Source organism: Oncorhynchus clarkii, chromosome 31 (genome assembly GCF_045791955.1).
Source record: "Oncorhynchus clarkii lewisi isolate Uvic-CL-2024 chromosome 31, UVic_Ocla_1.0, whole genome shotgun sequence".
Classification (NCBI taxonomy): domain Eukaryota; kingdom Metazoa; phylum Chordata; class Actinopteri; order Salmoniformes; family Salmonidae; genus Oncorhynchus; species Oncorhynchus clarkii.
The window spans coordinates 37,103,548-37,167,978 of record NC_092177.1 but is presented as its reverse complement, the minus strand read 5'-3'; the positions used below and the strand labels follow the sequence as shown (position 1 = coordinate 37,167,978).

Below are 64,431 nucleotides of genomic sequence, written 5' to 3'. Positions count from 1 at the left end.
ATATTTGTCAGACGTTCTTTTCAATTTAACATTATAGAGTATTTTGTGTAGATCAATGACCCGAGGCATCATTTGGTTACCCTCCAAACGGCTATCTACAGGACAGGCTTGGGCCACTGCTGCCCTCCATGACAGCCCCAACCCTGCAACAGGAGCCACACCGATGCAGGTTGACATATGCACACGTGGTGTGCAGACACAGAAACATTACCAACACTGCTGAACCTATCCCCTGCATCCAATGACTTGAGGGAAATCCACCTATTGCTCGGTCTGCTCCGCACACACCTATTTGGTCAGGGACCTTGGCAGAGAGTTTTCCCACTCAACCCCAGCAAATATTAACCACAAACACCTCCCAGTATCAACCACAAACACCTCCCGGCAGACTGGCTACATCCCCTCCCTCTGGTCAAATCATCCAGACTGGTATCGTAGACTATAAAAAACGTAAATCGGGGACACTCATATTTGTATGATAACATATGTTACGTTTGGTATGGATACATAAGATAGAAGGTTAAATAAAAAAGGAACAGAGGGCGGTTGGTCGGGCAGGGTGGTCATATAAGGTGAATGCCAAGGACAACTTTAGCATTTGAGCTAATTAGCAACTCTGCAACTACTTACTACTGTTTAGCTTCTTTGAAACTAAGCATGTTAGCTAATCCTAACCCTAACCTTGACACTTTTAGCTAACCCTAACCTCAACTCTAACCACTTACGCTAACCCCTAGAGCTAACATTAACCAGCTACCTAAAATTATCATAAGCCACCTAGCCACCTAGCTAATGTTAGCCACAACAAATTGGAATTCGTAACATATCAAATGTATTTCAAATTTCTAACATGTTGTGCATTTTCCATGTCCGTAACATATTGTACAAATTGCAATTTGTAACATATCATGCAAATTATAATTTGTAACATTTCATGTAAATTATAATTTGTAACATATCATACTAAATGGATGATGGACATCCACAAATTAATACTATACGAAACGTAACATGTCTCGGATTTAATTACAGACGCTTTATTTTTAAACTGCTGGTACTTTGCTATTTTGTGAAGTGCACCAGTACCTCCTGCAGCAAAGCACCCCCACAACATGATGCTGTACCCCTGTGCTTCACGGTTGGGATGGAGTTCTTTGGCTTGCAAGCCTCCCCCTTTTTCCTCCAAACATAATGATGGTCATTATGGCCAAACAGTTTTATTTTTGTTTCATCAGACCAGAGGACATTCCTCCAAAAAGTACGATCTTTGTCCCCATGTGCAGATGCAAACCATAGTCTGGCTTTTTTATGGCGGTTTTGGAGCAGTGGTTTCTTCCTTGCTGAGCGGCCTTTCAGGTTATGTCGATATAGAACTTGTTTTACTGTGGATATACATACTTTTGTACCTGTTTCCTCAAGCATCTTCAGCAGGTCCTTTGCTGTTGTTCTGGGATTGATTTGCACTTTTTGCACCAAAGTAAGTTCATCTCTAGGAGGCAGAAAGTGTCTCCTTCCTGAGCGGTATGACGGCTGTGTGGTCCCATGGTGTTTATACAGATGAAGGTGATACCTTCAGCCGTTTGGAAATTGCTCCCAAGGATGAACCAGACTTGTGAAGGGCTACATTTATTTTTCTGAGATCTTGGCTGAATTCTTTAGATTTTCCCATGAAAAGCAAAGAGGCACTGAGTTTAAAGGAAGGCCTTGAAATACATCCACAGGTACACCTCCAATTTACTCAAATGATGTCAATTAGCCTATCAGAAGCTTCTAAAGCCATGACATCGTTTTCTGGAATTTTCCAAGCTGTTTAAAACTTCTTATGGCTGGGGGTAGTATTGAGTATCTTGGCTGAATAAGGTGCCCAGAGGTGCCCAGAGTAAACTGCCTGCTACCCAGTCCCAGTTGCTAATATATGCATATTATTAGAATATTTGGATAGAAAACCCTATCCCAATCCAAAAACGGTTTGAATGTCTGTGAGTATAACAGAACTCATATGGCAGGCAAAAACCTGAGAAAAAATCCAACCAGGAAGTGGGAAATCTAAGGTTGGTCGTTGTTCAACTCATTCCCTATTGAAGATACAGTGAGATATTGGTCATGTTGCACTTCCTAGGGTTTCCACTAGATGTCAACCGTCTTCAGAACCTAGTTTGATGCTTCTACTGTAAAGTGGGGGTGAATGAGAGGCGAATGAGTCAGAGGTCAGAGGTCTGGCAGAATGCTTTGAGCTCGTGACGCTCGTTCACATGAGAGGTAGCTCACGTTCCATTGCTTTTCTACAGACAAAGGAATTCTCCAGTGGGAAAATTATTGAAGATTTACGTTAAAAACTTCCTAAAGATTGATTCTATACATCGTTTGACAAGTTTCTACGGACTGTAATGTAACTTTTTGACATTTCGTCTGCTCCTAGTGAACGCGCTTCATGACTTTGGATTTGTTTACAAAACGCGCTAACAAAAGTAGCTATTTGAACATAAATGATAGACATTATCAAACAAAACAAACATTTATTGTGGAACTGGGATTCCTGGGAGTGCATTCTGATGAAGATCATCAAAGGTAAGTGAATATTTATAATGCTATTTCTGACTAATGTTGACTGCACAATATGGTGGATATCGTTTTGGCTTGTTTGGTCTCTGAGCGCCATACTCAAATTATAGCATGGTTTGCTTTTTCCGTAAAGCTTTTTTGAAATCTGACACAGTGCTTGCATTAAGGAGAAGTGTATCTAAAGTTCCATGCATGACACTTGTATTTTCATCAACATTTATAATGAGTACTTCGGTAAATTGATATGGCTCTCTACAAAATCACCGGATGTTTTTGGAACTACTGAACATAACGCGACAATGTATACTGAGATTTTTGGATATAAATATGAACTTTATCGAACAAAACATACATGTATTGTGTAACATGAAGTCCTATGAGTGTCATCTGATGAAGATCATCAAAGGTTAGTGATTAATTTAATCTCTATTTGTGCTTTTTGTGACTCCTCTCTGTGACTTGGCTCTTACCTAACATAATCGTTTGTGGTGCTTTTGCTGTAAAGCCTATTTTAAATCGGACACTGTGGTGGGATTAACAAGAAGTGTTTCTTTAAAATGGTGTGAAATACTTCTATGTTTGAGGAATTATAGTTTTGGGATTTCTGTTGTTTTGAATTTGGCGCCCTGCACTTACACTGGCTGTTGTCATATCGATCCCGTTAGCGGGATCTCAGCCCTAAGAAGTTTTAAGGGCACAGTCAACTTAGTGTATGTAAACTTCTGACTCACTGGAATTGTGATACAGTTATAAGTTAAATAATCTGTCTGTAAACAGTTGTTTGAAAAATTACTTGTGTCATGCACAAAGTAGATGTCCTAACCGACCTGCCAAAACTATAGTTTGTAAACAAGAAATTTATGGAGTGGTTGAAAAACTAGTTTTAATGACTCCAACCTAAGTGTATGTAAACTGTACATGTTCATGTACAAATTACCTCGACTACCCTGCATCCCGCACATTGACTCAAAACCGTTACCCTGTGTACATAGCCACATTATTGTTATTTTTTTAATATATTTTTTTTTACTTCAGCTTAATTAGTAACCGGGTTGAAGCCAGCTAGTGACGGCTATTTAACAGTCTGATTTCCTTGAGATTGAAGCTGTTTTGAAGACTCTCAATCCCAGTTTTGGTGCACCTGTACTGACCTCACTTTCTGGATGATAGGGTTGACAATTTCAGATCATCAGGGATGTGTACGCCGAGAAACTTGAAGCTTTCCACCTTCTTCACTGTGGTCCCATCGATGTGGATAGGGGTTTGCTCCCTCTGCTGTTTCCTGAAGTCCAAGATTAGCTCCGTTGTTTTGTTGATGTCGAGTGAGAGGTTATTTCCCTGGCACCACTCTCCCAGGGCCCTCACCTCCTCCCTGAAGGCTGTCTCATCATTGTTTGTAATCAGGCCTACTACTGTTGTGTCGTCTGCAAACTTGATGATTGAGTTGGAGGCGTGCGTGACCACAAAGTCTTAGGTGAACAGAGAGTATAGGAGGGGGCTCAGCACGCACCCTTGTGGGGCCCCTGTATTGAGAATCAGCGAAATGGAGGTGTTCCTACCTTCACCACCTGGGGGCGACCTGTCAGGATGTCCAGGACCCAATTGTACAGGGCAGGGTTCAGACCCAGAGACCTGAGCTTAATGATGAGCTTGGAGGGTACAGTGGTGTTGAATGCTGAGCTATAGTCAATGAACAGCATTCTTACATAGGCATTCTTCTTATCCAGATGGGATTGGGCAATGTGCAGTGCGATGGCGATTGCATTGTCTGTGAATCTATTGGGGTGGAAAGCAAATTGAAGTGGGTCTAGGTTGTCAGGTAAGGTGGAGGTAATCCTTAGCTAGCCTCTCAAAGCACTTAATGATGACAGAAGTGAGTGCTACGGTGCAATAGTAATTTAGTTCAATTACTTTTGTTTTCATGGGTACAAGAACAATGGTGGTCGTCTTGAAGCAAGTGGGGACAGCAGACTGGGATAGGGAGAGATTGAATATGTCCGTAAACACTCCAGCCAGCTGGTCTGTGCATGCTCTAAGGACACAGCTAGGGATGCTGTCTGGGCCGGCAGCCTTGCGAGGGTTAACACACTTACATGTCTTACTCACGTCGGCCACGGAGAAGGAGAGCCCACAGTCCTTGGTAGTGGGCCGTGTCGGTGTCACTGTGTTATCCTCAAAGCAGGAGAAGAAGGTGTTTAGCTTATCATGAAGCAAGACGTCAATCTCTGCGACGCGGTTGGTTTTCCCTTTGTGGTCCGTGATTGTCTATAGACCCTGCCACATACGTCTCGTGTCTGAGCTGCTGAATTGCGACTCCACTTTGTCTCTCTACTGACGTTTTGACTGTTTGATTGCCTTACGGAGGGAATAACTACGCTGTTTGTATTCTGCCATGTTCCCAGTCACCTTACCATGGTTATTAAATGCGGTGGTTCGCACTTTCAGTTTCGTGCAAATGCTGCCATCTATCCATGGTTTCAATTTGGCTAGGTTTTTATAGTCACAGTGGGAACAACATCTCCTATACACTTCCTGATGAACTCAGTCACTGCATCCTTGTATTGGTCAGATGTTATTCTCAGAGGCTACCCGGAACATATCCCAGACCGCATGATCAAAACAATCTTGAAGCATGGATTCCGATTGGTCAAACCAGCATTGAATAGACCTTAGTACGGGTACTTCCTGTTTTGAGTTTCTGCCAATAGAAAGGGAGGATGGAGTCGTGATCAGATTTGCTGAAGGGAGGCCGGGGGAGAGCCTTGTAGGCATTTCGAAAAGTTGAGTAACAGTGGTCCAATGTGTTGGTAGAACTTTGCTTGCGTTTTCCTCAAATTTGCTTTTTTGAAATCCCCAGCTACAATAAATTCAGCTTCAGGATATGGGGTTTCCAGTCCAGTGTAGTTCTTTGAGTGCCGTTATGGTATTGGCTTGAGGGGGAATATACTGTACACGGCTGTGACTATAACCGAAGAGAATTCCCTTGGGAGGTAATACGGTCGGTATTTGATTATGAACTATTCCAGGTTGGGTGAACAGGACTTGAGTTTCTGTGTGTTATCACAATCACACCATGAGTAGTTAATCATGAAACATACACCCCTACCTTTCTTCCCGGAGAGTTCTTTATTTCTGTCTTTGCAATGTTCTGAGAACCCAGCTGGCTGTATGGATGGGACACTATATCCAGAGAGAGCCATGTTTCCCGTAAACCAGAGTATGTTACAATCCCTGATGTCTCTCTGAAAGGAGATCATCGCTCTGAGCTCGTCTACTTTATTATCCAGATACTTAACATTTAGTAAGTAATTTACTCTAAAGTGGTGGATGGTGTGCACACCTCCTGAGTCGGACTAGAAGTCCACTCCGAATACCTCTTCTCCGCCAGCAGTGTTTTGGAGCAGCCTCTAGAATAAATTAAATACCCTGGGGGGTACGAGCAAAGGTTCCAAAGTTATTTCCGTCTGTATGTAACAACACCAAAAAAAAATCTGGGCTAATAATGTAAGAAATAGAAACAGATCTGGAGAATGGTACCAAAAAATGTCTAGATCTAGATCTGGCCAATATGGCCTAGATCTGGCCGCCCAGCCAAACTGAGCAATAGGGGGAGAAGGGCCTTGGTCAGGGAAGTGACCTGATGAACCCAATAACCTGATGGTCACTCTGACAGAGCTACAGAATTCCTCTGTGTAGATGGGAGCACCTTCCAGAAGGACAACCATCTCTGTAGCGTTCTACCAATTAGGCCTTCATGGTAGAGTGGGCAGACGAATGCCACTCCTCAGTAAAAGGCATATGACAGCACGCTTGAAGTTTGCCAAAAGGCACCTAAAGGACTGAGACCATGAGAAACAAGATTCTCCGATCTGATGAAACCAAGATTGAACTCTGTGGCCTGAATGCCAAGCGTCACGCCTTAAGGAAACCTGGCACCATCCCTACGGTGAAGCATGGTGGTGGCAGCATCACGCTGTGGGTATGTTTTTCAGCGCCAGGGACTGGGAGACTAGACAGGATCGAGTGAAAGATAAACAGAGCAAAGTACAGAGAGATCTTTGATTTAAACCTGCTCCTGTGTGCTCAGGACCTCAGACTAGTGTAAAGGACAACGACCCTAAGCACACAGCCAAGAAAACATAGGAGTGGCTTCGGGACAAGTTTCTGAATGTCCTTGAGTGGCCCAGCCAGAGCCCGTACTTCAACCAGATCTAACACCTCTGGAGAGACCTGAAAATAGCTGTGCAGCGGCACTCTCCATCCAATATGACAGTTTGAGAGGATCTGTAGAGAAGAATGGGAGAAACTCCCCAAATATATGTGTGTCAAGATTGTAGCGTCATACCCAAGAAGACTTGAGGCTGTAATTGCTGCCAAAGGTTATATGATATTTCAAAAAATGTATGTTTTTGCTTTGTCATTATTGGGTATTGTGCGTAGATTGATGAGAGAAATTCATGATTTAAAGCGTTTTATAATAAGGCTGTAACGTAACAAAATGTGGAAAATAGTCAAGGGGCCTGAATACTTTCCGAATGCACTGTATGTATGTATGTATGTATGTATGTATGTATGTATGTATGTATGTATGTATGTATGTATGTATGTATGTATGTATGTATGTATTGCTGTATTACACACACAGGCAAAAGTACTACCCAACCAACTGCTTTTCTACCACCAGATAACCTTCTTTCTCTTAGTCACGATCAAGGTAAGACCAGCAACAATCTGTTTCTGATTTACTCATAGCTAAATATATAAAAATCACAAATAATTTATCACTATTCTGTTTTGATGAGTAAAATGGCTAACGTATCCATCTTTCCTAGAAATATGTGTATTTTCATGTTCTCCATGCAATAGATGTGTGAAGTAACTATTTATTCCCAGTGGATTTGAATATCACGCCTCTTAGATTTAGATAACAGGTGGAGCTCATTCAAGATAATGTCACAACTTCCACTGAAGTTGGTCCCTCTCCTTTGTTCGGGTGGCGTTCGGCGGTCGATGTCACCGGCGTTCTAGCCATCGCTGATCCACTTTTCATTTTCCATTTGTTTTGTCCTTGTCTTACACACCTGGTTTCACCCCCCCAATTGCTTTTTCATTATTTAACCCTCTGTTCCCCCATGTTTGTTTGTGAGTGATTGTTTATTGTATTGCAGTCCGTTATTGTGGCCTTGGATTTATTTGACGTGTATTGTGATTATTGTTGAGTAAAGTTGTGTACATTACTCATATCTGCTAGCCTGCTCCTGACTCATCTACACCAGCTACATACAGACGCAATACAGATAAATTCTTCTTACTTTACTGATATATTCACCTGGCACGTCACTGAAGGAAATCCTTATGTAAAATGCTGTATTTGGCAGTACATTATATGCTTGATATATTTCAACAAATATATACAATTCTTCAACTAATTTCCCCAACTCCCTACCAAATATCAGCCATAGCCATTAATTTTTTCAACATCAGCCCATACATTTCTAATATTTAAGCCCCATTTATGTACTTTAATTAGCTTTTATAACACACAATTACATCAAACACAACTGCATTACTCTAGACTGAGTTGAACCTCAAGCACTACTTATGTCATTGTTTTGTGTGTGTGTGTGTGTGTGTGTATGTGTGTGTGTGTGTTCTTGGAGGCCATGTTGTTGAGCTGTCAGTCCATGCCCAGTACAGTCTGGCCTCCCAAGCCACCCCCATCGTCTCCTCCAGGGAGATAAATCACTCCCCAGACTACAGCTTGCACCTTTGTGTCACTTGGAGCTCCCTCACGCAACCTTTAGGAAAAGGCCCAACCCAGTGTCAGCACGGGCACGGCTAGTGCCATAACAGTGTAGGTTAGAAGAGCTGTAAGGGAGGAGTCAGCAGTGTGAAGGCATAGGGGCAGGCCAGGGCTGGAAAGACTGGGGCGACAAAGGCTGTGTGTGTGTGTGTGTGTGTGTGTGTGTGTGTGTGTTGGGGGGGGACCTCCCCTGGCAGAAGTGTGGTAGCCGATTAGCGCTCGTGACCCCAAGGCTGATTTCCATCCTCCCTGCCCTGGCTTGCGTGACCTAGTCGGCCCCGTAATATCCTACGCTAATCTGGTCTCACTGTCCTCCCCCTCCCCCTTCTCCCATCCTAATAATGGATCACCTGTAAGCTCTTCTTATGTGTTCAGGACTCCGGGACTATTCATATTTTTTCCTTTCTAAGATGAGTTATTTTCGACCTTTCGAAATGAATTCGGATGTGTTTTCCTCTCCTCTTTCTCCTGACCTTGTGATGTGAGCACTTTGGGTTGATTTGGTGAACCATGCATCATCTCCTCTACGCCCATGTCTTCTTGTGCTGCTTCAGTGTGGCCCATTCCTTTTGTCCTTCCCAGTGCACTTGTGTTTACCACGGACGGAGTGATGGAACGGGGACCAGGTATTTACAATTGTTTCTTAGAGGACGGTGTTTTAGATATTTTATTATAGTGTAATCTGGACCCTTTTCCACAGATATACAGCATCACTATCTTTTTAAAATGGTCCATGACTGTATAATAATTATCATAATTCATCATGAGTTTTATCTGGATTATTTGACCTGTTTTGCCATCTGGCAACTATGAGACATTTACATTTTGATTAATTATTATGTCAAGACAGTGGGTCCTTCTCAGGATTTATTTGAATTTTGATCAAATTCATTCATTCATTCTAGCAGACGTGTAGGAGGTTTGCTGTTTGTTTTCCCCTGGAAACTGGATTGTAGGTTTGATTGAATATACATATATACAGTAGTAGAACATGTGATCCAAAGGTCTCTAATAATTCACATAATGCCCATCTTAGACTTATTATGAGATCAATAGAGGAGCACTTTTTTTTTCTCTCAATACCTATCACACGTTTAGGATGACCGGAATTCAAGAGTTCTGGACATTTTTGGAGTCTTGAAAAACAGTCTGTTTGTAAGTAGATGAAGGAAAAGGATGCTAGAACAACTTTTCTAAAGTTCCACAAGTATGTATGAAGTAAACTGTGCAGGTGGAAGCACAAAGTATAAGCCTACACGCCATCCAGCTCAGAGGTCTATAATCCCGGACCGTTGTCTGGGCTTTTGTACCAGCCCAGCACTAACACACATGACTCAACATATTAAGGGCTAGATTATCAGATGAATCAGGCAGTTTAGTAGGCTACTGGGCTGAAACAAAATCCTGCACACCCTGTGGTTCTCAAGGACAGACTGAACCCCCCCCCCCCCCTGAATTGTAATCACTTATCTGACTAGACTGGGTAGGCCTAAGCTATGTAATGGATCCCTCGATTTGACCAATCCAGAAAAATGATAACTCCATGGAACGGAGAGAGGAAAGATTTGTGATGCAAACTACATGGCCAAAAGTATGTGGACAGCTGCTCGTCGAACATCTCATTCCAAAATCATGGGCATTAATATGGAGTTGGTCCCCGCTTTTGATGCTATGACAGCCTCCATCCGCTTTGCTTAAAGTCACTGAGTTATTCAGTAAGGCCATTCTACTGCCAATGTTTGTCTATGAAGATTGCATGGCTATGTGCTCGATTTCATACACCTGTCAGCAATGTGTGTGGCTGAAATAGCCGAATCCACAAATTTAAAAGGGGTGTCCACATTCTTTTATATGTATAATTTTTGTATTCTATTTATTTCCCCTTTATTTAACCAGGTAGGCCAGTTGAGAACAAGATCTCTTTTTTAACTGCGACCTGGCCAAGATAAAGCAAAGCAGTGCAACAAAAACAACAACACAGAGTTACACATAAACAAACATATTTAAACCAAGTCCATGTTTTCTGTTCCTCTCAGATCGGTGATATGCAATGACCCAGACATGTCCGACATCCCCGTCAACGTCCCCGTGGATACAGTCAAACTGCGGGTGGAGAAGACGGCTGTGCGGCGCATCCCCACCGAGGCCTTCTACTACCTGAACGACCTGCGCTACCTGTGGATCACCTACAACTCTATCTCCTCTGTGGACCCTGCCGCCTTCTACAACCTCAAGGTCCTCCACGAACTGCGTCTGGACGGGAACCTGATTTCCACCTTTCCCTGGAAGTCCCTGAAGGAGATGCCCAGTCTGAGGACGCTGGATCTTCATAACAACCGCTTGACCACTGTGGCCGTGGAGGCTACCCCATACTTGGTCAACATCACCTATCTGGATATCTCCAGCAACAAGCTGACCACTCTGTCTTCGGACTTCGTGGATATCTGGCCGCCTTTCAATGGAATGCCCGTCTCCTCCAACTTGTCCCAGAAAGTGGTGCTAGGTAAGAGAACTGAGAATAGGGTGTGAGTGGGTGATATGGAGATGAGGGTTTAAGGTTAGGACTTAACACACCCTCACTAGCTACTGGTTGTGCATGCTTTTGCCCATCTCTAGCAAACTTGCTTCTACTGATCAGCTGCTCTTCAGGAAGACTTTGATGAGCTGACTCAGTTGTATTAGTGCAGGGCTGGAGCAAAACCCTGCACTCCCAGTGGCTCTTCAGGAGGTGGGTTAGCCACCCCTACAGCAAAGCAGGTATTCAGAGATAACAGAAGATGGGATTTACCTGCATAGGAGTGTGTTGGTCGTTATGGTCGCCCATAAATGCATTGTGTATACTTAGTGACTGCTAACTTTAACCCAAAGGCATATTTCAATCTTCACATTGAGGTTCCAATACCTATTTGGGTAACTATTTATTTGGAAAGTCCTACTACAGATGCTCAAAAAACTATCAACAGACTATCAACATCATGTCGACAACTTTTGGAAGTGGACATTAAGGTCCAGTACCTACAGGTTACCGGATGCGTGTTCAACAAGGAGAATAGTTTGCGAACCTTCGCTAACCTTAGCAAATGCTTGCGAACGTACAATTAATATATACAGTTTGAGGCAACAAAGCTCAAAAGGGTAGCTGGCGACGAAGAGAAAATGGACTTTGCCGAGATGGATTCAAGTAAGTCAATATTATTTACATATGTATTGAAGAACTAAATGTAATAGACATTATATTCATCATGTATGGCTTTTCTACTTTGCGTCTATTGATCTTTCATATTATTTTGTTTAGGTTATCCATATTTTTTTACCCTCTTGATTTGTTGTAACATTACAGGCGAGAGAGATGCACAACAAGGTTGTGGGGCTACTGGAGAAAAAGTTAAGCCAACTTGTAGCTATCACAAAACAGTAACAGTATAGTGTGTAATTACTTAGCTAGCTAGCTATCTAGATACCCATCTGTTAATTTTTTAGTTGATCAACAAATATGGATATTGGTAATGAAATAGCCTAGCTAAAGATGAAGTTAGCCGTTCAACATTATGTGTTCTAGCTAACGCTAGCTAGCGAACAGTAAAAGTTAACCTAGCTAGCTAATGGTTTCCCATTACATCTGTGGTTAGGTGTTACAAGATAATTATAGTTATTATTGTTAAGTTATGAAGTGAGGAGACACAGACACCATAGTTAGCTAGTAGGAAACATGAATGACTTTATCTGTCTTTAAACACAGTATTTATCAACTCAGTCACCTTGCACCCCCTTACGGAGGGAGATCCCCTTTCAAAAAAATATAGAAGTTTTGAAACCACAGTAAAAGTGCATTAACTGCAGTCGACTGGGGCATTTTGGATGCAGTAATTGTGGAATAAGTTATACTGCACTCCAGCTTCAGTTACACAGCAAAATTACTGCAGTAAAAAAAACATGTTATTTTGGATACAGTATTTGCACCATACCGCAGTTACACTGCACTCTAATTGCAATCTTGTTTCGTAAGGACAAATGTAACTACTCCCACAATTATTATAAACATTCACACAATCCTAAGGTTAACCATTAGACAATTGAATAAATCTGATCCTGTACCAGTGGTTAGGGGAGACTTGGACCTCCTCAGGTCTGAACTTGTCCATGCACACAGGTCTCAGACCAGTCTCTATGTCCAACACAGACCACTAATAACAGGAACACATCCCACAATTATTATTGGGCAGTGTTAACTATACCATTTATAGATTTGTATTTAGTTAAGTATGGGGGGGGCTCAAGTGGAGTGTTACATTTTAAAGCATATATATACGAAAGTATGTGGACTCCCCTTAAAATTTGTGTATTGGCTATTTCAGCCAATAGTGTATAAAATCAAGCACACAGCCATGCAATCCCCATAGACAAACATTGTCATTAGAATGGCTCGTAATGAAGCGCTTAGTGACTTTCAACGTGGCACGATCATTTTTATTATAATTGAACCTTTATTTAACTAGGCACGTCAGTTAAAAACAAAATATTATTTGCAGTGATGGCATCCGATGCCACCTTTCCAACAAGTCAGTTCATCAAATTTCTGCCCTACTAGAGCTGCCCCAGTCAACTGTAAGTGCGGTTATTGTGAAGTGGAAACGTCTAGGAGCAACAACAGCTCAGCCGCGAAGTGGTAGGCTACACAAGCTCACAGAACGGGACCTCCAAGTGCTGAAGAGCATAGCGCATAAATATTGGCTGTACAAAGCGAGGTCCATACAGAAATGGTTCGTCTAGATTTCTGTGGGAGAACTTGACTGGCCTGCACAGAGCCCTGACCTCGAATCCCATCGAACACCTTTGGGAGGAATTGGAACTCCGACTGCGAGCCAGGCCTTATCGCCCAAAATAAGTGCCTGACCTCACTAATGCTCTTGTGGCTGAATGGAAGCAAGTCCCAATGTTCCAACATCTAGTGGAAAGTATTCCCAGTAGGAGCAAAGGGGGGACCAACTCCATATTACTGTCCATGATTTTGAAATGAGATGTTTGACAAGCAGGTGTCCACATACTTTTGGTCATGTATTATATATAGCCTATATGGAGGAAGTGAAGCTTAGGCCTAACCCCAGAGAGATAGAGATATACTGGTAGCTTGCTTCGACACCAACATGCATTTATTTATGTCAGATGGCTACTGCGTCTGCTATACAGATATAGATGTACAAAAGGAGGCTAATTTGTAAATTTGCGATCAGAACATTTTGTATAAAGATAAGCTAAGATAAGATATATTGTTAGATTATATGAGTATCTATTGTAGGCCTGAAACAGAATTCGTGAAATTGAAGTAAATATTTGTTATTTTATTTTTTTGTGAGCAGTGATTGTTAATTGAAGTCGATCATTGTTTCTCAATTTTATAGTCAATTAAACCCATTTTTAAAAAATGTTTTTCAATGTTATAGTCTTGTTATTTATGTATGCAATCTCATAGAAAATGTTTGTCTGTTTTCCCTGTCAGTTCTTATCTTGTTCTCTCTGCAAAATAAAGTTATTTCTGTAAAAGTTATTATATTCCTTTTCATTCTACAACATGTCAAGCACCTCAACCATTGAAAGTGCTATTTCTTTAAACATGGACACCAGAGAAAATGTATCAACAACAATTATACATTTTTGTAGAGCAGGTGCATTATGCTGTCCCTCTTCTGGACAGGATCAGGGACTGGCTCTATGCCACAACAAGGTCTTCATCTACAGAACCAGTAAAAGTTTGGACACACCTACCTATTCAAGTTTTTTTTTTTTTTTTTACTATTTTCCACGTTATAGGGTAATAGTGAAGACATCAAAACTATGAAATAATACATATATAATCATGTAGTAACCAAAAACGTGTTAAACAAATCAAAATATATTTTAGATTCCTCAAAGTAGCCACCCTTTGCCTTGATGTCAGCTTTGCACACTCTTGGCTTTCTCTCAAACAGCTTCATGAGGTAACCTGTAATGAAATTTAATTAACAGATGAGCCCTGTTAAAAGTTAATTTGTGGAATTTCTTTGCTTCTTAATGTGTTTGAGCCAATCAGTTGTGTTGTGACAAGGTAGGTGTGGTACACAGAAGATAGCCCTATTTGGTAAAATATCAAGTCCATATTATGGCAAGAACAGCTTAAATAAGCAAAGAGAAATGACAGTCTGTCATTACTTTAAGATATGAAAGCCAGACAATGCGGAACACTTCAAGAACTTTGAAAGTTTCTTCAAGTGCAGTCGCAAAAACCATCTAGAGCTATATTGAAACAGACTCTCACGAAGACCACCACAGGAAAAGAAGACCCAGAGTTACCTGTGCTGCAGAGGTTAAGTTCATTAGAGTTCCCAGCCTCAGAAATTGCAGCCCAAATAAATTCTTCACAGAGTTCAAGTAACAGACACATCTCAACATCAACTGTTCAGAGGAGACTGCGTGAATCAGCCCTTTCTGGTCAAATTGCAGCAAAGAAACCACTACAAAAGGACACCAATTAGAAGACGAGACTTGCTTGGGCCAAGAAACACGAGCAATGGACATTAGACCTTGTGAAAATCTGTCCTTTGGTCTGATGAGTCCATATTTGAGATTTTTGGTTTCAACCTCTGTGTCTTTGTGAGATGCAAAGTAGATGAACTGATCATTTCTGCATGTGTGGTACCCAGCGTGAAGCATGGAGGAGGAGGTGCGATGGTGTGGGGGTGCTTTTTTCTCCCCAATTTCGTGGTATCCAATTGTTGTAGAAGCTACTATCTTGTCTCATCGCTACAACTCCCGTACGGGCTCGGGAGAGAAGTCATGCGTCCTCCGATACACAACCCAACCAAGCCGCACTGCTTCTTAACACAGCGCACATCCAACCCGGAAGCCAGCCGCACCAATGTGCTGGAGGAAACACCGTGCATCCGGCCACCTTGGTTAGCGTACACTGCGCCCAGCCTGCCACAGGAGTCGCTGGTGCGCGATGAGACAAGGACACCCCTACCGACCAAGCCCTCCCTAACCCGGGCGACGCTAGGCCAATTGTGCGTCGCCCCTGGGACCTTCCGGTCGCGGCCGGTTACGACAGAGCCTGGACGCGAACCCAGGGACTCTGATGGCACAGCTGGCGCTGCAGTACAGCACCCTTAACCACTGCGCCACCCGGGAGGCCTATCAATTGTTTTTCAACAGGATAATAACGCAACAAACTTCCAGACTGTGTAAGGGCTATTTGACCAAGAAGAAGTGTGATGGAGTGCTGCATCAGATGACCTCAACCCAAAAAGATGGTTTTGGATGAGTTGGACCGCAGAGTGAAGGAAAAGCAGCCAACAAGTGCTCAGCATATGTGGGAACTCCTTCAAAACTGTTGGAAAAGCATTCCAGGTGATGCTGGTTGAGAGAATGCCAAGCATGTGCAAAGTTGTCATTAAGGCAAAGGGTGGCTACAGTAACTTGAAGAATCAAAAATGTTAAATATATTTAGAATTGTTTAACATTTATTTTGGTTACTACATGATTCCATGTGTGTTATTGCATAGTTTTGATGTCTTCCTTATTATTCTACAATGTCGGAAATTGTAAAAATAGAGAAAAACCCTTGAATGAGTATGTGTGTCCAAACTTTTGACTGGTACTGTAAGACTGGTACTGCCCTAATGGATGAGGACCATGTTGAATGAGAACCAGTTAAATAAAGGTTAAATAAAAACATTTAAAAATGTTGTGGCGGACTCAAGCATTCGCGATGGTATCTGTGATTTTCTCCAGCAGCAGCATGTTCCGAAGTTGGAACCTACTCCATTTGCACTTTAACAGCCCAAAGGATGTCTCAATTTTGACTCGGGTGGAGCTGTGGATCTGCTTCAATCTCTTGTTTTCGTCCAGTTGACCATTGTCCCTGAATGGCACATTTAGATCCAGGCTTAAGGGATAAGCAGTAGCCCAAGAGGTGGTACTGCTCTGGCAGAGGGTGGGCCTTTACGTCGCTGGTTCTATACAAGCATGCATCATGCACAGAACTAGCGTTGCCCGCATAGCCATGCCGCACACAGCTTGCAGCTGGAAGCTGGGCTGACCTTTACGATTTATGTAGGCATCCCGTATTTCAGAAGGCCCCCTGATGGGAATGTGAGTGCCATCAACATTTATGCACCCAATCACACCTGGGAACCCCCTAACTAAATGCTGCAATCATTGGGGATTTCCGTGACGCTAAACTTTGTTAAGACTACTTTAATCAAAACAAAGAGGCCGTCTAGACATGCAAATTACCTGAAAGGTTTCCAAATAAAATTTTATTGGTCACATACACATGGTTAACAGCTGTTAATGCGAAATGCTTGTGCTAGTTCCGACAATCTAGACAATGCACTAATATCTAATATCTAATATCTAGTAATCGAACAAATTCACAACAACTACCTTACACACAGAAATGTAAAGGGATGAATACGAATATGCACATATAAGTATATGGATGAGCGATGGCCGCAGCAGCCTCTCTATGTTAGTGATACACCATCCAAAGTGTAATTAATCATTTCACCATGCTCAAAGGGAAATTCAATGTCTGCTTTTTTATTTTTACCTTTAAAAGGTGCCCTTCTTTGAGAGGCATTGGGAAAACTCACTGGTGTTTGTGGTTGAATCGGTGTTTGAAGTTCACTGCTCGACTGAGGGACCTAACAATGTATGTGTGGGGCACAGAGATACTGTAAGGTAGTCATTCAAAAATCATGTTTAACACTATTATTGCACTCGGAGTGATTCCATGCAATTTATTATGTGACTTGTTAAGCACATTTTTTACTCTTGAACTTATTTAGACTTGCCATTCCAAAGGGGTTGAATACTTATTGACCTAAGATATTGCAAATCAAATCAAATCAAATGTTATTTGTCGCATACACATGGTTAGCAGATGTTAATACGAGTGTAGCAAAAAGCTTGTGCTTCTAGTTCGGACAATGCAGTAATATCTAACAAGTAATATAACAATTCCCCAACAACTACCTAATACACACAAATCTAAAGGGGTGAATGAGAATATGTACATGTAAGTATATGGATGAGCAACATATGGTGTAAAATACAGTATATACATGAGATATATGAGTAATGTACGATATGTAAACGTTATTAAAGTGGCATTATTTAGAGTGTATTGTATAAAGTGACTAGTGATCCATTTATTAAAGTGGCCAGTGATTGGGTCTCAATGTAGGCAGCAGCCTCTGAGTTAATAATTGCTGTCTGATGGCCTTGAGATAGAAGCTGTTTTTCAGTCTCTCGGTCCCAGCTTTGATGTACCTGTACTGACCTCGCTGTCTTGATGATAGCGGGGTGAACAAGCGGTGGCTCGGGTGGTTGTTGTCCTTGATGATCTTTTTGGCCTTCCTGTGACATCAGTGCTGTAGGTGTCCTGGAGGACAGATAGTTTGATGTGTTGTGCAGACCCCACTACCCTCTGGACAGCCTTGCGGTTGAGGGCAGTGCAGTTACCGTACCAGGTGTTGATACAGCCCGACAGGATGCTCTCGATTGTGCATCTGTAAAAGTTAGTGAGTGTTTTTAGGTGACAAGCCACATTTCTTCAGCCTCCTGAGGTTGAAGAGGTCGCTATTGTGCCTTCTTCACCACGCTGTCTGTGTGGGTGGACCATTTCAGCTTGTCCGTGATGTATGTGTTGAGGAACTTAAAACGTCCCACCTTCTCCGTTACTGCCCCATCGATGTGGATGGGGGGTGCTCCCTCTGCTGTTTCCTGAAGTCCACGATCATCTGACACCACACTCAGGGGGCCCTCACCTCCTCCATGTAGACCGTCTCGTTGTTGTTGGTAATCAAGCCTACCACTGTTGTGTGGCCACACAGTCATGGGTGAACAAGGAGTACAGGAGAGGGCTGAGAACACACCCTTGTGGGGCGCCAGTGTTGATGATCAGCAGGGTGGAGATGTTGTTTCCTATCTTCACTACCTGGGGTTGGCCCGTCAGAAAGTCCAGGACCCAGTTGCACAGGGCGGGGTCGAGACCCAAGGTCTCCCCCAGGTGGTGAAGGTAGGAAACAACATCTCCACCCTGCTGATCCTCAACACTGGGGCCCAATAAGGGTGCGTGGTAGCAAGATGTCGATGTCTGCAACAGGGCTTGTTTTCTTTTTGTAATCTGTGATTGACTGCAGACCCTGCCACATACGTCTCGTGTTTGAGCCGTAGAATTGCGACTCTATTTTGTCTCTACACTGACTCTTTGCTTGTTTGATTGCCTTGTGGAGGGGATAGCTGCACTGTTTGTATTCGGTCATGGTTCCAGTCTCCTTGCCTTGATTAAAAGTGATGGTTAGCGCTTTCAGTCTTGCATGAATGCTGCCTTCAATCCACGGTTTCTGGTTAGGAAAGATTTTAATTGTCACGGTGGACATCTCTGATGCACTTGCTATTAAACTCGCTCTCCAAGTCAGCGTCTACATCAATGTTGTTGTCTGAGGCTATCCGGAACATATCCCAGCCCACATGATCGAAGCAATTTTGAAGCGTGGAGTCCGATTGGTCAGACCAGTTTTGGATAGACCTGAGCACAGTCAGATATGCCGAAGGCAGGGCGGGGAGAGCTTTGTATGTTTCGCGGAAGTTAGAGTAGCAACGATCCAGAATGCGACTCTGACAACATATCCCAAGTGAGCCATGTTTCCGTGAAACAGAGAATGTTACAATCTCTGATGTCTCTCTGGAAGGCAACTCATGCCCTAATTTCGTCCACCTCATCATCTAGAGATTGGACATTGGCGAGTAATATGTTCTGGAAGCGGTGGATGGTGTGCTCACCTTCTGAGTTTGACCAGTAGGCCACTCCGTCTGCCTCTTCTGCGGCGACCGTGTTGTTTTGGGCCAGCCTCTGGGATAAGATCCCATGTCCAGGGTGAAGGTTCGAATGAAGGATCCGCTTTAGGAAAGACGTATTCCTGGTCGTAATGTTGGTAATTTGACGTCACTTTTATATCCAATAGTTCTTCCTGGCTGTATATAATAACACTTGAGATTTTCTGGCTCACAATGTAAGAAATAATACATAAAAAAAAAACAACTGCATAGTTTCCTAAGGACCTGAAGCGAGGCGACCATCTCTGTCGTCTCATCCGAAAATGAGACCGAAAGGCGAAGTCGTTGTAGCGAGAGATGACTTTCTCCATAACCATATACATTTTATGAATAGAATGGGCGTCCCCATTTAAGTCCATGGTGGCATAATCGGGGGACTGGCGGCTATTGAGATTGTACCCATAGGAGCACAGCAAGAAGCAAAAGCAAGACGCAAAAGCAGGAAGTGTACCCATCAACATGTGCTGTGATTTGTTGATTCAGCTCAACTGACATTACAAAAATGTCATTTCATTGCATGAGCCACATCAGTTAACATAATTTGAATAAACATTCTATTTTACCATGGAAAATATTGTATCATGAGTTTACCAGTTATTAAATGTCCAGTGTTAGAGGTTCCAAGCCCATTCTATTCATTGTATTTCTCTATGCACATGAACCTTGACTCACTTTTCGGTGTTGATACACCCACTAAAATCTGCAGCCACTCCGTGACATGGGGAATAGGATCTGAAAAGTAATCCATTATCGCGGAAGCCATAGCTAAAGCCAACATTTTGCATGGTCGGTCCATTATGTTATCAGCAAGAATAGCTCGAACTAACGGAATGCAATGTTTGTGCAAATTTTTTTTTTTACAAATCATGTTTTTAACAAACACAGTTCACAGCAAATGTTTGCTAATGCATTGCTTGTTAATGCGCCTCTTGATCCACCTCATAAGAAGTGGGGAGTTAAAGTTAGCATGCATTGATGGTACGTTTCTGACCCCTGGATTTGACGAATCTAATTTACTATTTTTCCATGCTTTGATTTGCACAAACATGCCATGTATTTTGGGCTTGACACTAAATCTGACAGATTGTGAAGGTGTCTGAAGGTGTAAGCGGGCCCTCAGATGTACTCAACTTTTAATTGACATGTCAAATGCTGAATGGAAAGCTGATGTACCAACTGATTTATCCACTGATGTATCACACTTTAAGAGCATTCGGAAACAATAAAACATTAAAAAAAATAAAAAAAATGGGGACTTGGTTAGGGACTTACAGTTACAATGGGACGTTTATTTAAAAAAACTGAATTAATTAATTATTGATAATTAAGCAATAAGGCTTGAATGGGTGTGGTATATATGGCCTATAAACTGTACCATGGCTAAGGACTGTTCTTATGCACGACGCAACGTGGAGTGCCTGGATACAGCCCTTGGCAATATTGGCAATATACCAAAAATACCTGAAATGCCTTATTGCTATAGTAAACTGGTTACCAACGTTATTAGAGCAGTAAAAATACATGTTTTTTCATACCCGTGCTATGTGGTCTTATATACCACAGCTGTCAGCCAATCAGCATTCAGGGCTCGAACATCCCAGTTTATAATATTCAATAATCAATGGGTATACAGTATATAATTAATTTAAAAGCCAAAAATGCAACAACTGCAGATTGCACCTTTAAAATAAAAATAGGTAGTGCACTGTAGTATGTTGTGAAAAAAGCCAACACCAGATTTAGAGTTTGCTGTTGGGTTGGCCGCTGTTAAGTACATCTAATCTGGTTAATTTTACTACAGTGGGCTAAATCAGGGTTTCTTGGTAGTCTTAAACACATCTACTTTGAAACAAAAGTATACACCTCACACATATGGTTATGGGCTTAAAAAAAGTAACACCAGTATCATGTTAGATGTGGAGTTGAAATGTATTCAATTTTGAGTTTGCATCACAATATTACACTTTAAGTATATATTTTGCTTTCGGAAATTATTCAGACACCTTGACTTTTTTCACATTTTGTTACGCTACAGCCGTATTCTAAAATTGATTAAATTGTTTTTCCCCCTCAACAATCTACACATAATACCCAATAATGAAAAAAAAACAGGTTTTTAGAAGTTTTGTTTGCAATTGTATTTAAATAAAAAAAACTGAAATATGACATTTACATAAGTATTTAGAGCCTTTACTCAGCACTTGTTGAAGCACCTTTGGCAGCATTTACAGCATTGAGTCGTCTTGGGTATGACACTACAAGCTTGAAACACCTGTCTTTGGGGAATTTATCAAATTCTTCTCTGCAGATTTTCTCAAGCTCTGTAAGGTTGGATGGGGAGCATCACAGCACAGCTATTTTCAGGTATTTTTTCAGGTCTCTCCAGAGATGTTCGACCAGGTTCACGTCTGGGCTCTGGCTGGGCCACTCGAGGACATTCAGAGACTTGTCCCAAAGCTACTCCTGCATTGTTTTGGCTGTGTGTTTAGGTTCATTGTCCTGTTGGAAGGTGAAACTTTCCCCAGTCTGAGGTCCTGAGCGCTATGGAGTAGGTTTTCAGGATCTCTCTGTACTTTCAGGATCTCTCTGTACTCCATTCATCCTTCCCTCAACCCTGACTAGTCTCCTAGTCCCTGAAGCTGAAAGAATCTCCAAAGCATGATGCTGCCACCACCATGCTACACCATAGGGATGGTGACAGATTTCCTTAAGATGTGACGCGGGACATTCAGGCCAAAAAGTTCAATCTTGGTTTCATCAGACCAAAGAATGTTGTTCCTCATGGTCTGAGTCCTTTAGGTGCCTTTTGGCAAACTCCAAGCAGGCTGTCATGTGCATTTTACTGAGGATTGGGTTCTGTCTGGTCACTCTCCCAACATACTTGCACTTCCACGTGTGTGTGTGTGTGTGTGTGTGTGTGTGTGTGTGTGTGTGTGTGTGTGTGTGTGTGTGTGTGTGTGTGTGTGTGTGTGTGTGTGTGTGTGTGTGCGTGTGTGTGCGTGTGTGTGTGTGTGTGTGTGTGTGTGTGTGTGTGTGTGTGTGTGTGTGTGTGTGTGTGTGTGTGTGAACGGTTATGTGTGCATGTGAGAGAGAGACGGAGAGAGCGAGAGATAGAGTTTGTGTATGTGTGTTTATGTGTGCAAAAAAAATATTCTGGGGTGACTTGAAACTGACAATAAAAAAAAGAAACAACATATAATTGCATGTCATTTCGATTTTTTTGTTAATTTCATTATACACAAAAATGTAAAGTTAGACTCAATGATATGACGTAGATGGAGGAAGTAAACTGCAGAGTGGGTACATTTCTGCCACAACTAAGAGCGCTGAAGCATGAGGCTCAACTTCTCTGCTGTTCTGGTGCCCTAGCTACTACACTGTACACAACGTGAAGCAAACCTGTGCACATGCGCAGATACTTTGTGTGACTATGTGAGTCTACCTTTAAAAACAAATCCAAGTTAATATGGCGCTCAAAATGTAAGTATCTTGATGCGGGTAACCAAAGAGATAGAACATCGAGTGATTTATTTACTCCACTTTAATAATATTTCTATAAACTTCATAATTTTAAGTTCTTGCAACAATGTGCCACGGGGCTCTGTTTTTAGAGGATTGTGGGTAATTAAAAATGTTTAGACTTGATAATAATTTGACAATGTTTTATGCATGTTTGAAGAAAGAAAATTATATTTCTACTTTAGTATCAAGCAGCCTGCTGTGCCATGAGGTGTAATGGATCAGGATGAACAGATATCAAAACTGAGACCCACCGATTTCTACAATCACAACTCTTCATGACAGAGGCAAACACAGCACGCTGCAACACTTTGGTTCTACCTCCAATGTTTTTCATATTTTTTACTTATTTAGCTAGGTATTAAGAACACATTCTTATTTACAATGACTACCTACCCCGGCCAAACCCTAACCCTGATGATGCTGGACCAATTGTGCTCCGCCCTATGGGACTCCCAATCATGCCCGGTTGTGATACAGCCAGAACCAAACAAGGCCTGTAGTGATGCCTCTAGCACTCAGATGCAGTGCCTTAGACCGCTGCACCCCTCGGGAGCCCATTACTGCTGGTGGATTGAGCACTGTGCTCAACAATGCCTGACAAAGTGGGTTAAAATGGCAAATTATCAAATACATTAGACAATGTTAAAGTTGTGTTTGTGAAACACTAATGTTTTGGGTTTACTACTCAATAATATTGCGTGTAATTGTGTTGCCTTGAAGGGACAGTGCAATCAAAAATGTGATTTCCCTGTAGTTTATAATGGTATTTCCACACTGTGTGGTCGAAATAACACCGAAATTGTGAAAATTATGATAGGGTACAATAATTGTATTATGTTCTGGTGGAATGGAGTTATTGGCCCACAACATGACATCACAATCTGATCTGATTTCTGACCAATGATCAGTCGTCTTTTATTTGCATATGCATCGTCCTACTTTAAAGGGGTAAGCGGTTTGGTAAATCTGATCATTGCAGAAAGATGGCTCAGTTGTGACACTATATGCATACCTAGAATCAGAATACTGAATTACAATTCTAGCTGTTCAAAAAAGTAACTATGTATAGTTTTTGTTCTATAACTTGGGTGGAAATATTTCTGAACATGGAAATCATAGCATATTATCCAGTGAATGATTTTGTTGAACTTAGATATGTACAAGATGTACAGAGATGAGAACATATCATGATAGAGGTATACTTCAACTAAAGTACAAAATGTGTATAATTTGTGTATGAGCTAGGATAAACTGCAATTTACCTTAATAGCCACATTAGCATTAGCATTGATCACAGCATTGTTTGCATGTTCTTAATCTCGGATCCACTGCCATGTTCCCAACCTTTTCACAAACACAAATGTAAGTTGAATTGAACATAACAGTCGCAAACATTTCCACTTTTGTCCTCTGCAGGTCTTCAGGACAACCTGTGGGTCTGCGACTGCAGGATCTCCAAGCTGATCGAGCTTTCCAAAATGTCTGACACGTCAGTGGTACTAATGGACCAGTTCCTACATTGCAGCGGGCCTGAAAACCTGGCTGGTGTTAAGTTCCAAAGGGTGGAACTGGACCAATGTCTCAAGCCATCCGTCATGATGTCAGCCACCAAGATCACAGCCTCGGTGGGCAGCAATGTGCTCCTGCGGTGTGATGCCACGGGTTACCCCACGCCTACCCTCATCTGGACTACTTCAGATGGCTCACGTGTCAACAACACAGGTATCAACAGTGACACATTTTATTATAAGAAAATGCATACAGTGTGTTATTCAACATGTTTATAAAAATTATTTTAAATGAACAAATTCCTTTGTTAATATTTACTTATGTTCTACAGTTGTGATTCAATAAAATAATATTTGTGCTTCAATAAGATAAAGTCTACATCTTGGCAATGTTGAAGTGTTTGCATTTTCATGATCTACCTATAGTTGTCCAGGAGTCTCCAGGAGAGGGTGTCCGATGGTCCATCATCAGCCTGAATGGGGTCTCGTACAAAGACAACGGGGAGTACAGCTGCAAGGCTAAGAACTTTGCCGGCAACGCAGAGGCTGCCATCACCCTGTCTGTGGCAGGTTATGTCACTACAAACATGCCTCCAGAGAGGCCGGACATAGAGGCTGCAGGGAATAGCCCCTCCACAACGTCCTCTGCTCCTGAAACTGGCTTCTCAAACTCCCCTAGTGCACCGTCTACCACCACCGCCCCACCTACCACCACGCATCCAGCCATCTTGCCACCCATCCTCACCAAGAAGAAACCCACGCCCAGCAACGTGCAGCAGATAGCACCATCCAAACCATCCGAGACCCCGCAAGGCAGCGACAGGAAGCTAGCGGCGGATCAGAGTGAAAAGAAAGATGCTTCCAAGTCTGTCCAAGATCTCGAGATCGTGGAGGAAACGCCGGATAGCGCGGTTCTACTCTGGACGACCGAAGGTTTGCCGAGCAATGCACCTCTCACCGTTGTTTACTCCACTTATGATGAGGAGGACAACTCCAAAAGGACAATGGATACCGATGCCGGGAGTGGCAAAGTTCTACTCGAAGGCTTGACTTCTGGATTGAGGTACCAGGTTTGTCTGGTTTCCAAGGGAAGTGCCGCGGGAAAAGACCCCTGTATCAACTTCTTTACTCTGGACCTTGTTGAGGACAATGCTGCGAACAAGCTGCTGATGATCATCAGCAGCTTTGCCTGCGCCGTGGCTTTACCTGTCATTGGTTTGCTGGTCTACAAGATCCTCTCACTCTATTGCAGGAGCAATGTGCCTTCTTCGGACGAGGAGCTATCTAAAGACACATATGTGAAGTTTGAGACAATATCAATGAAGCAGAGGACCTTCAACGCTAATCCCGCTGAATTGTGGACCTACAGGCAGACCAAGGAGTCCCAAGAGAGAATGCTCCTCTGCTCCAGGTCGAGCATTGACTCACAAATGACATACAAGAGTGACAGTTCCAGATCAGAATTTTTGTGCTAGCGTTAGATTAAGACTCTACATGACTCGAAAGTTAATACTAAATCTGGAGAATTTTTTGAGGAAAACTACAAGGTTTTGCGTGTTCAAAACTTTTATGACAAGAATTGCCAGATGAATCACTGTTTGTTACAGCCTTAATTTCTTTGTAATAAAAAAAAAAAACTTTGAGATACAGTTACCTCCAAAAGTATTGGGACAGTGACAAATGTTTTGTTGTTTGTATTCCAGCAATTTGGATGTGAAATGATACAATGACTATGAGGTTTAGTGCAGACTGTCAGCTTTAATTTGAGGGTGAACTGTTCAGAAATTACAGCACTTTTTGTACATAGTCCCTCCAAAAGTATTTGGATAAATTCACTTATATGTGTATTTAAGTAGTCAAACGTGTATTATATGGTCCCATATTCCTAGCACGCAATAATTATATGTTGGATGCATTTGCTGTTTGTTTTGGTTGTATTTCAGATTATTTTGTGCCCAATAGAAATGAATGGTAAATAATGTATTGTGTCATTTTGGAATCACTTCAATTGTAAATAAGACTAGAGTATGTTTGTAAACACTTCTACATTAATGTGGATGCTACCATGGTTACGGATAGTCCTGAAAGAGTTGTGAATAATGATTAGTGAGAAAGTTACAGACCGGCAAGACATGCTAACCTCTGACCATTGCAATAACATGGGAGGTTAGCAGTTTTTGGCGGGTTTGAAATGTATGCCTCCATAACTTTCTCACTCATCATTATTCACTATTCATTAAGGATTATCCGTAATCATGGATGCAAGTGTTTAGAAACATCTCCTATTCTTATTTACAATAAAAGGGACTCCAAAATGATGCAATACCTTACTTATTGGGAACAAAATAATCTGAAACAATAATAATAAATAATAAATAAAAATCAGCAAATGCATCCAACAAATTAGTCGAATCACAGGCTTGATGTAGTCATTGCACACTATGAATAGTGGACCAAATATTAACTTTTAACTATTTGAATAGTGGCATCGATAATGGCACAGGAGGGAGGCTGATGTTTTACAGGCTCCTAACCAACTGTGGTATTTTGTTTATTTTTTTGCATTGTCTGTAATTTATTTTGTACATAATGTTACTGTTACCGTCTCTTGTGACCGAAAAGTGCTTCTGGATATCAGAACAGCGATTACTCACCTCAAACTGGATGAAGACTTTTCTTTAATGAGTTTGACGCGAAGGATATACTGCTTCTCGGAGACCAGGCCCAAATCCTCATCATTCGCATGAATAAAATAAGGAAATAAATGGGGCAGAGATCGGGGTGTCTTGTGAGAATTCATCGACGAGCGGGTAACCCGCCTCTACCATCCGTTCTATTGGCCAACGTGCAATCAGACATTAAAAACTGGAATATCTTATGTTTCACCAAGTCGTGGCTGAACTGCAAACAGGATAATATACAGTTGGATGAGTTTTCTGTGCATTGGCAGGACAGAACAGCTACATCTGGCAAGACGAGGTGTGGGGGATTTGTCTACTTGTCAATAATGTCTAATATTAAGGAAGTCTCGAGGTATTGCTCGCCTGAGGTAGAGTACCTCAGTGGTTGGTCAGACTGTTTTGCTATCACAGACTGGAATATGTTCTGCGATTCATCCAATGGCATTGAGGAGTATACCACCTCAGTCACCAGGTGCATCAATAAGTACATCAAAAACAGCGTCCCCACATACCTCAACCAGAAGCCATGGATTAGGTACATACCTCAACCAGAAGCCATGGATTACAGGCAACATCTGCGTTGAGCTAAGGCTAGAGCTTCAAGGAGCAGGACACTAATCCGGAACCTTATAATAAATCCTGCTATGCCTTCAGACGAACCATCAAACAGGCAAAGCGTCAATACAGGACTAAGATTGACTCCTACTCCACCGGCTCTGATGCTCGTCGGATTTTGCTGGGCTTGCAAACTATTACAGACTGCAAAAGGGAAACCCAGCCGCGAGCTTCCCAGTGACGTGAGCCTACCAGATGAGCTAAATGCCTTTTATGCTCGCTGTCGAGGCACGCAACACTGAAGCATGCATGAGAGCATCAGCTGTTCTGGACGACTGTGTGATCACGCTCTCCGTAGCCAATGTGAGCAAGACCTTTAAACAGGTCAACATTCACAAGGCCGCAGGGCCAGGCGGATTACCAGGACGTGTACTCAGAACATGCGCAGACCAACTAGCAAGTGTCTTCACTGACATTTTCAATCTCTCCCTGACCAAGTCTGTAATACATACCTACATGTTTCAAGCAGATCACCATAGTCCCTGTGACAAAGAGAGCAAAAGTAACCTGTATAAATGACTACCGCCCCATACCACTCACATTGGTAGCCATGAAGTGCTTTGAAAGACTGGTTATGGCTCATGTCAACACCATCAACCGGGAAACCTTAGACCCACTCCAATTCGCATACCGCCCTAACAGATCCACAGATTACTCAACCTCAATCGCCCCTACCCACCTGGACAAAAGGAACACCTATGTGGGAATGCTGTTCTTTGATTACAGCTCAGTGTTTAACACCATAGTGCCTACAAAACTCATGACTAAGTTAAGGACCCTGGGACTAAACACCTCCTTCTGCAACTGGATTCTGGAGTTCCTGACCGGCCAACCCCAGGTGGTAAGGGTAGGTAACAACACATCTGCCACGTTGATCCTCAACACGGGGGCACCTCAGGTATGCGTGCTTAGTGCCCTCCTGTACTGCCTGTTCGCCCACAACTGCGTGCCCATACATGAGTCCAACACCAACATTAAGTTTGCGGATGACACAACAGTGGTAGGCCTGATCACCAACAAACAACGAGACAGCCTATAGGGAGGAGGTCAGAGACCTGGCAGTGTGGTGCCAGGAAAACAACCTCTCCCTCAACGTTAGAAAGACAAAGGAGCTGAATGTGGACTACAGGAAAAGTAGGGCTGAACACGCCCCCATTCAACGGGGCTGTAGTGGAGTGGGTTGAGAGTTTCAAGTTCCTTGGTGTCCACTTCATCAACAAACTATCATGGTCCAAACATACCAAGACAGTCGTGAAGAGGGCACAACACCTTTTTCCCCTCAAGAGGCTGAAAAGATTTGGCATGGGTATATAGCTGCACCATCGAGAGCATCCTGACCGGTTGCATCACCGCCTGGTATGGCAACTGCTCAGTATCTGACCATAAGACGCTACATAGGGTAGTGCGTACAGCCAAGTACATCACTGGGGCCAAGCTTCCTGCCATCCAGGACCTATATACTAGGCGGTGTCGGAGGAAGGCCCAAGAAATTGTCAAAGACTCCAGTCACCCAAGTCATAGACTGTTCTCTCTGCTATCGCACAGCAAGCAGTACCGGATCACCAAGTCTACGTCCAAAAGGCTCCTTAACAGCTTCTACCCCCAAGCCATAAGACTACTGAACAGCTAATCAAATGGCCACCCAGACTATTTACATTGAACCTCCCTTTGTTTTTACACTGCTACTCGCTGTTTATTATCTATGCATAGTCACTTTACCCTTACCTAAGGTACATGTACAAATTACCTGTACCCCTGCACATTGACTCTGTACCGGTACTCCCTGTATCTAGCCTCATTATTGTTATTTTGTTGTGCTACTTTTTATTACATTTTTTACTTCAGTTTATTTTGTAAAATTTTTCTTAACTCAATTTCTTGATCTGCATTGTTGGTTTAGGGCTTGTAAGTAAGCATTTCACGGGGTCTACACCTGTTGTATTCGGTGCATGTGACAAATACAAACGGATTTGATTTAAGTTCATTTTTCCCAATACTTTTAGTCCCCACATCTTAGGGGACAATGTACAGAAAGTGCTTTAATTTCTAAATGGTTCACCCGATATGGATGACAATACCCTCAAATGAAAGTTGACAGTCTACACTTTAACCTCATTTAACCTTGGTGTATCATTTCAAATCCAAAGTGCTGGAGTACAGAGCCGAAACAACAATATGTGTCACTGTCACAATTCTTTTGGAGCTCACTGTAGGTTTTTGACAATACCGCGATATTCAGAAGTATCGTGGCAAGTGAACAAACCATGTTTTAATTTCTTGAGGAAAACAGCCCTATTGGAAACAAACAGCATTTTATTGTCATAGTATCATCATCGTATTCTACTGTGCACAGATGTCAATTCAACGTCTATTCTAGGTTGGTTCATTGGAATTACGTGAAAACAACGTTGATTCAACCCGTGTGTGCTCAGTGGGCTCATGATACTGGTATCGTAACAACTACATTTTGATATTGCTGTCTTTACAGCTCAGTGCTTAAATTAAACTCAGTTGAATGCAATTTTCCATAATACTGTAATCAATAGTATGTCTGTGTTCATTATGGCCTACTTCTTTGTCACTATACACTACACCGTACCAGGTTTAAACAGATATGACATTCATTGATCTCAATATGGTATCAATAGACATACCCGCTATCCTATTCCATGTCCAAGTCCAACAACCCATGTATTTATACTGCTGGCAATGGTGACAAGAATTATTCACTTAAAGTCAAACCTTCAAGCTAATCGATGCCTTACTTTCCTAAAACATTTTCTCCCCTAGTATATTAAAAGATTTGACCTGCCCAACAAACAAATGCCACAGTTTCTGTGTGACCTATTGCATGTATTTGTACATAAAATTGTATTGTATTCTTATTTTTAATAAAAACAGATCTTTATGCATTTCATATTTCATATAAGCATTTGGGTATATATGGCAGTGTTGGTCAGTGTGATGCACTACTTACAGTGCTGTCATAGGCTCTCTGTACAACAACTCCACTATTGTCTATTAGGTGTGGTATTTCCCAATGTGATAATCTCTGGCCTACGTCCATGAAAATTGGGATTCTGTGCCCTTTCCTCACTTGAGCAACAGGTGCATATATTTCTCAATGTTACAACCCTTCCTCTGTCCTCTCTGTCGATCCCACAGTGAGCTCCACTTCCACTGTCTCACAGATGTTAGGTATTGAGAACGTCGATGTCTGTACATACACCAACCATGTGTGTGACTGTGTATATGAGCATGTAAATGTCAAAATATATCCACTGTCACCCATGTGTGTTCCTTTCCTATCCCACTGGCTGGCGAGCACAGTGAGAAAGCGGGACCGTAATCAATGGGTCACGGCCTTCTGGGTGCCTGAACAGGCATGGCCGTAAATCCCGATAACATGGGTGGAGCCGGAAAGACATTCCCATGGATAACCTGTCCTATGCCACCAGCTGCATGTGTCTGGGTTCTGCCCGTCATGCCAGCTGTTCTGTTAACATGACAATGGCCAAGGTGTTTGACAAACAGATGGGATGGTGTGGTGATGGGATTGGTTAGTGGGCCAGGAACCTGCTAGTCTGAGCACACCCCCTTGCCTCTTTGGTAACACTTTACTGTGTTCTTACTATTGTGTAGTTATTCTTCAGTATAACATACACTCATTATAGTGGCTAACACCGTAATAAAAACACTAGTTATTGTGTTACCATGTCCCTCAAAATACAACAAAAGAATTAAGAGTGACACAGTATTCCAAGGTGCATTGCATGACATTTCCAAATACATCAGCGTGTTTAGATGACAATGAGAGTCCACTATGTGCAGAATTTGATCTAGAGTGACATTTCAAATGTTGTCAACAGAGGTGAAATCACAAGACAAAGGCCATTGTTTAGGCACGTTTCCAGCTCCACTATAGCTGTGGACACTGAGCCCTTTCCAGCCTCGTTAGCCCTCCTACAGCTACGTCAACGGCCACTTGTGACACTGCTGCTAACAATATGCTAGTCATCCTGGGCATGAATAGGGGTTTGGTTGGTGGAGTCTGACGATTGCACTCCTGAGTAAACAGAAAACAAGCAGGCCACTGACAAGTCTCCTCCACTCCTCCGAGATCTCCCGCTTACTCATCCAGCCTGATTCACTCAGGGAGACGGTCATACAGGAGAGACAGATACACACATATAAGGTACACGTTCTAATCCGAATACACACGATGTCTGTACAATCTGTACAACAGTGTACAATTGAGCACAGAGAGTCTTCCTGACATGACTGTCCCTGGTGAAGAAAATGGGGAAAAGAGGATAACAGTGGTGTGTGTGTGTGTGTGTGTGTGTGTGTGTGTGTGTGTGTGTGTGTGTGTGTGTGTGTGTGTGTGTGTGTGTGTGTGTGAGCGTGCGTGCGTGCGTGTGTGTGTGTGTGTGCGTTGGTGCATGTCAATAGGTGTATTTGACAGTGCATGTCTGTTTGTCTGTTACCATATGTGTGTGTACAGATGTGTGTGGAAGGTTAAGGGTGTCAGAGGTCACCTTAATTCTCTTCTGAAAAGAATCCACAAAAGAGTCAGATATATATCTATGCTAATAGGTCCACACGCACGCACACACGCACACATACACACAAAGGGGTAGGGGGTGGGGTGAGGACTAGGAGCTGCTGTTGTTTTCTGGGACTTTGCTGCAGTCCTTGTCTCATTACTTGCATATTCTGCATTCTGCTTCAGACACCGACTCCTGTTCGAGGAAAATCCTTCTCCAGCCTGGCCCGGGATGTGTAAAATTTACCACGGGGGTGTCCGGAATTTCATACTTTGCTTCCAAAACAGCTAAGCAACCTGGGAGCCAGAGTGAGGAGCCCAAAAGATCCCACAGAGCCTAGTTTGGGAGAGAATCCACTGGCTAACTCATTGACCCTCCTTTTTGTGTCCACAGCCTCCATCTCATTTTCCACCTCTTTTGGGATGTGAAACTGGCTTCTCCTTTCTCTCATCCCGCCGGGGCCTTGGAGAAGGATGCCCAACGGCCGTCAGCGACCGTCGCAGAGTTTTGGTGGAATTCTCGCACGCACGGTCTGACCAAGATAAGGAATGCCTGGCTGGTGTGAGTAAAGTGTGCCTCCCCGGATTGAGACGGAGCGCAGGATTATGTTGGTTGTGACGGTCGCAGCAGTGCTGGTCTATTTCTCAGTGCAAAACGACGGAGCCTCAGCGGCCCCTGGGAAGGCATGTTGGCTCGGAAACCCGTCAGGTGTGGGTAATGGGAGCTGTGTGGGTGAGTTGGGTTCACATCTGTACTTTAGCAAAGTGTGCACTGGTTGGTACAGTAACATCTGTGTTCACTCTAGAACAGAGTCAAACTGGTTGTATGGACTAAGGAGCATAGTGTTACATCTATTTACTTTTTCTTTTTAGATTTTGTTAAAACATCTACGTTTAACAAATTGGACCTTAATAAAATGTAACTTGATCCTAAAGCCTTCCACTTTGACACGTGTAAACGATAACCGGTACCAGTGCATAAATGATATTGAGCTCCATTATCAAGCATTGACTTGCTGTCTAATATTCACAAATGACCAGATACATTGTATTGGTAGTACTCTCCTTTAAATTAGCCTTACATTATTTTCAGTCAGTCGCCACACCACTATACATTACAGTACATGTAACCGAAGGCATCTGACACTATTTCGTTTTTGGCTGTGGCAAGTTGGTAAATAGTGACCCTTACACAAGGGTTACCTTTATCCCTGAGGGAAAACAGTGAGTGGGAGGGTAACAGACGGACTTCTCATGCGTCACAGCGAGCTGGCTGGGCAGAGTGTGCAATCTGGGTAGGGCCGGTCCTAGCTGGCCGTGGACAGTACTGGTCTCTGGTCAGTTGGACGAGTGCCTGCCTTTAGTGGTGTCAGTGGAGGCTTAAGTCAGGGTTATCCCCTCACACCCGGAGAGGTTATCCCCTATGACCGGGTCATGCCACTCCCATCGGCATCAAGTGTAGTGGACGCAGTGGACACAGTGGAGACTTGTGGAATGCATTCTCCATGGTCAAGAGGTTACCCCCTAGACTGGGTCACTTCCATGTCAGGTGTACTAGATTATAGGGGGAAATTCCAATTTGATGTCAACATATGTCATTTGTTACACAAATATCTCCAATTTACATAAATGCATGATTTACACAAAATGACCACCATTGTTTAAGGGATTTTTAAAAAAAATCTAAAATGAAGATGGCCCCCAAGAATGGCCCTGAATGGTCTCCATTTTGTATCCTAGCAAATGACCTGTTTTTAAAGTTCACCATTGGGCATCATTGACCGCATGAACCACCACACAGACAGATGATTCATTGTTTTTCTGCCCCTGGCCTATGGAGATTCATTGTTGTCTTCATTCCTCAACACCAGTGACTGGTGTCCATGGATGCACATGATAATGATGCTTCACCCATGTGTTGACATGGGCATGTTAGACTAGATTAGCATATTGTTTTGGGTCAAGGTCAAAGGAAGAGCAATCGAACACAACACATCTAGCATTCATGTTGTTAACCTTTTCAACGTGTCGCAAGACAATGGTTGTCTCAGATGTTCTGTTTCCACTTAACAATAAGATTTTGGATTCACTCAGTTAACAGCTTTCTCTTCCAAACAGCATGAAATAATTATATTTGAGTGAAATATAACATTTTTTGGTATGTTACGTGCTACTATGATTTTAAACTTCCAATGACTGGAATGTCCAAGACAGTCCTTTCTGACATATGAGGATGTTCACCATGTGAAAGGAGAGTATGAAAGCACATGTTGCTAAGAGACGACTGTTTTATTGGGAAGCAGCCAGAGCTGCCTTGAACTCCGCCCCATTAAACACCATCAATAGGATTTTAGACAGCCACATTGATTCAACTCATTCAACAAAGGTATCGGCACAGAACAGCACACATTGAAAAGGGACTGGCAGTAAAGTTGCAAATTCTATAGCAATGGTGACTTGTGCAGCCCTGGACGTCTTTCAGTCAGGAAATTATGTGACAGTAAGGAGAAAATGGACAGCTATGGATTACAAACTGCCACACTATAGTATTGCACACTGTGCACTGTTTAGTCACCTTGAAATGTCCGAACTGCGTCTGCATGCCACTCATTTGATCTCAAGCGAATTAATGGAATGTGCATTTCGATTTTCTTCAGTTACTGTACCAATGCATATATTCTGCCTAGTTATCCGGGCCATTGAGTTTTGGCTGCATGACACAAGAAATGTGACTATTCAACTTCAGCTCCTAAAGTCTCACTAGAAATGAGGTATTTGAGGTATAACAGTAACATTATAGGCTTCCTTTGTCGTGGTATTATATTATATCACATTGATTCAGCTTCAGAACATTTTCCCAGAAACAGTTTTAGTAGCTCTGTGTATTCTCACATTGAAAGCGCTCTGGCAGCACGGCAGAGTATAACTCAGTTGGTCCCATCTAGTACCTGATTTCAAATCTTAGGTTACTTCCGGTCCATGATGTGGGTCCAGTGTGTCTGAAATCCCTAACATCACAGTCCTCCAGATTTATACAGTATTTTGGTTGTCTGATGGGACGACGACTATGATCATACACTATCTACCATCTATGATTTAGAATCTGTGTTCCTTTTGGAAAGCTCCAGAGCCCTATCTGATCTTCGGCCATGGTAAGGCTATATACCGGATGGACCTTGATGGAGGGAATCAAAAAAGGGTTGTGACCGGTGTTGGAAACTCTATCCTACTGGACTTCCACTACACAGAGGGGAGAGTTTACTGGGCCGATAAAAAGACAGGGGTCATCTACAAAGCAGCGATGGATGGAACACAGAGACAGGTGCATCCACATACTACTAGTTCACCTTAAAAAAAAATGTATCACCTTAAAAAAAAGAAACAGAATGTAATATTACGGTGTCCATATAAGGACTGAGTCGGAGTCACAAGAGTCACAGTCACCTACCTCTTGAAAAGAGTATCTCAATTAATGCCACAACACTCCGCCTCCCCATCTTTCCCCACCGCGAATAAACAACCTTTTCTTCTCTTGAACTAACGCTTGCACTTTTCTTATTCTCATTGCATTTGCCGATAGCTACTTATTGAGGAAGATTAATGTGCTTACTATGACGGTGATTTGCAGTTGTCTCTCTTAGCTACCTTAAGATGAATGCACTGTAAGTCGCTCTGGATAAGAGTGTCTGCTAAATTACTAAAATGTAAAAAGTCATGTAAAATTCTGTCCTAATATGGACACTGTGACTCTGAGGCTTTCCTAATATGGCCACCGTATCCCATGGACAAAGTATTACCTCCTATTTGTCACTGGTCAATATGCTAATATCTATTGTATCCAAGGTTGAGTCAACAACATGAATGGTTATAGATCCACAACTGTACTGCATCCTTTTCAGAAGCTGCACTCGTCTGAGAAAGGGATCTCAGGCCTTGCGGTCGACTGGGTTCACAATTTTGTCATTTGGACCAGTGGAGAAGTGGGAAGTATCAAAAGAGTGGATACAGATGGGAAAAATGAGAGGACTCTTCTAAGACATTTATCGCAGCCAATCTCCATAGCAGTTGCACCAAATGACAGGTAACGCAATACATTATCTCAACGTGTATCTCTGTATGTTTCCAAGTAACTATGAGTAAGATTAGAGCACTGGTGACAAACATCCCAATGCAGTTCCTTAGAGTTACCCACCATCTTGTTTGTGGGTTACTATAATGCTGGGCCTTTAAAGGGTTCTTGCCTCTTTTAACACGGCTGGCACATACCTGTAGGTGTAATCTGGCAGATTGCCTCTCACTTACCTCCACTCTCTGGTCAGAGAAAAAGGGAGCCATTTTGACCCTCAGAGGCGATTGCTTCATGCCAGGCAGGTATAAGTGAAGTACACCAAAACGCAGATGCATATATTTTTTGATTATCTGTATTTTTCCTATGTGAAATTCTCTCCTGTTCACTAACGTGTTCTACACTGAGTGTGCAAAACGTTAGGAACACCAGCATATTGAGTTGCTCCTACTTTTGCCTTCAGAACAGCCTCAATTCGTTGGGGCATGGACTCTGCCATACCCCATTCAAAGGCACTTCAATCATTTGTCTTGCCCATTCACCGTCTGAATGGCACAAATACACAAACCATGTCTCAAATGTCTCAAAGCTTAGAAATCCTTATTTAACCTGCATCCTGCCCTTCATTTACTGTACACGGATTGAAATGGATTTAACAAGTGACATCAATAAGGGATCATACCTTTCACTTGGATTGACCTGTTCAGTCTGTATCATGGAAAGAGCAGGTATTCCTAATGTTTTGTGCACTCAGTGTTGTGTACATTCAATCTAACCTTGTGTTAATGTGGATGGATACATTTGGTGTAATCACCAAAACCCAGAAATCGCATGTGTACTTGGTTAGGCATGTCTGGGCATGTCCTCTTACCTGATTTCAAGTCTTCAATGTGGGCCACTTCCTTATCCCTAAAACCAATATACCTTTCCTCAGATTTATATTCTGGCTGTCTGACGGAATCACACCCAGTATTCAGAGGTCGGATGTAGCGGGAGAGATGATTACTACAGTGCTGAAGATTCCGGAGAGACTGGGAGGGCTGTCGGTCGACCGGACGGACAAGAGACTGTTCTGGGTCCAGTTCAGTCTGGAGGGAGAAAGTGCCATTGGGTCGTGTGACTACAACGGGAATGTTGTCAATGTCATTGACCAGCCACTACTGTAAGCAGATGTCATTATAGCTATGTCACTCATTTTTCAGCACAGGTGACATATAACTCCAGTGGTTAAATATCACTGTTTTGACATATTCTAATGAGACCATGTTGCAAATGGGCAGCTACCTGTATTTAGCACTAGAGCAGTGTACTGTATAATTAGATATATGACTTGTAGATCGGTTTATATTATTGATAACTTCTGAGTATTCTTCCCTCCAGGTCTCAGTCTTTGGGGATGTCTGTGTTCCTGGAGCAAGTCTTCTACACTGATATGAGTTCACGGACGATACGGCAAGTCAATAAGTACTCAGGGGGTGAGGCAGAAAACATCAACCTAAAGCGAATGACACACCCCCCTACTGCTGTCAAGGTGGTACATCCTCTCAACCAGCCAATTGAAGACTCCATGCCTGTCTTTCCAGGTCAGAGTTCAGTGCATTTTAGCTGTTTCTTCAATAAGTTTGGTCCAACTCTGTTCCAAAACCTTGAACTCTGTTCTAAACTTATTCCATAACCTTTTTAATACAGTGTGTGATGGTCGTACAGGAGTGTGTGTGAATGTGTGCTCCAACCCAGCTGAGCAGGGGATCTGCCAGTGCACTAAAGGCTTTGCCCTTAGCAAACATGGGAACTACTGTGAAGGTATGGTATTCATTCATTTAGCAACAATGCTGAGTTCTTGTTATGCTTTGCTATGCTTTGATATACAATACTATGTGATGCTATGAAATTGCAATATTAGCAATTGGCAATTGTATTCATTGTTGAGTGTGGAATGGATTATTACCTACAAGGATTACTTGTAGACTAAACATTCAAAAATTGAATCCTAGATGTCAATGAGTGTGGCCTGTGGGACCACGGCTGTTCCCTGGGCTGTGAGAACATTCCAGGCTCCTACTTCTGCACCTGCCCCAAGGGTTACGCTCTGCTTCCTGATAGGAAAACCTGCCACGGTAAGAAAGCACTTCTGCAAGAAAGCAATTCTCCATCAATGTCTTTGCTGGTCCTTGACCACAAGTGGTATTGTCCTGTTGATTTGGAAAGTATGGTTATTTACTTCTTGAATTTTTCTCTTGACAATAATACAATTAATACAATAATACAAAGAGAACAGGGCTTTGTTGTACATTTGTTGACAGACAAAATGAGAGGAAAAAAAATCCAGAAAATCACATTGTAGGATCTTTAATGAATTTATTTGCAAATTATGGTGGAAAATAAGTATTTGGTCAATAACAAAAGTTTATCTCAATACTTTGTTATATACCCTTTGTTAGCAATGACAGAGGTCAGACGTCTTCACAAGGTTTTCACACACTGTTGCTGGTATTTTGGCCCATTCCTCCATGCAGATCTCCTCTAGAGCAGTGATGTTTTGGGCTGTTGCTGGGCAACACGGACTTTCAACTCCCTCCAAAGATTTTCTATGGGGTTGAGATCTGGAGGCTGGCTAGGCCACTCCAGGACCTTGAAATGCTTCTTACGAAGCCACTCCTTCGTTGCCCGGGCGGTGTGTTTGGGATCATTGTCATGCTGAAAGACCCAGCCACGTTTCATCTTCAATGCCCTTGCTGATGGAAGGTTTTCACTCAAAATCTCACGATACATGGCCCCATTCATTCTTTCCTTTACACAAATCAGTCATCCTGGTCCCTTTGCAGAAAAACAGCCCCAAAGCATGATGTTTCCACCCCCATGCTTCACAGTAGGTATGGTGTTCTTTGGATGCAACTCAGCATTCTTTGTCCTCCAAACACGACGAGTTGAGTTTTTACCAAAAAGTTATATTTTGGTTTCATCTGACCATATGACATTCTCCCAATCTTCTTCTGGGTCATCCAAATGCTCTCTAGCAAAATTCAGACAGGCCTGGACATGTACTGGCTTAAGCAGGGGGACATGTCTGGCACTGCAGGATTTGAGTCCCTGGCAGCGTAGTGTGTTACGGATGGTAGGGTTTTTTACTTTGGTCCCAGCTCTCTGCAGGTCATTCACTAGGTCCCCCCGTGTGGTTCTGGGATTTTTGCTCACCGATCATTTTGACCCCACGGGGTGAGATCTTGCGTGGAGCCCCAGATCGAGGGAGATTATCAGTGGTCTTGCATGTCTTCCATTTCCTAATAATTGCTCCCACAGTTGATTTCTTCAAACCAAGCTGCTTACCTATTGCAGATTCAGTCTTCCCAGCCTGGTGCAGGTCTACAATTTTGTTTCTAGTGTCCTTTGACAGCTCTTTGGTCTTGGCCATAGTGGAGTTTGGAGTGTGACTGTTTGAGGTTTTGAACAGGTGTCTTTTATACTGATAACAAGTTCAAACAGGTGCCATTAATACAGGTAACGAGTGGAGGACAGAGGAGCCTCTGAAAGAAGAAGTTACAGGTCTGTGAGAACCAGAAATCTTGCTTGTTTGTAGGTGACCAAATACTTATTTTCCACCATAATTTGCAAATAAATTCATTAAAAATCCTACAATGTGATTTTCTGGATTTTTTTTCCTCATTTTGTCTATCATAGTTGAAGTGTACCTATGATGAAAATTACAGGCCTCTCTCATCTTTTTAATGGGAGAACTTGCACAATTGGTGGCTGACTAAATATTTTTTTGCCCCACTGTATCAGTTACACATACAGTGCCTTGCGAAAGTATTTGGCCCCCTTGAACTTTGCGACCTTTTGCCACATTTCAGGCTTCAAACATAAAGATATAAAACTGTATTTTTTTGTGAAGAATCAACAACAAGTGGGACACAATCATGAAGTGGAACGACATTTATTGGATATTTCAAACTTTTTTAACAAATCAAAAACTGAAAGATTGGGCGTACAAAATTATTCAGCCCCTTTACTTTCAGTGCAGCAAACTCTCTCCAGAAGTTCAGTGAGGATCTCTGAATGATCCAATGTTGACCTAAATGACTAATGATGATAAATACAATCCACCTGTGTGTAATCAAGTCTCCGTATAAATGCACCTGCACTGTGAGAGTCTCAGAGGTCCGTTAAAAGCGCAGAGAGCATCATGAAGAACAAGGAACACACCAGGCAGGTCCGAGATACTGTTGTGAAGAAGTTTAAAGCCGGATTTGGATACAAAAAGATTTCCCAAGCTTTAAACATCCCAAGGAGCACTGTGCAAGCGATAATATTGAAATTGACAGAGTATCAGACCACTGCAAATCTACCAAGACCTGGCCATCCCTCTAAACTTTCAGCTCATACAAGGAGAAGACTGCTCAGAGATGCAGCCAAGAGGCCCATGATCACTCTGGATGAACTGCAGAGATCTACAGCTGAGGTGGGAGACTCTGTCCATAGGACAACAATCAATCGTATATTGCACAAATCTGGCCTTTATGGAAGAGTGGCAAGAAGAAAGCCATTTCTTAAAGATATCCATAAAAAGTGTTGTTTAAAGTTTGCCACAAGCCACCTGGGAGACACACCAAACATGTGGAAGAAGGTGCTCTGGTCAGATGAAACCAAAATTGAACTTTTTGGCAACAATTCAAAACGTTATGTTTGGCGTAAAAGCAACACAGCTGAACACACCATCCCCACTGTCAAACATGGTGGTGGCAGCATCATGGTTTGGGCCTGCTTTTCTTCAGTGGGGACAGGGAAGATGGTTAAAATTGATGGGAAGATGGATGGAGCCAAATACAGGACCATTCTGGAAGAAAACCTGATGGAGTCTGCAAAAGACCTGAGACTGGGACGGAGATTTGTCTTCCAACAAGACAATGATCCAAAACATAAAGCAAAATCTACAATGGAATGGTTCAAAAATAAACATATCCAGGTGTTAGAATGGCCAAGTCAAAGTCCAGACCTGAATCCAATCGAGAATCTGTGGAAAGAACTGAAAACTGCTGTTCACAAATGCTCTCCATCCAACCTCACTGAGCTCGAGCTGTTTTGCAAGGAGGAATGGGAAAAAATTTCAGTCTCTCGATGTGCAAAACTGATAGAGACATACCCCAAGCAACTTACAGCTGTAATCGCAGCAAAAGGTGGCGCTACAAAGTATTAACTTAAGGGGGCTGAATAATTTTGCACACCCAATTTTTCAGTTTTTGATTTGTTAAAAAAGTTTGAAATATCCAATAAATGTCGTTCCACTTCATGATTGTGTCCCACTTGTTGTTGATTCTTCACAAAAAAATACAGTTTTATATCTTTATGTTTGAAGCCTGAAATGTGGCAAAAGGTCGCAAAGTTCAAGGGGGCCGAATACTTTCGCAAGGCACTGTACATGTCAGTACATACACACAACAAGTAGATCACAAGGGGGAGAGGCGTTGTGCCACGAGGTGTTGCTTTATTTGGTTTTTGAAGCCAGGTTTGCTGTTCAATTGCGCTATATAAGATGGAAAGGAGTTCCATGCACTCAAGGCTCTGTAGAATACTATACATTTCCTTGAATTTGTTCTGGACCTGGGGACTGTGAAAGACCAATGTATGTAAGTTGACCAAACAAAAATTTAGCCAAGAGAGTTGCTGGCATGTGTAGTATTAATGTTAGCCCTCTGAATACAATGAAAGGCAAGACGTGCCGCTCTGTTCAGGACCAGCTGCAGCTTAACTTCTGTGCAGCACTTGACCATATGACTGAACAATGATTAAGATAAGATACAACTAGAGCCTGTGGACCTGCTTTGTGGAATGTGGTGTCAAAAAAGCAGAGCATCTCTTTATTACGGACAGACCTCTCCCCATCTTTACAACCATTGAATCTATGTGTTTTGACCATGACAGTTTACAATCTAAGGTAACACCAAGTAATTTAGTCTCCTCAACATGTTCAACAGCCACACCATTCATTACCAGAATCAGCTGAGGTCTAGAACTTAGGGAATGATTTGTACCAAATACAATGCTCTTAGTTTAAGAGATGTTCAGGACCAGTTAATTACTGGCCACCCATTTCAAAACAGACTGAAACTCTTTGTTAAGGGTTGATTTCATTAGCTGTGGTTGCTGATGCTTATATGGTTGAATCATCAGCATACATGGACACACATGCTTTGTTTAATGACAGTGGCAAGTCATTGGTAAAAATAGAAAAGAGTAGAGGGCCTAGAGACCTGCCCTGCAGTACACCACACAAGCTAGAAAAGCTTTCATTAAAGAAAAACGTCTGAGTAATATTAGATAGATTGCTCTGAATCCACGATATGGCAGAAGTTGAAAAGCTACAACAGATACCTTTTCTCAACAACAGGTTATGGAAACTAATATCAAAGGCTGCACTGAAATATAACAGTACAGCACGCACAATCTTTTCAGTTTACAGTTTCTTTCAACCAATCATCAGTCATTTATGTCAGTGCAGTTCATGTTCAGTGTCCTTCTCTATTAGCACTCTCAAGTTTGTCTGTTATTAATTTGCTAACTTAGAAGTAACATTGTATTTGGTCAAGCACAATTTTTTCAAACAGTTTGCGAAGAGATGGCAGCAAGCTGACAGGTCTGCTGTTAGAACCAGTAAAGGCCACTTTACCACTCTTGGGTAGCGGAATGACTTTGGTTTCCCTCCAGGCTTGAGGACAAAAACTTTCCTCTAGGCTCAGAATAAAGATATGACAGATAGGAGTGGCTATAGAGTCAGCTACAGTACCATCCTCAGTAGCTTTCCATCTAAGTTGTCAATGCCAGGAGATTTGTCATTATTGATCGATGACAATACATTTTCCACCTCTCCCACACTAACTTTATAAAATTAAAATGTGCAATACTTTTCTTTCATTATTAGTTTTTTTTCATCCTTGAGTACAATGGATCACTATTCGTTGTTGGCATTTCCTGCCTAAGTTTGCCAACTTTGCCGATAAAATAACCATTAACATAATTGGCAACATCAAATGGTTTTGTGATGAATAAGTCATCTGATTCGATGAAAGAAGGAGGTTAATTTATCTTTATGCCAATAATTTCATTTAAAGTACTCCAAAGTTTCCAGCATTCTTTATGTCATTGAGATTGGCTTCATAATACAGTTTCTTATTATTTTTGTTGAGTTTAGTCACATCATTTCTCAATTTGCAGTAGGTCAGGGAGTCAGATGTGCAGCCAGGCTTATTAGCCACGTCAGGAAGTCCAGGACTCAGTTGCACAGGGCAGGGTCGAGACCTAGGGTCTCAGGCTTAATGATGAGTTTGGAGGTTATTATTGTGTTGAATGCTGAGCTGTAGTCAATGAACAGCATTCTTACATAGGTATTCTTCTTGTCCAAATGGGATAGGGCAGTGTGATGGCGATTGCATCGTCTGTGGACCTATTGGGACAGTAAGCAAATTGAAGTGGGTCTAGGATGACAGGTAGGGTGGAGGTGAAATGATCCTTGACTAGTCTCTCAAAGCACTTCATGATGACAGAAGTGAGTGCTACGTGGCGATAGTCCTTTAGTTCAGTTACCTTAGCTTTCTTGGGAACAGGAACAATGGTGGCCCTCTTAAATCATGTGGGGACAGTAGACTGGGATAGGGATTGATTGAATATGTCCGTAAACACACCAGCCAGCTGGTCTGCGCATGCTCTGAGGATGCGGTTTGGGATGCTGTCTGGGCCGGCAGCCTTGCGAGGGTTAACACGTTTAAATGTTTTACTCATGTCGGCCACGGTGTGCAGTCTTTGTCGGTGGCACTCTATTGTCCTCAAATTGCGCAAATAGGTTGTTTATTTTGTCATGAAGCAAGATGTCGATGTCCACAACCGGACTGGTTTTCTTTTTGTAATCCGTGATTGTCTGCAGACCCTATCACATACGTCTCGTTTTTGAGCCTCCACTTTGCGACTCCACTTTGTCTCTATACTGACACTTTGCTTGTTTGATTGCCTTACACTGTTTGTATTCGGTTATATTTCCAGTCGCCTTGCCATGATTATATGCAGTGGTACGTGCTTTGCAGTGGTATGAGCAAATGCTGCCATAAATCCACGGTTTCTGGTTAGGGAAGCTTTTAATAGTCACAGTCGGTACAACATCTCCTATACACTTCCTTATGAACTCGCTCAACGAGTCAGAGTATACGTCAATGTTATTCTCTGAGTCTACCCGGAACATATCCCAGTCCATGTGACCGTAGCAATCCTGAAGTGTGTAATTGGATTGATCAGTCCAGCATTGGATACACCTAAGCATGGGTGCTTCCTGTTTACGTTTCTGCCCATAGAAGGGGAGCAACAAGATGGAGTCATGGTCAGATTTGCCAAAAGGAGGGTGGGGGAGTGCCTTGTATGCATCGCGGAAGTTAGAGTAGCAATGGTCGAGCGTGTTACTCAGTCGTGTACAGCAATTGATATTCTGATAGAATTTAGGTAGCCTTGTTCTCAAATTAGCTTCGTTAAAATCCCCAGCTACAATAAATGCAGACTCAGGATACATGGTTTCCATTTTGCATAAAGTCCAGTGAAGTTCCTTGATGTTTGTCTTGGTCTTGGTGTCCGGCTGTGATGATAACCGAGGAGAGTTCTCATGGGAGACGATACGGTCAGCATTTGGTTGTGAGGAATTCTTGGTTTGGTGAACAAAAGGACTTGAGTTCCTGTATGTTGTTACAATTACACCATGAGTCGTTAATCATGAAACATACACCATCGCCGACAGCAACTCTTGCCCAGATTTCGTCAACTTTGTTAACTAGGGACTGGACATTAGCGAGTAATATACTCGGGAGAGGTGGGTGGTGTGTGCGCATCTGAAGCCTCAATCGAAGACCGCTCCGGCACTCTCTCCTCTGGCGGCATTGTTTTGGGTCGGCCTCTGGAATCAGTTCATATGCCCTGGGAGGTGCAGACAAAGGATCCGCTTTGGGAAAGTCGTATTCCTGGTCACCATTTCACAATGGTGAAATGTATGAGTAGACCGACATAAGTCCCTTACTTTGATTGTTTCTCATTGATGACTTCACCTGAACCAATGTAATCCAGATGGATTTGAACTTTTTTAAATCATAAGTTAATAAGTGATTCCAAGCTAAATAAAGTTATGTAAGCATATTTTAAGAGATTTCAAGGCAGAAAGCTGGGGCGGCAGGTGTTGGACAACTAACCCGAAAGGTTGCAAAATCGAATCCCCGAGCTGACAAGGTCAAAAAAATCTGTTGTTCTGCCCCTGAACAAGGCAGTTAACCCACTGTTCCTAGGCTGTCATTGAAAATAAGAATTTGTTCTTACCTAACTTGCCTAGTTAAATAAAGATAAAATTAAAAATTAAAAGGGAGAAAGCTTCAATTTAGTCTCCACTTCAACATTACCAGGCAACTGTGGTACATCACACACATTCGTTGACTGTGGGCCTTGGACTTCGAAAGCACTCTCATTACACTTTCACCTTTTTGGATGGGATTAGTGCAGACATCTTAAAGGGATTTCATTAAGGTGCGTAGAGGTTAAGAGGCTTTTTTCCCACTAACCATCTGGCTTTGTCCAGTGAAAACTGTGTTGTTGCCAAAAATAGGCAAGAGAGTAAAGTTGTCATGCACGCTACTTATTTAGGCCCATAGCTACTTTGTGAGCGTTGGCCATTGACAAATCCACTCCACTGTTCTGGGCAGTCCTCTCCAACTCAATCCAATTCCGTTTTTTTCTGTTTCTGCTTCTGTGAGCTTACATTACTTTATAATGGAATGACGCCAACAAAACAAGAAGAACAAGAAACAAAATAAACAACCGTGAAGCTTAAGAGGGCTATAGTGCCACTAAGTCAACTACCCACCACGAAAGGAGGGAAAAAGGGCTACCTAAGTATGGTTCCCAATCAGAGACAACGATAGAGAGCTGTCCCTGATTGAGAACCATACCCGGCCAAAAGATAGAAACACAAAATCATAGAAAACAAAACATAGAATGCCCACCCCAAGTCACACCCTGACCAAACCAAATAGACATAAAAAGGCTCTCTAAGGTCAGGGCGTGACAGTGTGTTCTGGGAGTCGGGAAGCATGTTCAGGGAGTGAATAACCAATAAACTAAACATAATACAACGCACAGACATGAAACCGAAACAATGACGCCTGGGGAAGGAACCAAAGGGAGTGACATATATAGCGCAGGTAATCAAGGAGGTGATGGAGTCCAGGTGAGTGGGGATGGTGACAGGTGTGTGCCATAACGAGCAGCCTGGTGACCTAGGGGCCAAAGAGGGAGCACACGTGACAGCTTCAAGCTCCTGCCTCCATGCACATCAAATTATAGGCCTACATTTGAGATCTACCTTGGATTTAAATGTTGTTACTATTAGTGTTATATTAGGTGGTGTTAGGAGCATTACGGGATTTTTGGTTTTCATCACTGGTGTAAAGTACTTAAGTAAAAACACTTTAAAGTACTACTTAAGTAGTTGTTTTAAGTATCTGTACTTTACTTTACTATTTATATTTTTGACTACTTTTACTTCACTTAGGAAAATAATATACTTTTTACTACATACATTTTCCCTGACACCCAAAAGCACTCGTTACATTTTCAATGCTTAGCAGGACAGGAAAGTGGTCCAATTCACTCACTTATCAAGAGAACATCTCTGGTCATCTCTACTGCCTCTGATATGGAGGACTCAATAAACACACATGCTTTGCTTGTAAATGATGTCTGCGTGTTGTAGTGTGCTCCAGGCTATCTGTAAATAAAAAAAAACAAGAAAATTGTGCCAATTTGAAATGATTTATACTTTTTCTTTTGATGCCTAAGTATATTTAAAACCAAATACTTTTAGACTTTTACTCAAGTAGTATTTTTCTGGGTGACATTCACTTTTAGTCTTTACTTTTACTCAAGTATGACAATTGGGTACTTTTTCCACCACTGGTTTTCATCGCTCGCAACCTTTCGTGCATGGCCCTTAATCATTTGTGATTGTTGGTTCTGTAGTGTGTTCACTGATGTTGTAGCATGAGAGGGAGGATATTAGTGCCTGAGCATTGGATGTGGCCCGAGGTTTAAGTTCAACGCACAACGTGCAATGCTTTGCAAGTGACACAATTGATAAGGTCAGCTTAGACAAAGAAAATTGAAATCAGTCAAAGTAACAGGACATCTGATTCTGGAATAACATGTTTGTTGGATTATTACCACTTAAACTGAGATAGAGCTGCTTTGCAACATTATATTATCATGAATTTCGAATAAAGTCATCTGTATGTCCGCCAAGCTGCAATACAGCACTGCGTTCTTTATATCTTTGCTAATTATCTGCCCTTGCATCAACAGAGACCTCACCATGTCTGGCCAATATGACCCAGTGCCATAATGGATGTCTTGCTACTGTTGAGGGGACCATCTGTGTGTGTCCAAAGGGGTCCCTACTACAGCCGGATGGACAGACCTGCAGAGGTACTATTACACTAAATGTTTTCCTAAAGCCACTGGAGATGTGTTACAGAGTGGAGTTTTTATCAGTGTTACAGAGTGGAGGTGTTATCAGTGTTACGGAGTGGAGGTTCGATCAGTGTTACAGAGTGGAGATTTTATCAGTGTTATGGAGTGGTGGTTCTATCAGTGTTTCGGACTGGTTTAATCAGTGATACGGAGTGGTTTCATCAGTGTAAGGGAGAGGAGGTTTCATCAGTGTTACAGAGGTGAGATTTTATCAGTGTTACAGAGTGGAGGTTTTATCAGTGATACAGAGTGGCGGTTTTATCAGTGTTAAGGAGTGGAGGTTTTATCAGTGTTACAGAGTGGAGGTTTTATCAGTGATACGGAGTGGTTTTATCAGTATTACGGAGTGGAGGTTTTATCAGTGTTACAGAGTGGAGATTTTATCAATGTTACAGAGTTGAGGTTTTATCAGTGTTACAAGGGGGCGGTTTTATTGCTCAGTGTTACTGAGTGGAGTCTGTGTCACTGAATCTCTCCCTTTTGTGTGTGTGTGTGTGTGTGTGTGTGTGTGTGTGTGTGTGTGTGTGTGTGTGTGTGTGTGTGTGTGTGCGCGCATGCGCGTGTGTGGTTCACCCAGGCTGCACCTCTTCCGACCGAGGGGGCTGTAGTCAGCAATGTTCCCCCATCACTCCTGGTAGGTGGGAGTGTGACTGTCTGCCTGGGTACAAGCTCCACCAAGACGGTAAACGCTGCACAGCCACTGGTGAGTCCTCACTGATACACACTCACACACACCACATATGCTGCCACGCATACAAGTACATGTAAACACACACAATAAATAAACACACAGGCACACACACATTCACATGCAAAAATAGGTTTGTTTGCCCTCTTGTTTTTTATTTGTCATCACTTCATTTCATTATATTCCAGGACCCCCACCTTATCTGCTGTTTGCCAACATAGTAAACATCAGACGTGTTAATCTGGATGGGACTGGTGACCAAAGCCTTGTGGAGGAGCCGAGCGGAACAGTAATAGCTCTGGACTATGATCCCGTACAAAACAAAGTAAGGAAGTGATCTACAGTGAGGTCAGTTTTACTACTTCAAAACTGCAGCGCAAAATCACTCGACTGTTCTGAATTTACTATGGAGCACTTTGGGTAAGCTGTATTCAGATCTGTTGCCACCTATTGGTCATTGCTGGTTACTGCATGACTCTCAATGATGAGTTAGTGAAACTGTTTGGTCCATGTCAGGCAATGATGCTTATGAGGCGTATTGATTAAAAATAATAAAAGGTGTGTGTTTTCCTAGGTGTACTTCGCCAGTACAGTACTGAAGCAGATTGAGCGTGCTGATTTGGACGGCGGGTCCAGGGAGGTTTTGCTCACTGAGGAGTTGGACTCACCAGAGGGCCTGGCTGTGGACTGGGTCAACCGCAAGCTCTACTGGACTGACCGAGGGTGGGTGGTGTACCCCAGGGTTCAGAACTGGGGCCAATGCTATTGTCAGAACCTCATTTAAATTTAGCACACACACAACTACATTGACATTGACATTCAGACTGGACGATTCGAAGTTCAAGCAATGAATTATATCATGCATGGTTTGTTTCTATTCTATTCATTCTCCTCAAATTATATCTACTCTTTTTTAATGTATATTTTAGCTTAGGCCTTGGACGTTACTTTTGAATTCTGTGTTTCAGCCTCTCAACTATTGACCGCAGCACCTTGGATGGCTTCGACAGAGAGACCATTATTAGCAAAGGCATACAGAAACCAAGGGGAATTGCAGTTCATCCTTTAGCCAAGTACGGTATTTTAAATAAAAAAATGTATCAGAATTTTTCTACACATTGTCTTCTGCCTTTTAATTGCAGATGGGTGAGTTATCATTTCTGTTCTGTTTCTTGAGGAAGTTGTTCTGGACCGATATGGGAACCAGGCCTGTGTTGGAGAGTGCGTCTTTGGAAGGAAGTGATCGTGTGGTCATCGCAAGCGCCGACTTGGTGTCTCCTAGTGGTCTGACCATTGACTTCACTGAAGACAGGCTGTACTGGTGTGACAGCAAGAGAGGCGTACTGGAGATGGCATCCCTGGATGGCTCCAACCGACAAGTCTTGACAGAGAACGAAGTAGGTGAGGCTTCTGTGGAACACACACACAGTCAAAAGGTTATAGCATATATTAACTAAATATGATACATGTTCTTTTTGTAATTCCATTATCTCTTCTGATTGGTCCAGGTCAACCTTTTGACCTGGCAGTGTTTGAGGACAGGTTGTGGATCACGGACAGGGAGCAGCAGCTGCTCCTGAGCATTGACAAATGGACGGGGATGGACCCAGAGCGTCTCCATGGCAACATGGTCCAACCAGCATCCATAGTTGTGGTTCACCCCCTCGCCAAGCCAGGTAGCAAGAAGAGTGAGAGAGACTCCATAAAATTATTGTTAAAAACCTATGTTTGCTTTATTGCAGTCTTTTACCAAATGTGTTTAATTGTCATCCTCAGGAGCAAATGTTTGTCTCTATCGAAATGGGGGCTGTGCTCAGGTGTGCGAGAGCAGGCTAGGATTCGCCCACTGCTCCTGTCACTCACACATTGCCCAATCAGCTGATGGCAAAGGCTGCTTGCCATCCTACAGATCAACAGGTGATATGAACCCCAGTTGACACCTTTCATAAAGATTCAGGTCGAGTTTGATTTAAAAAGATACCACTTTGGTTTGCTCATCATTTTTCCTACAGATTCTGGAGATGGTGAGTCTGCAGACCCGATCTCTCTGAAAAACAAAACTTTGAACGATGAGAGCATGCCTCTCCCTGTTCCTGGTCTCTCTACTGACGGGGAGGAGGCAGAGGACAACATGGACGAAGGGAGTGAGCCCACACTCTTCATTGAGAAGATGGTGTCAGGTAAAAGCCACACTGCTATAACAACAATACTGTAGATTTCATAGTAGCACAAAATGGCTGCCACCCTGATTTTGTCTACATACACAGTTTATATAGTGAAATTGGTCTTTTGAAACATTTTCGGCAACATCCTTGCCCTTCCAGACCAGGATGACTGTTTCTCTCTCCGCTGTGATGTGAATGCACAATGTCTACTGGATGGAGGCAACCCCACCTGCCACTGCATGGAAGGTTTCACTGGGGATGGAGAGCTGTGTGTGGGTGAGTGCGTGTGTGCATGTGTACCTTTTGATTTCCAATTCAATTCCTGTTTAGGAGAATTGGGCGGCAGGTAGCCTTTAAGAGCATTCAGCAAGTCGTTAGTTTGAATCCCCGAGCTGACGAGGTGAAAAATCTGTCGATGTGCCCTTGAGCAAGGCACTTAACCCTAATTACTCCTGTAAGTTGCTCTGGATATGAGGATCTGCTAAAGGGACTTAAATGTCATTCCTGAACTCAGAAAGGGAATTAGGTGTGTTTCTTGATGTGTAATGTTGTGTTTCTAGACCTTGATGAGTGCATGTTGGGGATGGCCCTGTGTAGTATCCAGAGCTCAGTGTGTGTCAACACTGCTGGTGGATATTACTGCCAGTGTCGCCCTGGCTTCAGTGGAGAGGAGCACCACTGTACCGGTGAACACTCACTCATGAACTTTGATGATTAACAAATACATTTTCTTCATTTCTTTTTCATATAATTCACATTTTCACAATCGTTCTCATGTTTATTTTCCCCCCATTTAGATTTTGACGAGTGTAAAATGGGAACACACAAATGTGATGAGCAAGCGGAATGCATCAACACTATAGGGAAGTACCGCTGCAAGTGTCAAGCTGGCTACAGTGGTAATGGACACACATGCCAAGGTGCAGTTCTACACACAGTATCATAACAAACATTACTACTGCAACAATCTCTATAAAGACAATTATGCTCAACTTCTCCTTAATTTTTTTACGAGACCCCTTTGTTTCACCTACTTTTTTCTTTGTGTCTCCTCCCTCTCTTTCTTTCTCTCTCTCTCTCTCTCTCTCTCTCGCTCTCTTTCTCTCTCTCTCTCTTTCTCTCTCTCTCTCTTTCTCTCTCTCTCCCTCTCCCTCTCTCTCTCTTTCCACCCTCCTCCCCTCTGCATGTTTGCAGAGTTGTCAACTACGTCCTCGTGGGTGACCACCAGTAGGCCTATGGACGTCACCAGCCAATGGCTGAACACTAACACAGTGGAGAGCTGCCCCTCATCTCATGACACTTACTGTCTCTACGAGGGAGTCTGCTTTTACTTCCCAGAGATGGAGTCCTATGCCTGCAAGCAAGTACCCCTATTTCCCTCCTTGTACATTGGTCAACACCGTTATTTGCTGACTTGTCGTTATTTGCTGACTTATTTTGACTTATTTGCTGACTTATTACTCTTATCCAATCCTTTCAGATACAGTGGCTGGGAGTTCAGGGTTAATAATGTTTTTTTTTTTTATAGGGATTTTCACTCTAGTAAGTCAGTCTTGATAACGGCAGTAGGTGGCACTGTTGTTTCATATATACAGCTTTTCTTTACCTTTGGTAACAAAGTGAGATAAAGGATTGCATCAGCAGTGGGATAAAGGCTATAGAACAAACAGTAAGATGTAGGATTCTAAAGTTTGCCTCTGCATCGGTCTGCAAAATATACAGAAATGTTCTCAATAAGCATTCGGTCGACTTTTCTCATAAATCAGCCAACACCAGTTTTGAGTTTGTTGTTTTTTCCGAATTTGTGTTGTGTCATACTGTATGTGTGTGTTATATTAACAGTGAGTATTGTGTGTGGTGTTCCCAGCTGTATCTCGGGCTACATGGGAGAGCGCTGTCAGTTCAGTGATCTGGAGTGGTGGGAGCTGCAGCAGGCCGAACAAGAGAAGAGAAGGAACGTGGCCATCGCCCTGGGCATGGTGGTCCTCATCACCCTGCTCTCCATTGCTGCCTGCGTCACCTACTGCTACGGGTGAGAGAGAGAATTGGGGAGGTGGGGGGACTGGGATTGTTGGTTGGGTGGGTCTTATACCACAGTAACCCTCAGTGTAATAAATAATGTACTTAACCTGTAACAGGCTGCTGTAGTCCTTACCATGTTTGGTCAAAAACAGATGTAGCTGTGGTACGCAGTACACACAGTGTTACAGCCTGTACTTATATATTAAGTTCAAGATAATTACATAAGCTATTCCCTTTTGAAACCATAGATAAAGTGTATTAAATACCCCAGACACAAATAGGCTTTGTTCAATTTTGCTCAAAATGAATGGTCCAAATTGTTATCAGACTGGGGCCATTTGCTGTGTGTTCACTGTGTATGTGATGTTGGTGTGTGTGTCCATGTAAACGTGATGCGTAAAATTGTATACTAGGCAGAGGCATCGGGAGCATAGGCCCAACAGATTAAAGACGTGGGCCCTCCGTGGGGCTAACACCATGACAAGTATGCAATCCCCTTTCAGAAACATAAAGAGGTGTCTATCAAACGCAGAGTGGCGTGGTCCGTGTAATATAGGTGACGGCACAACAGCAGGGGAGAAAATACAAAGTGAGCTAATCACATAGAACAAATGGCGGCGTGCGGACCCGCATTTTGCTGAGGTGCCATGAGCATACATAAACTCTATATTCCCGTCCTTTTGATTCCACACGCACACACACCCTCCCTTAACTGAGTTAAGTGGCTGATTCTCTTGACGGATGTTTTGGTGGCTTAGAGAGAAACACAACGGTGTCTCTGCGGCTCTTTTGACTCACAAAGCAGGGCCTTTTACTCTTCCCTATGTCTCTTCCTTTGGCTTCCTGTTGAAAGAGGCATGCTTTCAATTACATGCTTGGTTTAGCTTGTTCTACAGCAATTGCACATCAAAATAGGTCATTTCTCTGCCCCAAGATGGACCCACTGAGCTATATCCCGGTTCAAACGCTACACTGGTGACAATAGGCAATAGCTCTTTCCCAAAATTGTCTTTCGCACTTGGCTGCAGGTGCAGATGTACCTTTGTGCAGTTTAGTTTTTGTAGCTGATGCACCCAACACTCTTGAGCGTGCGGGGACACATGATGCACACTCACACTCTCTCGCCCTCTCTTGCTCGCTCTCTCTCTCTCTTTCTGCTGAAAACATAGTTACACACACACACACACACACACACACACACACACACACACACACACACACACACACACACACACACACACACACACACTTCTCCAGGTGAAAAGACAGGACACAGAGATCAAACATACACCACTGTAATAAAGTTATAGAGCCACTTACTCTATACGACTACAGTGGACTGTAAAATTGATGTTTCGCCATCCTTTCCTTCATGGCTCTTTGCATGTGATATTATCTAGAGGCATGCTGTAGGCCATGGGGACATGCTTTACTGTGGAACTGATACGGCCTGTCAAAATGATTACCACCAGTCAGGACTCCCAGGTCACCATTTACATAGATATGAGCATCCGCATTTACTTGTCGGTATTGACACAGCTTACTCTCTATCAGTGTATTCTATATCCGGGGGTGACACTGGAATTGGAGTTGTCATGTGTAATGCACTGAAGACAACATAACCCCTATTCCCTCTAGATCTGTGAATGAGATACCCTATGGTTCCCATTATATTATATGAAGGGATGTGTCTTTTGTCGTGCAATGCTTGCTAACAACGGCTCACGGTTGCTAACGACAGCCTGTATAAATGCATGTACACTTTAATAATGCATTATGGACAGATGCTTTGCATGTTACTGTGTTGTCCACTGGAATGATTTGACACATATAAGTGAAATTTTTACAGGTTAGCAGACACTCTTATCCAGAGCGACTTAAGTAGTGAGGGCATCCATTTTCATACTCGTCCCCAGTGGGAATCATACCCACAGCTCTGGCATTGCAAGTGCCATGCTCTACGAAGTGAGCCACACAAGACTATATGTTGACATATGACACAATGATACGCCATGTGATTGCAGGTCCAGGAGATTCGTTCGGAAACACCCCTCGGTGGATGACATGAGCGACACAAGCACCAGTGATGACAACATGTCAGAGACCACCGTCCCCAAGACGCCACGGGTAAGTCTGAACCCAGTTAATGGTGACTTCCGTACAGAAAAACAATGACCACTCACAAAAGGCCTTGTGGGTCACATGCAGAGAATATTGTTTGAGCGGTGTCCCACAACTACTAGTAGGCTACTGTATGTTACCTTACTGTGTTCTCCAACTGTTATCCCTTCTGTTTAAGTTCTATGTTGTTTTGGAACACGGTGGCGATGGAAAGGTCATTCACGTCATGGGCTGTCCAAGAAGAGCTGTTTGTCCCTCTTGCTCCTCCGAAACAGGTGCCATCACACATGCTTGTTTTAATGAATCCCAATCAAATAAAACATGTAATTTATAGGTTATTAGTATGTAGTTATGGCTTTACTATGTCATTCCATTGTAAGTACCTTCCAATATCTGTATGGTGAAATAAAGCACAACCACATTGTATTATTGGACCCTGGATTGAGGCGAGTTTGCTTTGATTGGACAGGTGAAAGCTTTGTGTCAGAGGAGGCAGTGGCTATTCCCAAACTCAACAAAGGGTATGAGTGCTCTTTTGGATTGGCTACCATGGAGACCAACAAGACGGGCGCCAACCACCTCAAGTCCATCGACAACCTCATCTTCCTGGATGACCCTCAGCCTGCCTCTGTCGTCCCTCAGCTCACCTGAGGCCATGCCCACTCATATACCCTTATGAAATGAACCCACCCCCAAATGAGAAACCAAAAACACACACTGGGACCTGGAGATTGCTAGCCTGGAATCCACACTGAATATCGTCCTAGTAGATGGTCCAACTGCCCATCTATTGGAGCTTCTCCAGACTGAGTTCAGGAAACAATAGTGAAACAAAGTGATATTCAGTGTCGATTCCAGGCTAGGAGAACCCATAGGTTGCTTTAGACGCTGTCTTTCCTTGATGTTTATAACCCTGTTTTCTCTAGGGAGTGGGTGTATTGCCGGCTGCTCTGGATGCCTCTTCCAGATAGCTAAACAACAGCACCTTCTGTGCATGTGAGACACTCGCAGAACACCTACACGCGCAGAAAGTTTGGCTGCCCAGTGGTGGAAGGCTATTTCATTGATGCGCTGTCTATCGAATCATGCAGTATTGCATGATCACTGAGAAGCGAAATAACAGCTGTATCTTATTTATGGTTAAAATGCCGTTGCTTTGCCCCAATGCACTGTGAAGACAGGTCTAAGCTACATGGTACATGTTATGTTGTCATGCAGGCTAAATGCGTTTGGTTTCACCCCACATTTAGGATAAGAATATTGTCTGTGTCCTCCTTATGTTTATGGAACTGCAAAATGCTTAGTTAGAACAGACAGAGAATTTTGTAGGCACACATGGATCACGTCAACACATTTGTGTGTGTGTGTGTGGAGAGGGGGGGGGGGGGGGGGGGGGGGTGTTCAAATCACCACAGGGTTTTTATTTCAGCTGTTCAGAACTAAAGTCAAGTAACACATGCACAAAAGGTAATACGGTTGTTTAGCTCTGGGGAAGAGGCGTCCCGGGGGAGCGAGACTGGGGCTGAACAGGCGGTCCAGTCTGGTCACACAGCCTCTGCCTAGTCTATATTTAGGTAGACCTATGTGGGGGGGATTAATCTCTATCCGCAACATTTGCATATCCTTCATTTTTCTGGTGTTCCAACTAGGACATTTGTTTATAGTCACCTTTCCCTGCTAGCTGCTGTATAAGAGATGTGTTAATGTTTTATCAGACAAAACGTGCCATGCTATATCACATTTCAAATGCACGTATTGAATCAAGGCTTGCTTTATTAAAAAAAAAAGAAGAAAAAGATCATTGATTAAAAAGTTTTCTTCTCTGAGTGTAAGGTTGCTCAGTGTAGATTTGTGCCTTCCGAAGATTGCGTTGCCATAATACATGTTCAAAAGTTTTCGAGAGGTGTTTCTTTCTATCAACTTCAGTGTGATGATGTCAACGTGACCTAATTCAAAGATTGCTTGCTTTGGTAACGATCAATGATCAACAACCGATTTGATTTGGACAGTAACCTGCGATGCACAGTGAATCATTGTATTGCGATCACACCTCTCAGAGGTTTAGGCATACTCATTAATGGCAGCATAGTGAAATAGAGGGAAATGGAACAGAGTGAAGAAAGAACATACCAAAAATGGAGAGTTCAGGCAGAGCACCTGTGTATAAGCTTGGAGGAGGAGAGTGGAGGATAGTATCAGTGTCAATGAACAAATGTATAGCTCTGTCAATTTTATGAATAACTCCAGTAAATCTTTTACTTGTATTTTAGTACATTGTTTAGCCATCCTGTCATCTGCCAGCATATATTTTGTGTGACTTTGATGGTGTATTTATTTTTATACAGGCAAATGTCATTTTCATTCCTAGTCCTCCAATTTTCTGATATACACTACTGGTCAAAATTTTTAGAATACCTACTAATTCAAGGGTTTTTCTAGATTTTCTACATAGTAGAATAACAGTGAAGACATCAACACTATGGAATAACACATATGGAATCATGTAGTAACCAAAAAAAGTGTTCAACTAATCTAAATATTTTATATTTGAGATATTTCAAATAACTACCCTTTGCCTTGATGACAGCTTTGCACATTCTTGGCATTCTCTCAACCAGCATCACCTGGAATACTTTTCCAACAGTCTTAAAGGAGTTCCCACATACACGGAACAATCATTGGCTGCTTCTCCTTCACTCTGCGGTCCGACTCATCCCAAACCATCTCAATTTGGTTGAAGTCGGGGGATTGTGGAGGTCAGGTCATCTGATGCAGCACTCTATCGCTTCCCTTCTTGGACAAATAGCCCTTACACAACCTGGAGGTGTGTTGGGTCATTTTCCTGTTGAAAAATAAATGATTGTCCCACTAAGCCCAAACCAGATAGGATGGCATATCGCTGCTGAAGGTTGTGGTAGCCATGCTGGTTAAGTGTGCCTTGAATTCTAAACAAATCACAGACAGTGTCACCAGCAAAGCACCCCCACACTACAACACCTCCTCCTCCGTGCTTCACAGTGGGAACCACACATGCGGGGATCATCCGTTCACCCACACCGTATCTCACAAAGACACGGCAGTTGGAACCAAAAATCTCTAATTTGGACTCCAGATCAAAGGACACATTTCCACCAGTCTAATGTCAATTGCTCGTGTTTCTTGACCCAAGCAAGTCTCTTCTTATTATGGGTGTCCTTTAATAACGGTTTCTTAGCAGCAATTCAACCATGAAGGCCTGATTCACGCAGTCTCCTCTGAACAATTGACATTGAGATGTGTCTGTTACTTGAACTCTGTGAAGCATTTACTTGGGCTGTAATTTCTGAGGCTAGTAACTCTAATGAACTTATCCTCTGCAGTAGAGGCAACTCTGGGTCTTCCTTTCCTGTGGAGGTCCTAATGAGAGCCAGTTTCATCATAGCGCTTAATGTTTTTTTGCAACTGCACAGTTCATGAAATGTTCCGTATTGACTGACCTTCATGTCTTAAAGTAATGATGGACTGTCATTACTTTTTGCTTATTTGAGCTGTTCTTTCCATAATATGGACTTGGTCTTTTACCAAATAGGGCTACCTTCTGTATACCACCCCTACCTTGCCCCCTACCTTGTCACAACACAACTGATTGGCTCAAATGCATTAAGAAGGAAATAAATTCCATAAATTAACTTTTAAGAAGGCACACCTGTTAATTAACATGCATTCCAGGTGACTACCTCATGAAACTGGTTGAGAAAATGCCAAGAGTTTGCAAAGCTGTCATCAAGGCAAAAGGTGGCTATTTGAAATAAACATTTAAAATAGATTTATTTTGATTTGGTAACTTTTTTGGTTACTACATGATTCCATATGTGTTATTTCATAGTTTTGATGTCTTCACTATTATTCCACAATGTAGAAAAAAGTAAAAATAAAGAAAAACCCTTGAATGAGTAGGTGTTCCAAAACTTTTGACCGACAGTGTAGACTAACTTTTCTTATTGATCGTGGAACAGATAAGATTGATGCTGGTTTTTAACTACATTGTTTTGTCTGGAAAAGGGAAGTTTCCATTGGAGATGCTGGGGGTGTCTGAATAAAAGAAAAACAGAGAGAGACATGGGATGCATAGTGCACCGCTAAATGTGCATCCCAAATGGCACCCTATTCCCTACATAGTGTTCTACTTTTGAACAGAGCCCCATGGGCCCTGTTCAAAAGGCGTGGACTACATATGGAATAGGGTGCCATTTGGGATGCATCCATACCTATACGCTATCTGTGAATACTTGTGCAGACCACATAAAGACTACTAATAGTAGAGAAGGAAAGTGGAGGCTTGTTATGGTACTGACTTCTGTTTTTTCTTTGTTTGCATGTGACCTTTTCTATACTGTACCTGCTCAAGTTATTGACAGCGACTGTGATCTTCTTCAGGAACTTCATAACAACTGGTTTCCTTTTCTATTTGGTTTTGCTGTATTCTGTCGTTCAGCACACACATGCTCCATTTGACTGGATAGACCTGTTAAAACGTACATTTGTGTCAATGCTTGTATATCTTTGCTGGTTAATAAAATCCTTATATTCACCAAAAACAAAACTGTCTGGTGGAAATAAGGATATCTTTTCAACAGTACTGTAAAACACCAAGCGGGATATGGGTTTGTCTCAGTGCAACAAAAAAAAGTGGAAATTGGTTACAAATCAATATTCAATAATCAATGGCGACAACAATACCACCTGGCCTTAATTATCTAAAAAGGGAAAGCACGTACCACCATTATCTCAAGATCACGGCAAAAAAAGCACTATGATTAAGTGTAAGAAAACTGGGAGAGAACTATAGGTCAAAAGCCCTGGGGCAGTATTACTCTCATTGTATGGATCCTCTCAATACAGCCTACTACCTAAACCCATAAGAAGAGCTAACAATGAGGAAAGTCAATCAACGGCCGTGAATTATTTGAGTATTCATTATGAAACTTCTAAATATTCGAAGGAGGCTATTGTTTCATTGAATCCTTCATGTATTGCTTGAGCCTCACTTCCTCTGGATGGAATTCAATAATTCTGTCTGTCTGTCCGTCCGTCCGCCCGCCCACCCGCCCGCCTGCCTGCCCGCCCCCCCCCTCTCTCTCTCTCCATCCTTCTTTCTCTCTCTCTCCATCCTTTCTCTCTCTCTCTCTATCCGTCTTTCTTTCTTTCTTTCTCTCTCTCTCTCTCTCCCCATCCTTCTCTCTCTCTCTCATCCTTCTTTCTTTCTCTCTTACTCACATGCTCACATACTACTGTTTAGTTCGAGCTGCGATGCATTCCCATTCAGGGACCAAATGGTTTTATTTGTAACGCTCCGGCAACGTTGGTGCCCAATGCGCCCGCCGCTCTCTCAAGCCTCACTGACGACAGTTAATGGAGGGCCGCTGTCACTCCTTTGTTTCATGCTGATAGGAGGAAAACAAAGCACTTTCCTTCAAAAACCATCATTGGCCACATCGATATTGATTTCCTGGCAAGGGAACACTTATCTATATATTGCCCTCAGTTATATAGCCATTGCCCTCTACTCTAAACAGTGGTAGATAGGCCCTGAAATAAAGATGCAATTGGACCTGTGTCCATTTTTTTTGTATTACTCCTCAATGGGGGCAATAGAGTCAATCGTAAGTAAAAAGCTTTTTCTTTCAAAATATTAACATTTGACCCATAGTCAGCCTCTAAACTTTTAGGAATTGTATTTGTTTGACCATGTGGTGACAGTTTTTATTTGGATAAAGAGATGTTGTGTTCACAGTTCCATAGCGATACATATTCTGTCATATGAATACACTTGTTCTCAGTCGCTTTGGTGCATTTTTCACATCATCCCTAACATGTGCAAAATAATAAGTGCATTTCTCAGAACAATTTGTACAAACTGCAATATACAATATCTATCTTTCTAAAGCTAGTCAGTCACTAAAAAGCCTTAGTACATCTCTCAAAAGTAAATATTAATGCCAATGATCATGTCAGTGTCATCAGAATGATAAGTCATTGAGTCATTGTTCACGAACAAGGCCGTCAAAATGTTTCGGCATGTTGTCAATGTAACTGTGTACTTTGACAGTATTACCTGATGTAAACTTAGGCTACAGTTTGGATGACAGTTACTGTATTGAAAATGCACAAGGCTGCACTTCTATGGCATATATCAATTTCAACAGTACTATTTACATGTTACTGTATGTGGGTTATTGATTGAAAGAGACTGGACAATCCAAGGGGCACAAAGGAAAAAAAAACTAAATTAGAAAGAAACACAGGAAACCACCCCTAAGGCACAACTTTGCCTGCAGCACTGTTTTGCTGTCTCTACACATCCAGACGTTCCTGTCTGTCGGCCCACATATTCTCATCCACATCACACCGGATATTTTCCCTTCCAATGCAACGTGGAAAGAATCTTTTGGAATGCCTTATCCATCCTCTGCAGGCGTCTACTGTGATGTCCTCACATGCTGCATCCATTGCAGCCAGCAGGGTCATCTGTGTGTGTGGCTGACGATCGTACACCTTCCACCTCCATGCTGAAAAGAACTCCTCAATTGGGTTAAGGAATGGTGAATAAGGTGGGAGGAATTCTATGAGCATCCTCGGGTGGGTCACAAACCATTGCCTTATGATGTTTGATCGATGGAAACTCACATTATCACAAATGACCACATATTTTGGCAAATCCTCTCTAAACAGACCCCTCTCATCATCAAGGATGAGAGCCCTGTAGAGAGTCTCTAAAAAGTTGAGTAGATGCTGGGTGTTGTATGGCCCTATAAGGTGGATATGGGTTAGGACACCATGCTCCGAAATAGCAGCACACATGGTGATATTTCCTCCCCGTTGGCCTGGCAAATCCACAGTAGCTCTGTGACCGATGATATTCCGACCCCGCCTTCTGCATTTGGTCAGGTTGAAGCCAGCCTCATCCACGTATACAAAGTTGTGAGAGGGTTCACTTGATTCCAACTCCATTATACACTATATCCCAGAACACACAGTTGAATTTGTTTAGGTAAGGAAGAGTGACATAAAATTTACATTTATTGCATGTTCCTTCCACAGCAATGGAAATGTGTGCAGTTTATGCTTACTGTACTATGTATCACTAAAAATGTTGCTGTAAAGTAGTTACATAGATATATGTTTTACCTGTACATACTGGTACCGTAGCTCCTTAACTCTGTCCTCATTCCTTTGCAATGGTACACGGTACAGCTGTTTCATACTCATCTGATTTCTATGCAGCACCCTGTCGATGGTTGAGATGCTAACCGTATGGATGTTTTCAAAGACATTGTTGTCTTCTATAATGGTCCTTTGTATTTCCCTGAGTCTCATGGCATTGTTTGCTCGGACCATGGTGCAAATAGCCTCCTCCTGTTGAGGTGTGAAAAGGCGTCCTCTGCCACCGGTTTGAGGTAATCTTGCAGTCCTATGTGTGGAAAAATGCAGTGATGCATCGCACACTTTCACATAGACAAAAACTATGCAAAAATTACTGTAAAACATACAGGTGGGTGCATGTAAGGTGCAGTATGTATCTGTATAGAGTATATTTCTGTATGCTTTGAAATACAAGTGGACTACTGTAATATAAAGCATTGTAGGAAGTATACAGTATACTGCTTATATACAGTAACAGTGCACTGTACATTGGTGGACATACAGTGCCTTGCGAAAGTATTCGGCCCCCTTGAACTTTGCGACCTTTTGCCACATTTCAGGCTTCAAACATAAAGATATAAAACTGTATTCAACAGAGAACCATCTACTATATTTTGATCAAAATGACATGAGCAATTGATAATGTGGAAAAAAGCTGACACTAGTACATTATCAATTGCAATTTGTTCAAAGGAATAAAAAATTGCTTTAATGATGTGCACAAGTGACTAGATGATTTGGAATTTGTACAAGTAGTATCAAGAATTGCACTTTTGATCTAAGAAATGCACCAAAGCGACTGAGAAAAACTGTAAATGACCTGTGTTGAGGTACTACTGCTACCACAGAAACAACTGCATTCACTGTGTATGATACAGTATGCACAGTAGGACTGCGTTTTCAATAGCTAACTGTATTGCGTTGCCATTCACACTAAAACGACACTCATTTGCAAGACGCCTCAAAGCCAGAGTGAGTGGAGGCAAATGAAGATGTCTTACACTTCCATCTGCGCTCCTCAAGATGTACAGGACATATAAGCTGCCCAACCCCTCCTCTTTCCTCTGATGGACGGCAAAAACTGGAGCATTTGGGTTTTGAGCTGTGTGTGTGTGCGTGCGTGCGTGCGTCTGTGCGTGCGTGCGTGCGTGCGTGTGTGTGCGTGCGTGCGTGCGTCTGTGTGTGCCACAGTCAAGTCCCATTTTCTCTTCAGCTGTTGGGAATTAAAAAGGAGGGATCAAGGGATGAGGGAGGTAATCCACCTGAAAGGGATAGAGCGAGAGAATGAGAGAGGGAGAGCAGGAAAAGAGAGAGAGAGCTAAAGAGAGAGAGGAAGATAAGAGAGAGAGGGCAGAAAAAGGAGAGAAAGTGGCGAGCGAAAGGGGGAGAGAGGGAAAAAGCGAAAGACAGGCAATGACAGGCAATGACAGGCAATGATAGGCAATGACAGACAGACAGACAGACAGACAGACAGACAGACAGACAGACAGACAGACAGGCAGGGATGGAAAGAGACAACACCAATGCACACACCTTGCCTTCCCAGACAGAAGATTATTGTATCTTATTATTTTCCCCTTAATTTCCCAGTCAGATGCTATATGGGAGCCGTTGGCCCAAGATGGCCGTTGCTTCTTCACTCTGCTAGGTCCACAGATGAGGGTGGCTAAACAGAGTATTAGCTTCCCACTCAAAGGCTTTACCCTTATCCTTCAGGTTGCTAATTCGACCCCCTGGCATCTGACCTGGGCCCTTCAGGCCTGTTTTTCAAGGCTTTGGGGCAGATTTAGAAAGAATTGGGGATAATGTGTCTTTAGTGTATTTAGGCTTGAACACATGTGCCCAAAAGCTGGTGGTCTATCAAACAGTGAGTGAGTGAGAGCCCTTATGTCTTGGAGCTCCCTTGATGGAGTTGTCGAGGTGATAGAGGGGGTCAGAGGGATTGACGAGAGGAGGAGGTGTAGTGTGTTTGCCCGTTTCGAGGGCTAAGCCGTGGAAAGCTGGCACGCTGGTCATCTAGATCGGTGTGCCTGCAACGGTGTGTCTTCGAGTGGCAATTACGTAATGCAAAGAAGCACACATATTCACCGAATATCAAGCGACTTGACCTATCCACTAAACCGACTCATTGTATGATCAAATATCCATATATTTTTTAAATGTTTACATTTGTGAAAATATGTACATAAACACAAATAAATTAAATTCACACTAAACAGATGCAGAATCAGAGTAGGAGATCGATCATTGAATTTGATAGGGATGGTGTAATAGAGACTGAAATGTCAGTGAAGTATGCACTTCTCAAGGCCAATGAAGCCGATTGTCACCTGAATCTGGGTTATAAGTGTATGTTGTCCAGAAGATGGCGATAGTGGACTACATAAACCTTTACAATTGTTCACAAACTGTTCTCTTTCGATCACTACCATGGTCATGCATGTGTTTTCATAGTTATTCTTGTTAGAAACATTTCAACTTGGCCCTATCCATATAGGCCAATTTCCACGAGTGTAAGGGGTTAATACTGATTG

The 64,431-nt window shown here is 42.6% G+C and overlaps 2 protein-coding genes across 2 annotated transcripts; both read left to right on the top strand.

Annotated features, from left to right (window-relative positions):
* Window positions 1–8,764: 8,764 nt before the first annotated feature.
* On the top strand, window positions 8,765–26,621 carry LOC139390774 (leucine-rich repeat, immunoglobulin-like domain and transmembrane domain-containing protein 3). The gene is made up of 4 exons (XM_071138137.1): window positions 8,765–8,991; window positions 10,402–10,868; window positions 24,179–24,484; window positions 24,697–26,621. Exons 1-4 carry the CDS (start codon window positions 8,876–8,878, stop codon window positions 25,743–25,745), a joined length of 1,938 nt encoding a protein of 645 aa, XP_070994238.1. The 5' UTR covers window positions 8,765–8,875; the 3' UTR covers window positions 25,746–26,621.
* A 6,097-nt stretch (window positions 26,622–32,718) lies between these two features.
* Window positions 32,719–55,632, top strand: LOC139390984 (pro-epidermal growth factor-like). Its single transcript, XM_071138427.1, has 24 exons — window positions 32,719–32,845; window positions 35,235–35,434; window positions 36,012–36,193; window positions 37,113–37,340; window positions 37,559–37,761; window positions 37,868–37,981; window positions 38,173–38,295; window positions 47,552–47,674; window positions 48,297–48,422; window positions 48,596–48,732; window positions 48,982–49,130; window positions 49,376–49,480; window positions 49,585–49,808; window positions 49,916–50,083; window positions 50,184–50,324; window positions 50,420–50,587; window positions 50,732–50,848; window positions 51,133–51,258; window positions 51,370–51,492; window positions 51,767–51,932; window positions 52,440–52,604; window positions 54,619–54,721; window positions 54,894–54,990; window positions 55,185–55,632. The coding sequence occupies exons 1-24, from the start codon at window positions 32,719–32,721 to the stop codon at window positions 55,364–55,366; spliced, it is 3,597 nt and encodes a 1,198-aa protein (XP_070994528.1). The 3' UTR covers window positions 55,367–55,632.
* The last annotated feature ends 8,799 nt before the right edge of the window (window positions 55,633–64,431 follow it).

Coding starts and splice junctions, on each gene's coding strand:
- LOC139390984 (XM_071138427.1), top strand. CDS start 32,719: ATGTTGGTTGTGACGGTCGCAGCAGTGCTGGTCTATTTCTCAGTGCAA. Junction 50,588..50,731: donor CATTGAGAAGATGGTGTCAG/GTAAAAGCCACA, acceptor TTGCCCTTCCAG/ACCAGGATGACTGTTTCTCT. Junction 54,991..55,184: donor CTCTTGCTCCTCCGAAACAG/GTGCCATCACAC, acceptor TTGATTGGACAG/GTGAAAGCTTTGTGTCAGAG.
- LOC139390774 (XM_071138137.1), top strand. CDS start 8,876: ATGCATCATCTCCTCTACGCCCATGTCTTCTTGTGCTGCTTCAGTGTG. Junction 8,992..10,401: donor AGTGATGGAACGGGGACCAG/GTATTTACAATT, acceptor TGTTCCTCTCAG/ATCGGTGATATGCAATGACC. Junction 24,485..24,696: donor CTCACGTGTCAACAACACAG/GTATCAACAGTG, acceptor ATCTACCTATAG/TTGTCCAGGAGTCTCCAGGA.